The following is a 54,677-nucleotide window of genomic DNA, read 5'->3' on the forward strand; positions in this document are numbered from 1 at the left end:
TGCTGCCCGGTCCGGGCGGATGGAAGTTGAACATCTTCACACTTCCATCTCTTCTGACTTCTCCTTTAATGTCCTTCTTCGCCCTGGCTGCCAGGGCAATGTTGCCCTCAGGGCGGACACGGGTAAAATTCTCTCCATCTTAATAAGCTCTCATGACTATCCAAAACAAGTCCAAATCATCCGAAAATTTTCATGTGCCTACAAAATCAATTAAATAGACCAAGCCACACTAGAGAAGAGAATTTTAGCGAGAAGTAGCTCCGTGGAGCTCAAAAACCATACGAAAATAACTATAAAATGAGGGTAAAATATGGTATAGAACGTGTATATCACCCTTATATTCTTAAGTGCTGACAAGCTAAGTAAGATCCTGTTATTTTGAGCTTATGGGCATAGTAGAGCAGATTTCAGCAGAGCTGAGCAACAACTTTCAACACTATAGAGTAGAACAGAGCAGAGCAAGGCTCAACAAAGCAGAAAAGCTAAAAAAAAAAACATAATCTAAGGGCCTGTTCTCATTGACTGAACTCAGCTGAACTAAACTGAATTGACTGAATTGAGTTGAATTGAACTGAACTGAAATGAATATTTTATAAGAGAAGGAAATTAAGAGCTGAACTTAACTGAACTGAACCGAGTTGAACTGAACTGAATTGAACTGAATTTCAACGTAAGAGAACAGGTCCTAAGTGTAGTTGGATTGACTAACCTTTGAATTGAGATATTTATAGTTCAATAAAGCACTCCTTATTTTAAAAAAATAGTAATAATACATGTATTCAAACTACTTACTTTTAAGCATTTTTTGAAAAATAAAAATCAAAAAGAGTTAACTGAAAAGTTAAAATTGCACTATACATTAATCCCCGATTTGGGTGAATAATGCATGCATAAATAGATGTAGATGATAAGGAGGCTCCACATTGATTTAACATAGCTAACTCCAAGGGAATCCATCAAATGACTAATCCATCAACTTTAAAAAAATTTAGTTTTTTTTAAAAAATTGGTTTGGCTATATTAGTACAATATTGGCAAAATGATGGGAGTAGCTAATTCTAGTTGGCAGAGTACGGATGTGTAGATTCCTTAAATTTCATCACCATGCATGAGGCTGTTAGCTTTTTACTATTAATGCGCTTGGCCCATGCAAATATAACGCAACTCATGCAATTATTTCTGAGATTTGGTACGTACGTACTATATACGTGTATTATTTATTTTTTATATTGACAAATTGTATATACTAGTTTGGTTCACGTGAAAAAATAATTTTTATGGCAATATTTCGTAGTCTTTAAAAATAAATATGCGTGGTAATTTATACAACTTTGAGCTAATTGTATTGCGATTCACAAATAATTATGCTATACTTAAATGAAGCATAATAATACGGAGTAATAATTAAAAAAACCTTTTTTTTTTATTACACTGTATAACTTTGAATCAACGTAGGGCTTGTTTATATTTACTGAACCAAAGTGAACTGAAATTAAGTAAATGACATGTGAACATGCCCGTAGTACATGGTGTAGCTAGCTAGCTTAGCAAGCTTATATTTAAATCTTAAACTGATAGAAGAGATTAAATGGCTATGATCTACGAGTTTGCTTACAGAGGAATGAGGATATTTAGACCACCTTGTCGACACCACTGAAAGTCCGTGTTTATTTAAATCATAAATAGAAAAGTAACTCCATTAAATTTATAAAATGAGTATTAACTTGCATATATGTTTTAAATGTAGGAGTAACTGTATACATCTGAATGAATCTCTTTAAGCTCCATCATCATTGGAGTTTTGATCAATAATTTATCCATGTATAAGTATATTCTTGTAATTAGTACTACCTCCATCCCTTAATACAATGTCTCTTTTGAACATTTATTCCTCACATAATAAAGAGAAAGAGACATTGTATTAAGGGACGGAGGTAGTACTACTTAATTTATTATTATTATTATTATTATTATTATTATTATTATTATTATTATTCAATTAGCTTTAGTTGAAAGTACTAATATATCATCAACCTCATTTATGGTCATTCTTTGTTACTCTTTCAACATTCCACATTTAAGAATACACCTTAACCTAGTACATTGACAACATCATGATATTAAAAAAAATAAAATAAAAAAATCAGTCCTATATCTATAACAGTTAGCGGTGACGAGAGATCCAAGTTGTTGATTTCTTAAATTGAGTACGAACGACACAAGTACATGAGAAGATAGGATTCTCACTTCTGAAAGAAGTCTTTTAATTATTTGTTTATTTATTGTGTAAAAATAAATGTTTTATACGTAATAATCATTGTATGTAGTTGTGAAATAACCATATATATTTCCTTTTGCCCTACCATGCTACGACTACGCTTTTAGATCTCATGGTTCAACTCTAGAAGTTAATTTCAAACAATAATATATCATGTACACTTGGAAAAGCAATAATGCAAACTCTCCAATTTTCACGCGATACAATAAATTCATAATTAAAATACTCTATACGTACATGCTACTTACCACTGGTCTCATAGAGTACAAGACAATCGCTTATGACTTATGAGTTAGGATATACTGAGTATTATAAATTAAATCGGAACACAGTATATAGTTAAGTTGTGCATGAGCTAGCTTGAGCTAATACAACTATATACAAACTAGTCGTAAACGACATGAAATAAAAATAATCCAATTTATACAAGTTCACTTCAAGCCTGGCACGACATGAGAGAAAGGAAATAATCAAATAAGCTATGAATGGACGACTATTTTTAAATTTCGACATGAGCCAGACACGAGCATAACGGGCCAACCTTGTGTTAGCCACTTAATTTTAATTGGTAGATGAGAGTAAAATGAGATAAGCTCCAAAGGGAATCAAAGTGTAACAAGGTAGCTTAGAACGGGACGGAGTTTGTTTGTTCCCGTTTGGGGGTCATTGTCATGGGCCACCATGACAGTCTGTTCACGGCAGCAAACCCCCACAATTTTTTTATAAAACAAAAATATTTATATGCTATCAAAATGAAGGAAAAAAAAAACACCCAAAAAAATTATTTCATTTTTTACAAAAATAAAATTATGATTGTACAAAAATAAGCAAGGAATAATTGGAAAATAGTTGGTGGGCCGTTGTTAGCCGTTGGATCTATGTGGGAGAGTGGAAATAGAACAAAAGCCCCACCTACCGAAAAAGGGATTTGTATATATGTCAAAAATATTTGGGCCCAAAAACACCAATAATGTCATCACATGCATTTCTTAAAATTATTTTTTAATTAAAATTTTGGATCACGATCCAATTTTATTTACCTATATTTTTTTAATACAAATTTATGCAAAAATATATATTTTTGACACTTCTAACATTACAAAGGTAAAGTAGCATCATTTAAGTAATATAGTTCAGAGCAATGAGTCAAATGACAAATTGTGTATATAAATATAATACTATAAATAAAAGAAGTCCGTCAATGAACAACATTTACAATCAAATCAACTGTGAGTTCAATTTTACAACATTTTATTTAATTATTATTGCAAATCGATAAATTGTATGAGACAATTGAAACCTTGAAAGCTTAGAGATTAAATATACTCGTAATTGATTAAATTAGCATTTACAAGTGCTACATTTTGGTCAAATTTGACAAACTTATGGTTGCTTATTTCGGCAATCTTAATTTGTTGCAGGTGATTTGCATTGAAGATTTGAAGTTTATTCAATGTTAGGAATAGAAATTATACTTGCCAACATGCTTAATGCTTCTAAAAAAAGTTAGGATAAAAATTTTAATGTTGGGCCCAAAGAATTTGCCCAATCTCACTATAATGTTGGGCTTACTACTTTTCATCCATGATGTAGTAGCCCAATGTATGAAAACTAACAGGGCCCAAGAATTTGATTGACTAAGAAGGCCCAAAATTTAAAGAGTACCAACTGGGCTGGGCTCTAGGCTCTAACACATATCTGAAGTCCGATCCAATTTACTGGCTAACTAACCAGGAGGGATAGCGTAAAGCCTTAACCATTTATGCTATCCCTCACCCTCACTGTAATTCAATCTTGGCGCAGAACAATCTCAACAGAGATTATAATTGAGTTCTTGCTTCGACCAATATACTTCAATAAATAATGATTAAAATAATTTTTTAATATTTGGTAGCGTGACCATAAGTGAATTCTCGTAACCTTCTAAATTAATGGTGGTCCTATTTAGAGCTGTCAATTCGGGTAAACAGGTCGGGTAAGAGTGGGTCGGGTCAACTCGGGTCGAGTCAATTCAGATTAATTCCATAACCTATGCGGTTTGGGTTTGGTCATGCTTGAGCCGGGTCACGTCGGGTCATGCTTCTTATCGGGTTTAGGTTGGGTCAATAACAAATCGGGTTACATTCGGGTCGGGTGAACAATAGGTCAGGTTAAATTCGGCTTTCCACGGGTTAAAACTGGTTAGGGTAATTCTCGAGTTTGGGTTGGGTCATGCTTGAGTCGATTCACGTCGGATCATACTTCTTATCGGATTTGGGTCGGGTTTTAGTCGGGCTACATCCGGGTCAGGTGAACAATAGGCCGGATTTGGGGTTTTTACGGGTTAAAACGAGTTAGGGTAATTCTCGAGTTCGAGTCGGGTTCGCTTCAAGACTTCAAGTCAATAATTTGCAGGTTAGAATCAGATCGGGTCATTCTCGGGTTTGAGTCGGATTCGGTTCAAGTCAATAATTTGCGGATTATAATCAGGTCGGGTAATTTTCAAGTCGGGTCATTCTCGGGTTTGATTCGGGTTTAGTTCAAGTCAATAATGTGCGGGTTATAATCAGGTTGGGTCATTTTAAAGTCGGGTCATTCTCGGATTCAAGTCGTGTTATGTTCAAGTCAATAATTTGCATGTTACAATCAGGTGGGGTCATTTCCAAATCAGGTCATATTCGGATTCAACTAACTATAAAAAGATAATTATCATTTTTATCAAGCTAATTATTTCCTTTGACTATATATATATATATATATATATATATGGCAATGTACTAGGGAGCTATAGTCTATAATTTAGGATGATAATTATCTCCTTTGACCATACAACAAATATATACTATATTTAACTCTTAAATTTGAGGATGATGCTCCTTTCTTTTGCTGGTCTGGACTGACTTGGTCTCCCAAGACAAAATGCTTTGATCAACAATAATAAGGCGGTCTAAATTTCATTTAAGGTGATTTGAAATTGGGTCAGGAATAATTTGGGTTGAATTTAGGTCGGTTCAATAACAAGTCGTGTTAATTTCGAGTCGGGTTAGTAATAGATCAGGTTGAATTTTTGGGTTGGGTAAATAATAGGTCAGGTACGGTAAAATTTGGGTTGGGTCAATAACAAGTCGGGTTGAATTTGGGTTAGGTCAATAACAAGTCGGGTTGATTTCGGGTCAGGTTTGTAACAGGTTGGATTAAATTCGGGTCGGGTTAGGAACGAGTTGTAATCCCCCGTATTTCAAAAATATTTTATAAATGAAATTTTATTTTATTTATAATATTTATTTGTTATTTTCCGGAATTTAATTTCAAAAGTTTCAAATTATTAATCTGGGTCGAAAATTATTTGAACAAATTATTTTATGCACCTTTATTCTACAATTTATGTCCAATCAAACAAGCCTAACCCATTTGTTTACTTAATTGGCCCATCATTTTTATGAGGCCCAATCTTCCTTTTTACCCTACAATAATTCTCTCCTATAAATACCCCATGAATCTCCAAAAATTTCCCACACAAAAAGGTTAGTCTTATTTTCATCCTCATTTGTTTCATTATTTTGCTTAATGTTAATTTAATTGTTTTGGGTTTTGATTTTAGTATAAAAATTATATTTTTAGTATCAAATTATATTTTGATGGTATAACGATTATAAATTTCAGATTGTATTTATGTTATAAATTTTCATATTTTATGAATTATAAACCTAGGGTTTCAATTTATTGAAATTGAGATTTTAGGGTTTTTATGAACAATTGATTTAGGGCTTTTATAGTAATGATGTTTTGAAATTTTGGTGATTATAAATAATGATTAGTTTAAATTAATTCCAGATTATTTTAAACACTTAAATTAGAATTTTAATTTTGTGAATTGCTAAATACCGCCAACAAAATTTATCAAACCGCCAACATTTCAAGTAAAGGGACAACATTGCCCTTACTAAAATCTTCCCCATATTCTTTCTCTTAACTTCATTCCATGATTTCCATCCAACACTTCTAAAGCAACCACATCAACCACCACCAATCACACCACCGGTACCACCCACGCCACCATGCATGTCGACCACTACAAACCCACAACCACCGCGTCAACTACCACCATCTACACCAGATTGCCAAGAATAATAACAGTTAATCAATATAATTATCTACAACAATAGTAATAAAATTAATTATAATTATTTTGTAATAATAATAACAATTAATTAGAATAAGTTTTGAATACAAAAAGTTGTTGGCTAACGACGCTCAAAACCGGTTGGCCGCCACCGGTAACCGGCGGTCAAACAGATTGACCAGCACAGTCAACCGGTTTTGACCGTCGGTTACCGGTGGCGGTTAACTGGTTTTGAGCGCCGGTTACCAACCACCGAAATTTAAAAAAAAAAACCTTAAATTCAAAACAAAAGGATAATAGGCAAATTTACCTCCTTCCCCGGTTTCCAGCCATGTCCCCACCGTCAACCACCGTCACCCATGTACGCGCCACCATCTCTTGAACGTCGCTGACTGGTACATCGGTTGTCTCTGTGGTGGTGGTGGTGGTGGCGGCTATATATTTTTGGGGATCTTGAGGGGTTGTTGATGAGAGGGAAAAAAGAAAGAGGAGAAAGATGGGTTTGGATTTAGTATTTTAGTAAGGGCAATAATGACATTTTGCTAAAAAAGTTGGCGGTTTTGATAATTTTTGTTGGCGTTATTTAACACCTCCCTTAATTTTAAGATTTCCGTTCATTAATACTATTCCCGTTATAATCCCTGTCAGGTTCTAAACTCATCCGATTTTTATAAAAAAAAGTACAGTTTTCCATGTAGAAACAATGTTTTAATAAAGACTCACTACCTTGGTAGTGAGCACCACCCTCTCGTGGCCAAATTCAGCCTCTAAATATAATTTTCGGGCAGTTTTTTATTTTAACGATTTTTTCATACTTAAAATATTATCCTTGAGTTTGATTAATAAAATTAATAATGTTTAAAGTTTTTTTTTTGAAGAAAATTATGTTTAAAGTTAATTAAGCATAAATATATGTTTTTATTGAAGTTTTAAGTGTTGGAAATAGATTCTAAGTATTACTTTTGATGTTTAATAAAGAGAGTTTAATCACCTATTAAAAAGGGAGATTATTAGGGGTTTTTAAATAATTTTAAGATTTTTATTAAACTTTAAACTTGCTGTAATTTCACGTATAAGAGTGTATTTTAAGGTTTTTATGATGAAAATTTAGAGAACTATATATAAGCCTTTAATTTTAACTAAAGGGAAGGTTTTAAAGTGTTGTTTGATTTGGATTTTGAAGGTTTTAAATTAAGTTAATATTGCTGTAAATTTGATTGATTGGGTATTGATTGAGATGTTATTATTTGGTTTAGGAGAGGAGTTTATTGAAGGTGATTTCTAGATAGTAAAGTGGCATACCAATTCATTTCTCAAGGTACGTACAAGTTACGAAACCTTGCTTGTAGGTGCATGTTTAAGGACGGATCGAGAACTTAGAATCATGTTAGGAACTTGTGGATTGGTTTAAATTGTATGGTAGTAATTGTGATTAATGTTTGATGTGACCGATGGTTTTGATTCAAGTATGAGGATTGTGTATTAATTTAACTTGTAAGTATTATTTATGCATTAACTTTGCAAGATGCGCTTAGAGGCAAAGGTATGTGAATATGTGGAATGATTTATTTATTACTCATTCATGATTATTGAAATAGGATGAGTAACAGAAGAATTCAAGTCTTATAAGACGAGGTTAAGGTTTTGGGGTGTCTTATGCACTCAAGGTGTTTATACACCGAGGTAGTTAAAGGAATATATAATAAATGTTGCTTGTCACTAATAAATCAAGAATTGAAATTGGAAAGTTGTTTTACTTGATTGAATTGATATTGGATTGATTGTATTGTTTGCATATGAGTCATCACCAAGTCTAAACCTGTAAATCACGTAAAGTGCAAGATGGATGAGCAATAAACTCTGGATTGGTGCACTTCTGGAGTAATGACAATCAGGGGTTGGGGTACATGGGGTATTAGCCGTGTACTTTTCTCGAGGCCGTCTAATCTACGAGTCTCATATTTCAAATATTTTTTTTAAAAACTAGGAGTTAGGTGAGATCTCATACTAACTACGGTCACGGAGTCGCGCCCGTGGTCGTTGGATGTTTATTGATGTTTCCGAAAGGAGGCATGGGGTTTTTTCTTTATTGATGTTCCAAATGGGACATGGGTTGGACAACCTTGTCTATTGCTAAATCCAATGAAATAAATAAATAATTTAGTTAATATTAACTAGTGAAGTCTTAATAAATTTGATGGTTGAGTCATGTGCTGAGTCTATAATTTAATGATGCTTATGATTGATTATTAGTAGCTTGTTAGGGATTTCTTATTTTATTTCGCATCTTGTATGTACTCAGCTTTGCTGACTGCGTAATTTTGTGTGTGTCTTTCTTTGGTCATGCCCTTCGCCTTTCAATGACCCTGTGACGATCTAATTTTTACACTTGTAATATTGAGGAGCAGATTAAGCATAGGTTCTTACACACGCAACATTCGCATCAGGGTTGTGGGATTTTGAGTGGAGAGTTGGTTATTATTCGCAGTTTATTTCTTTTCATAAGCTTGAATTTTATAAAACTCGGGTTTTATTTATTTACTACCTTTATGGGGTTTTGAATAAAGGCCTTAATGGTTCCAAGATGTATGATTAAATTTGGTTTTGGTTATTGGTTTTGAAACTTATTTATAACCGAGTTAGTTTTTCCGCTGCTAATTTTTGATATAGCCTTAACGTTTGAACACGTGGCGGTAGCACACCAGTAATTCTCTTGGATTTTGTTCAGGGTATTTAAAGGCTTTAAGAGAGAATTATTGGGGTGTTACACGAGTCGGGTTGAATTCAGATCAGGTTCGTAACAAGTCGGGTTAAATTCGAGTTTTGACAAGGTAAAACGGGTTTGGGTTAAATTTCGGTTCAAGTCAGGTTCGGTGCAAGTAAATTAAATTGGTCGGTGTGAATCGGTGCAAGTTGTAAACCATTAAATTGGTCATTTAAAAACAAATTGAATGGTTCCACACACCCAATTGGACTCCCAGAGGGTATTAGGGACCACGGTAAACATTTCGACAATTTTTATTTCCGGGCGAAAAAAAGTCAAAAAATTCCAAAATTGAAGGCTAATATCCACGCTTTTTTAGAAATTTTGGAGGTTTCGGGGCCTAGTGTCGAAAAGTCTTGATATTCTATGGGATATATCTCGGGATCATATAATGTCGTTTAGAACCATATATGATCATTATTTGTTGTCATAAATGTTTGTGGTAAGCTTGAATTAATGAAATCAGTGCAAGTTGTAAACCGGTAAATTGGTCGTTTCAAGGAAAATTGGAAGGTTCCACCCACCCAATTGGACTCCTGGGAGGTATTAGGGATCATGGTAAACATTTCGACAATTTTTATTTCCGGGCGAAAAAAAAACAAAAAATTTCAAAATTGAAGGCTAATATCCACACTTTTGGAGGTTTAGGGGCCCGGTGTAAAAAAATATTAATATTTAGGGGACACATCTCGGGGTCATATAATGCCGTTAGGAACCATATATGATCATTATATGTTGTCATAAATGTTCTTAGTAGGCTTGAGTGAAGAAACCGTGCAAGTTGTAAATCGGTAATTAAATTGGCTGTTTAAAGGCAAGTTGGATGGTTCCACCAACCCAATTGGACTCCCGGAGGATATTAGGGACCATGGTAAACATTACGGTAATTTTTATTTCTGGGCGAAAAAAAAAAAAAATTCCAAAATTAAAGGCTAAAATACACGCTTTTTGAGAAATTTTAAATGTTTCGGGCCTGGTGTCGAAAAGCCTTTAGATTTTAGGGGATACATCTCGGGGTCATATAATTCCGTTTGGAACCATATATGATCATTATATGTTGTCATAAATGTTTGTGGTAGGCTTGAGTTAATGAAATCGGCGCAAGTTGTAAACCGGTAAATTGACCCTTTAAAGGCAAATTGGATGGTTCCACCCACCCAATTGGATTCCTGGAGGTTATTAGAGACCATGGTAAACATTTCGGCAATTTTTATTTCCAGGCAAAAAAAAGTAAAAAAATTCCAAAATTGAAGGCTAATATCCATGCTTTTTGAGAAATTTCGAAAGTTTCGGGGTTGGTGTCAAAATGAAATGAGATTTTTAGGGTATACATCTCGGGGTCATATAATGTTGTTTGGAACCATAAATGATCATTATATGTTGTCATAAATGTTCGTGGTAGGTAGGGGTGTTCAAAAATACCCGACCTGCTTAACCCGTCCCGAAAACCCGATGACCCGCAAAAAAACTGCCGGGTAATTGAAAAAATATTTGTCATTTTTTCGGGTCGGGTACCCGACCCGCTAAAAACTTGAAATTTCGGGTCGGGACATGGACCGTATTCTGACTCAGGCGAGGACCCGTTGTCCCGGAGTTATTTTTTAAAATATTTATTTTTCTGAAATAAGTTAGGGTTTTTACTTTTTAGCTTATTCCCATTCTCTTTCCCGCAGTCATATCTCTTTAAGCCTCTTTCTCAGTCTCACACTTGCTTGCTCAGTCTCTCTCCTCTCCACTCCATCCCACCGCCGCGCGCTAGCTGCACCGTGCCCTACTACATTGACTAAGCTGTCAGGCGCTCAACCCTCTCTTATTCGATGGTAGATCGGCTTTTAGTCACTACATCGTAGTGCTCTTTCTCTCCTCACATTTGCTAGCCTAGTTCTTCTTCATCCATATTCTGCAAGGAAATTTCTTCAAATTCTCTGGTGTGGATGACAATCTGGTGAAGAAGGTGGTTGTTGATGATGGGTTAATATTAAATTTGTATGTGTAAGTAAAGCTAAGTATGTCTTCAATTCCCAATTGAAAAGGCCACTATTTGTATTACAAATAGTAGTTAGTTTGATACCTTGATGATTTAATTGATACTTGATCTAAAATTTATTGCTTGTAAGTTCTGACCCATAAAAAAAAAATTAAAGGAAGTAAATTACAAATTTTGATGAATGTTATGATTTTCTCATTTTTCCAAAATTTGTTTTATATATAATTCTCATTTTAATTATTCTAGCATTGAAATTATTGATTCACCCTCTTTGTTCATCAAATCTGTTTTTCTCTTTGGTTGTGATACTCGAGATTTAAAATACCATATTGGAAAATTCGGGTACCCTATGTCCCGACTCGAATATCTCGGGTGTACCCGAGATATTCGGGTCGGGACATGGGACAATTAACAAGTACCCGAATCTCCGGGTACCCGAAAACCCGGGTACCCGGATTTGAACACCCCTAGTGGTAGGTCTAAGTTAATGAAATCGGTGCAAGTTATAAACCAGTAAATTGGCCATTTAAACTAGTAGAGGTGATCATTAGGCGGGTCGGGCCGAAGCTAAAAAATTATGCCCACTTCTCAGGCCGGGCCGAGTCGGACCAAACTTCGGGCCAAATTTTTTGTGACCAAACCCGCACAAAATGGTCGGGCCGTGCAGGCTTTTCGGGCCAATTTAGGGTCGGGCCTAAAAACCAACTAAATATGTGTAAAAGTGTATTCCCAAACCCGTTTAAAAAAATTAATTTATCGGGCCGGGCCGAGCCCGACCCAATTTCGGGCCAAAAAAACTGCCTAAAACCCGCCCAAAATCGGGCCGGGCCGGGCCAACCTTGATCACCTCTAGTTTAAAGGTAATTTGGTTGGTTCAACCCACCCAATTTGACTCCCGGGGGGTATTAGGGCCATTGTAAACATTTCGGCAATTTTTATTTCCGGGCGAAAAAAAGTCGAAAAATTTCAAAATTGAAATCTACGCTTTTTGAGATGTTTCGAGGCCCAGTGTCGAAAGGTTATGAGATTTAAGGGAATACATCTCCGGGTATATAATGTCGTTTGGAACCATATATGATCATTATATGTTGTCATAATAAATGTTCGTAGTAGGCTTGAGCTAATTTAATCGGTGCAAGTTGTAAACCGGTTAATTGGTCATTTAAAGGCAAATAGGATGGTTCCATCTACCCTATTGGAATCCCGGAGAGTATTAGAAACCATGGTAAACATTTTGGCAATTTTTATTTCAGGGCGAAGAAAATAAAAAAAATTCCAAAATTAAAGACTAACATCTATGTTTTTTGAGAAATTTTGGAGGTTTCGGGGCCCAGTGTCGAAAAGCCTTTAGATTTTAGGGGATACATTTTGGGGTCATACAATGCCGTTTGGAACCAGATATGATCATTATATGTTGTCATAAATGTTTATGGTAGGCTTGAGTTAATGAAATCGGCACAAGTTGTAAACCGGTAAATTGGCCTTTTAAAGGCAAATTGGATGGTTCCACCCATCCAATTGGATTCCTGGAGGTTATTAGAGACCATGGTAAACATTTCAGCAATTTTTATTTCTGGGCAAAAAAAAAAAGTAAAAAAATTTAAAAATTGAGGGCTATATTCACGGTTTTAAAGATTTTTTGGAGTTCTCGAGGCGCGGTGTCGAAAAGTCTTGAAATTTTAGGGAATACATCTCGGGGTCATCTAATGTTGTTTGGAACCATATATGATCATTATTTTTTGTCATAAATGTTCGTGGTAGGCTTGAATTAATAAAATCGGTGTAAGTTGTAAACTGATAAATTGTTCGTTTAAAGGCAAATTGGATGGTTGCACCCACCCAATTGGACTCCCGGAGGGTATTTGGGACCTTGGTAAACATTTCGGCAATTTTTATATCCGGGCGAAAAAAGTCAAAAAATTCCAAAATTGAAGGCTAATATCCACGTTTTTTGAGAAATTTTGAAAGTTTCGCGACCCAGTGTCGAAAAGCATTGAGATTTTAGGGGATACATCTCGGGGCCATATAATTCCGTTTAGATCCATATATGATCATTATATGTTGTCATAATTGTTCGTGGTAAGCTTGAGTTAATGAAATCGGTGCAAGTTGTAAATCGATAAATTGGTCGTTTAAAGGCAAATTGGATGGTTCCACCCATCCAATTGGACCTCCGGAGGGTATTAGGGACCATGGTAAACATTTCTGCAATTTTTATTTCTAGGTGATAAAAGGTCGAAAAATTCCAAAATTGAAGGCTAATATCCACGTTTTTTGAGAAATTTTGGAGGTTTCCGGAGTCGTCAATTCGGGTAAACGAGTTTGGTTTGGGTCGGTAAAAGTGGGTCAAGTCAACTCGGGTCGGGTTAATTCGGATTAATTCCATAACCTATTCGGGTCGGGTTTAGGTTGGGTCATGCTTGAGTCGAGTAACGTCGGGTCATACTTCTTATCGGGTTTATGTATGGTTAATAACAGGTCGGCGGGTTACATTCGGGTTGGGTGAACAATAGGTCGGGTTTAACTCGGGTTTTCACGGGTTAAAACGGGTTAGGATAATTCTCGGGTTCGAGTTGCGTACGGTTCAAGTCATTAATTTGCGGGTTAGAATCAGGTCGGGTCATTCTCGGGTTTGAGTCAGGTTCAAGTCAGTAATTTGCGGGTTAGAATCAGGTTGGGTCATTCTCGGGTTTGAATCGGGTTCGGTTCAAGTTAGTAATTTGCGGGTTATAATTAGGTCGGGTCATTTTCAAGTCGGATCATTCTCGGGTTTAAGTCAGGTTCATTTCAAGTCAATAATTTGCGGGTTATAATCAGGTCGGGTCATTTCCATGTCTGGTCATTTTCGGAGTCAAGTTGGGTTATGTTTAAGTCAATAATTTGCGGGTTACAATCAGGTGAGGTCATTTCCAAGTCAGGTCATATTCGAGTTCAACTAACTATAAATTAATAGCTAATGATTTCCTTTGACTATAATATATATGGAAATATACTAGGGAACTATAATTTATAATTTAGGAAGATAATTATATCCTTTGACCATACAATAAATATATACTATATTTAACTTTTAAATTTGAGGATGATGCTCCTTTCTTTTGCTAGCCTGGATCAACTTGGTCTCCCTAGACAAAATGCTTTGATCAACAATAATAAGGTGGTCTAAATTCCATTTAAGGTGATTTGAAATCGGGTCAGGAACAATTTGGGTTGAATTTAGGTCAGGTTAATAACAAGTCGTGTTGATTTCGAGTAGGGTTAGTAACAAATCGGGTTAAATTTTTGAGTCGGGTTAGTAATATGTCTGATAAAATTCGGGTCGGGTCAATAACAAGTGGGTTGATTTCGGGTCGGGTTTGTAACAGGTTGGGTTAAAATCGGGTCGGGTTAGGAACGGGTCGGGTTGAATTGAGGTCAGGTTAGTAACAAGTCGGGTTTTGATGGGTTAAAACGGGTCAATTGCGGTTCAAGTCGGGTTCGGTTCAGGTCAATAATTTACGGGTTATATTCGGGTCGGGTCATCTCCAGATCAGTTCATGTTCGGGTCTCACATACTCGGGTCTAGGGTTAGTTTCAGGTTGGGTTTGGGTCACCATTTTTTCGGGTTCAGATGAATCGGTTAATAATCGGGTTTGAGTCGGTATTTTAAGTCGGGTTAACTTTTGACAACTCTAGTCCTACTATTAATGTTTTTACTTACCAGATAAGTTGTCTACTAAAACCTCCAAATTTTAGTAATGCGATACATAAGAATACTGTCGTAACCTTCTCAAATCTACATCGATTCCATTAATGTATGAAAGCGAATAAAGGGTAAGTGAGTGCAACATTATTTGACAATTCAATACTTTGATATGATGCTTACATGGAATGTTTACTTTGTGCATTAGCCAATGACAACATTCCAACGCCGTAACTTATCAAACATTATAATTTGACCCTAACGTTGAAGATTTAACATTAGATTCTCCCCATTAAAAATATAAAAATAAATATTATTCTCAATGGGATGTTAAATTAATATTGTTCGTGTAAATATAAGGTTTCTTACGTCAATTATATGCATAAGATGAGTGCCATTAGAAAATATAGGGTTCCCTATTAACCCTAGATTCAAAATATCGGTTAGAAATTTGAATAGAACTAGGAAAAATAATTTAGAATCTTGAACCCCAAAATAAAAATAAATAGATTATTCTCGATTGGATGTCAAATATATTTTATTCGAGGAAAATATAAGGTTTTTTACTTAAAAATAGTCGCATAAGATGAATGCCAATGGAAATATACGTTTCCTTACTTCAGTACTAGGAAAAAATTAGAATTTTGAACACCTTTTTAAACTCAAAATAAATAATTAAAATAATATTAATCGTGATATTATTCTATGAGTTGTACCTAGTTAATTTCCATTTGTTTATTTGGGGTTTAATCATCTTTTCAAGTACTAGTAGAGGGGTATATGCGTCTTTTCATGTAATAGTTGAGGGTTATATGTGTAATTTCCTCACCAAATAATAAATGCAATAAGTTGTAAACAACTATTGGACAACTCACCAAAAGTACTGAATAAATGACCACGTCTTTTTAATATATTTACATAAATGCCACCAAGTTAACAAAATTTCGTTTATTTGACAGATAAACTTGTATTTGCCCTTATTCTATTGTCCCAAGTTATCAACACATCATGTAATTATATGACTTCAATTGTTAAGAGTTATATCATGATTACCCTAGCACATAGAAATCACATCTATCAAGTTAAAAGGTCAAGTAATTGATTTTTTTATTAAAAAAAATTGTCTAGTTACTTAGTAATTGTCCAATACACCAATCAGTAATGCTTAAGTTGTACTTGTAAGTTGTAAAGGAGAAACTCCTATCTTCCTAAACAGTTGGACCGTACTGCGTACAATATAATCCTCCTTCCACTCACATAAGTAACACAATCTTGAAGAAGAAAACTGTTCTGTACTTGTGTGTATAAAAAAATGGGACAATGATTATAAGATTCGTTGCACCAAAAAACCAAAAAAAAAACCAAACAATATTTTGAATTATTTTACAAAATTAAACCACTTTATACACGGTTATGATTTGTCAACAATTAAACATTTAAATATAATCTTTTTTACTAGGGGCCTGTTCTCTTCTGCTTATTTTCTGTTTAGCTCCAATCAGTTCAGTTCAGTTCATTTCCTAATTTTCATAAAATATTCAATTTAGTTCAGCTCCAATAAGTTCAATTCAGTAAATCAGAACATGCCCTAAGCTAACTCATTTTACAATACTTTATTGTACTGTAATATCTATTAATTTGGCCTTGAAACTAACAATTCACAACTATAAAGCGAAATTAAAAAGGGCTATATATTAGCATTAAATACACTCTTTAATAGAAATATACTCCAAACTTGAGGCATTGTTCAACATTAATCTGAAAGACCAAGCAATACTTAGCCAACTGAAAAGACTTAAGAGTACAATTATGGGACCAAATACAAGTGCACGAGTCCTTTATTCACTAACCCGCACTGAATTGACATGTGTGGAGTTTTAGCCCAATAGAACCTCTTGATTTTATGAGCCTTGTTTACACAAAACCACTAATATTATCTCTCTTTCATTAACATTTTTCCATCGATTGATTTATACCTTAGTTGGTTTGTCTTCATATTTCCTTCAAGACTCGATCTTTTCATCTAGTGAGCATGTACCACTTCTGCCTTTTAAATCTATCCTATGTACTCCGTATTAAACTCGAAAAAAAAGTTATACGAAGTAATTATTACAACAGGCTATAAGTTTTGGAAGCTATAAAATGTATACTGTATAGTATAATATTGCACCAAATACAAGATCCAAACATTTTAAGTACTTATAACATGTAGTACCAAAAATGCAGTACAATTTGTACAAGTCATTGTAATGTGGTTTCATGCGATCAAATATCTAATACGAAGTACCTTATATTTGGTTCATATAGCTTAATAAATAAAATCTACATCTGAAAAAAGTCAAGACCGCATGCTTCGACCGAAAGGAACTAAAGCTTGCAAAGACAATACATTAAGTTACACTGTGTTCCAACGCCATATTCTTAGAAGATATCAGGATTGAAACGACCAGGTATAGAATTATTTGCTTCAGCCTGCTTCAAGTGCATCGCCAAAGCATAGTTATTAACCTGATCAAGACAGCACATTGACTATCAGTATACAGAAGTACAACACAAGATTATCAAAAAGTTTAACTAAATTCCCTAATTATAGAATTGGTAACCAGAAAAGTTCTAAACCATTTATTAAAAAAAAAAAAAAAAGAATCAGAATAGTGCAATACACAACATTATTTGTATTTCCATGTGGATAAGCTCAACAGAAGATGATCAATCAATCTCCCAAGACTTGAACTATACAAAGAGACTGAAACAAGAATTTTATAGAGGGAGGATTTAAGTCAAATAAAGAAAAGTCATGGCCTGAAAGTTCAACTAATTGAAGTATTGAACCAACACAATATACACATCTTTATTAGGAACATCTCGAGCCCCTTGGACACAATTTGCACCAGTGGGTGGGTACATCAACATTTGTGTGTGTGTGTGTTTTTTTTTTTTGGGGGGGTGGGGGGGGGGGGGGGTGGGGGTTTGGGGGGGTGGAGAGTTTCTGTTAAAGGAATGAAATATTAAGGTCCCTTACAGTGTGTGTTGTGTAGAGGAGCAGATATGTAAATATAGGGAGGGAAGCAATAGTTCAGATTATTCAGAAGATCATCACTCTTCAGTAGTTCAGCCAGTAGCTAGTGTGATTTTTTATCTTCAAAAGCTGCTATGGTATTGGAAAATTCTACAACCAGAAACCACTGAACAGTCTCCAATGACAATCCAGTGTAGGTGAAGATGAGGTGTTTGCAACCAACAGATGAACATTTATTCTCGATCCCAATTCTTGAATCCAAAGAAAGACAAATTCTGAGTTCAGCCGATGTACACATATTGGCCAAATTGTGTACTGATTCCCACCTTCCTCTCCAGTTCTTGCAAACTTACCCCCTCCGTCATTTTCTTTCCCCTTTTTTATGTACCAGTTTACGTTAGACCCTTGTTTCTAGGAGAGTTGAGTGGGTATAAAAAAATTTGGGTAAAGTGAGATAAAGTTGGAGGATGTATATAAGAAAGGTGGAGTAAAAAGGTGCAAACATTGTATGGTAATGGAGTAGTACATAAAAAAAATCCTCAGATTAAAGGAAGTAAATAAATCGAGTGAGAATTCCTCACTCCTAAAATCTCATTTCACCTATCACACATAGTTTATTTTTTATACAGAGTAGCTCATACCACTGTTAAACAGAGAAGGATTCAGAGGACTATAGCATAGTAGTACACATAGCAAAGTATGACTGGGTGGATTATGTCCAAGGGCAACATAAGACTTTTAATTGCATTAGAATACTTCGGAAGTTTGGAAAAAAAAAAATATAAAGGAAAAAATACTTCTGTCCATGCATAAGGGGCCAACCAGACATAATTCTGTTTCAAACCATTACAACAGAATTGGCCTACTTTCTATGAAATTAAAGGGAAAATGAGGATATAAGAAAGGTGGAGATGTAGAAACCTACGTAATGAAATAAAAAAAAAAAAAATCAGTATTAACATAATTCTCTTAAATGACCCCATATTAAATGGTATTCGGCACTCATGGTAAAGAAAATTCTATAATAATTCCAAATGACCAAAGTTCTAAGGCTAACCTCTAGTGTTCTTATATGTTCTTGGCACTGGGACAGAAGCTGCTTAAGTTGCTGCACTTCTTGTGACTTGGCTTCAAACTCTTTCTGACGCTCATGTTGAATAGACACAGCACGTTTAAGAATTCCATTTTCCTGAAGTAAAGCTTGAACTTGTTCTTTCAGCATTGAATTCTCCTGCAGGTATCATAATATGTAAGTATTGCACAATTACAGCTAACACTATCTCTCCACCCTTCATTTTTTCTCCCCTTTTTTGAGAAGGGGAAGGGTATTGGCGTATTGCCCTTTGCGTTGTACAGAAAAATCAAACGCTGACATTGATAGGTTCTATAAGTTAAAAGAAGAGATGAAAGAATAAAACAAGGTGCAAATGACAGCAATCTAACAAATTTATCATTTAATTTCAATAAGTACGAGTCTATGACAACTAACAAGCCTGCCGACTTTTAAAGTTTATGGACATCAAAAAAAAACCTGCTGAAAATTTTGCACGGCATCTGCTTTCACACGAGTACATATAGTTTTCTCAAAAGCCTCAAGAGCTCTTGTGGCACGAGTTCTTGCATCCTCTACATCAGAAGCAGAGGCCATTTCTCTTACAAAAAGCTCCACCCACTCAGCACCATCCCTAGGCAAATTTTCGGATACTAACGAGTCTCTAGTGGATCCAGCTTCATCCCCATGTACTACAAAAACAAAATGAACAGAGGAACAATTCAGTTGTACTAAAAATCGCAAGTATAATATGGATCAAATTAGTGTAGCCCTGAATCTTAATATAGTGAATACCATTCACCCAAAAGAACTATTTTCTCCTTTTGTTAAGCAATTCCCATAGAAAAGTTGATAACCAGAAAAAAAAAGCAGTTGAACTACTAACTAGTATAAACAATATACCGCAGCAGAAAAACAAAATCAGTCAAAACTCAAAGATAGCTAGACAAGTCTAGGGTCTCTATGAAACTTAATAGTAAAAAGCTTTTTCTATAACATGAATCCAGAAAATATGTAATCTTTCCTGATCTTGATTTTTTTAGTACATCAAGGCTTTAGTCCAATTTAATTCCAAACAAGCAAACTAGGGACCAAAGGCCCAAATAAGTCCATAGTCTGGATAAACTAAACTCAGGAAAAAAGGGGTCATACAGGTATGTAATTCAACCACATGTAATTCCCATTTCACAATGAATTTCTTTGACCCTCTCCTCCCCCATTCAAGTGAAAAAAGGTGATAAATAAATTACTGCATCCCTGATCAAGGTAAAAGGTGCAGAACTTTCAGATACAACTACCCCTTCGTAGTCTCCTTTTAGTTTGAGCCTCAGAGGAAAGTCAGTGTATATCTGGACCTCCCCAAGGAAAATTTTCCGAATGCCTTGTCACAATAGATACTTAAACTTTGTTTGGCTAAAAGTAAATAGAGAATGAGGAAGGGAGAGGAATAAGCGCCCAAATTTGGGCAAAAGTGGGGTAAGGGAGGGGAGAGGATCCAAAATTCCTTCTCCAATGAGCAGCATCCCTCCAAAATTGGAGGAATAGGGCTCCACCTTCTCCCTCCCTTTCTCTTCCTTCCCCTTCCTCCTCTTTTCCTTCCCTTCCTTTCTCTTTTATCTTGCTATCCAAACAAAGTGTTAAGTGAGAAAAGAAAGGGTAACAATATCTCCATGAAAAAGCAACCCAAATTCATTTTGAACCTTGGCTTCTTGTACAACAACTACAACCGCTGCATATGATTTGCAGACTGATGAAGAACAAATTATTATCCCCCCCCCCCTCCAATATCAAATGTATGGCAGTATGATTCAATATCAAATGTCAATTACAAGAAACTGATGGTGAATGAATTGCCAAAGAGGAGGGTCATCAGAGTTAATGTAAGGAAAAGATAACTCAAAGGGATCCAAGTAAGGGATTCTAGGCTCCCTTTTACATTTGACACATATATATGCATGACTAGGTAATCCATATGAGGTAAATTCGAAGACATGTAACAGCCAAGGAGATAATAAGGAGATGAGAGACCAGCAGAAAAATACTGATTGTTGATTCAGTTGCTTTTATATATATATATATATATATATATATATATATATATATATATAATACAAAATAAATACGGAGTAAAAATAAGGGGGCATTTTTTATTTAAAAAAAAGGCAAAAAACAAAGAAAAATATTGCAGGACTAACAAAGCCAATGAGTTTTTGGACATTTGAACAATTTGTTGGCGAGCAATCTAAGCACTGTCATATGTTGGCAACTTTTACGAATTCTACAGCTAAGATTTCTTAAACTGGTCAAACATTATAAACACTACTCCAAAAACAATCTGCATACAACAGCAAATGACAGCTGAAGAACTCAAACACATCACAAATAATAAATAAAATAAAAAAGAAGTAAATTAATAAATTATGGAAGAACTTCCCAACAGGGCAACTGAAGGAAAACTCAAAATTTACACTAAAACTACAGGAGCAACATGTATATGAAATACATAAATCAAAAAGATATACAGCATCATTATAATAGTACCAAATAAAGAAAAATCCTATCAGTAATACCATGCCTACCTTGTGGCTTATTGTTTGGTTGTGAATGGGTGTCTGAAGTGGTGGTGGTACCCGGAAAATTTTCAGCAGATCCTAATCGGAGGTCATTCAAACTTTTGATTGCCAAGTCCAAATCATGTCCACTGTTCTCAAGTGCTTGCTCAATAAGCTGCAGCAACATTCACATAAGTGAAATTAAATAACTATATTATAATTTTTTAACAGAAGATAGCCAGGTAGAAATAATAATAACAGAAGATCTCAAATCTCCACAGAAAACAGAAAAAGGCGACACATAATAGCGACAAAAAGAAAAGCACTGAAAGTAGAAACAGCAAATACCAGACTTCAGAAGCACAATATTTTACATCAAATGGTAGGTCTAATACCAAAGAAAGAATTTAAAACTTAAACCGACAACATTATGCAGCTCATCATAATGTTTGCCATAACTCTAAATCCTCTTTTTAAATAAATCTAAAACAGAGATGACGAATCATCTAATGAAGCATCAAATTTGAAAATAAAATGCAGCCATTCAAAACTTAGGAGACATAGCCACAAATTTGATTATCAAACATGTTCCTCTTCTCTCAAAAATATACAGAATCATCCAAACAGCTCACTGTAAAATACAATTGGAATGCTTCACATAAAGGCTAAAAAGTTCGCTGAGATTTGGAAAGGTCAAATAATGTTAGAATTGATAAATTCAGATTTCATCTAAGAAACAAGATGCAGAACGATTATTTACAACAGCCTCATAGCCCCCCCCCCCCCCCCCCCCAACACACACACACACACAACCAGCAACTTTCCAGGCAACTCAACAGCACCGTCCAGGTCACATGATCAACTGAACATAGAGTGTAAAAACTACAAGATAAATTCTTTTAATTTCAATCATTTGCCCCTCCAATTTACAAATTAATGAAAATCTTCCTCTGAATAGGAAATTGGCCAACTTTTTGTGACAAGATAAGGAGTCAAAGGAACAGATCACTTGTCCCTATCCTGAACCATTTACAGGTTGCATCCTGTAACAAATCAGATCGACATCCTGTAACGAATCAGATCGACAAACAATACTCCCCTAGGTCACCAAGCCGGAGTCGAGTAAAGGATTGACAATAATTGAAGATTTTAGATCTCCAAAAATGGTGACAAGGAGCCACCATTAAAGCAAAAGAAAAAGCAAAATTATTAAGAAAAAGAAATAAATTACACTATTTTACAGCAGAAGATAAATATAATACCCCATGGGAACGCTTCGGAACGTTAACTGATGGCATTGAGCTGCTAATCATGATGATCTCCAGTAACCTAAACCCCCTTCCGTCAACTATCCTAGGATGGAGATGAAGACTCTATCAACTTTCAGGATATAATTAAACCATCCAATACAATGGAGATACGGCCACAAAAAAGATCGTCCATTATAAGAAATAAATGATTTGATCCTTAAAAAAGATTATTTCCTTATAAAAGAAACAATAGCTATTTTCTTTAGGGTTACTATCCTTAAAAATCATACTCTTCCACTCCATTTTACTTGCAACATTACAATTTTGACACTATTCATACCCTCTTTTATTATATCAAATTGTAATTTACAAAGGGAAAAAAATATAAGTGGACATGTGGGGTCTTGCTGGATTCGTCTCAATTTGTACTTTATTAAAATCTATTTATCTATAAATTTTACCAAAATGCAACCAAAAATATTAATACTACCTCAAATTACTCGCAACTTTGGGGTATTATTTGTGAGATATAAAATATTCCAAAGTTGCGAGTAATTTGGACCGGAGGTAGTAGTTTAAATTGTGCATTGGCAAGCGTGATACTCTTAGTGTTGCAAGTAAAATGGAGTGGAGGAAGCATAAACTAAAATCACATCCTATGCATTGTGGCTATACATACCACTCTTAATACACCGTAATTTCAATGTTAGTAACCAACACAAGATCCCGAATACCAGGAACTACATAATACATTCAACAATAAAAGCACACTTTCAAAGAGCTAATCCCTTCCAAAATACAAAATTGACTTTATCATTTTAAAATTTACCCCTCTACAAAATCATAGACCCATTATATATCAAACCAATTTCCAGCCACACCAGGAATATAAACAACTCATAAAGCTTAAACAGAACTGATAAGGTAGAAAGTTTACACGAAATTCCTAAAAACATCATCCTTGTGAGTTATGATCGACGTTTAACCATGTTTTATGAGTACTAGAGAAACAAATATCTACAAGGTGCACCAATAAAACTTTCAATCAGTCAACCATTCATTTAACTACGATCTCGTATTAACAATTACTCCGTATACCATCAAAGGCAAAATGACACCAAGTCGACCGATGAATTACAATAAAACACTAATAAAATTTAAGCTCGAGCTTCAACAATGACGACCAAAATCGAATTAATCAAGAATATAGCTAAAACATTACACAAGTCATATCGCTAATTAACTTAAAACCATCCAACAATTTCAATACAACATTAACCACTTCAGAAATATCTCTAAATCATAACATAAGTCATTTTATACTTCGTACAACATAACCTATACAATATAAACTGAACCAAATATTAATTTACTTGATTAAAATCAAAGATCAAATAACCTATCAATTCAATTCAATAAAATTAGATAAAATCAAAAGAAAGGGAAATTTAATAGCAAATTCAGAGGAGAGAGAAAAGAAAGTAAACCTTCATGTCCATGTGAGGGAAAATGGCGATGAGATGATCAATCAAGAATAAAGGCGAACCAGAAAATCGAACCGGAGAAGAAGAAGAAGAAAACCGAATTCGCTTCGAAGATGGCGATGGACTTTCCTCGAAAATTGACGATCTCTTCCCACACACTATTGCAGACATGTTGTGGCAAAAAACCCTAATACTATCGACAATCAAACCCAAAATAAAATTATCCCCAAATTATCGATTATTCGCCCAAATTCCTCCAAATTACTGGCGATTCAAGCTCAAGATTTCAAGTCAAATTGAGGGAAAAATCGAAAATTGAAGGAGAAATTTGGGGCGAAATTAGGTTTTTAGCTTCAACCATTTGTTGATGTTGTTGTTCGAAATATAAGATTGATAAAAATTAATTTTTCTGTTTCTTGTTTTGGGAGAAGCAATGAGATAACGCCGCGTTTGGTTGGTGCAAAGAAAGATGGTGTGATTAAAAAGTGAAAGTGAAGAAAAATAGTGGAAAAAGATTCTTCCCAATTTTTTTTTTTAAAAAAACGGTGATAGAAAATGGACAAAAATTATTTTATCTTTAGATTTTTGCAAGTAATGACGTGGTGAGTTGGTGTGGTGAACTAGTGATGATGGAGTAAGAATTTCCAATTTGAGCTTCTTTGTAGACATGGTTGTTTTTGGATATGGATCGGGCTGATATGAGGGTCGGTGATATGTATGGTATGATAAAAGACTTGTCAAGAACTCAAGATATGAAAGGCATGGTATGATCTGATAGTAAAGACAAGAAGGTTGGGTCGCGCATGAGTTCCAGACTTCTAGTTATGAAAAAAGGCACGAGTTTGACACTGCATTGCCATTTTTTGGCTCATTATGTGTAGGTTTTTGGGGAATTTTTTTTTCTTTAGGGCGTATGTTATGAGAAATAAAATATGTGAGTGATTTGAATCGATAAGAATACTATTATCACTTCATAAGTCTTGAGGTGAGAGAGCTTTGACTGAATCTATCACGTTTTGAAGTCTGTTAGTTGTATAGAAGCTTGACTGCTTGAGTTCAATGGTTTTGTGTTAAACAATACAAAATACTTCATAAGTGTTGTGTTCAGTGATTCTAGTTTGATTAAAATATTTTTATACATGATAAGAATCATATTGGTTAATGGTTTAGATCAGCATGACCACATCGTAGCATAAGTTTATCGAACTCTGTTCAAAATTCGATTTTGAGTTGAGTGCATTGACCAGTAGTTCTTTCCTAATACTTCCGCTTATAAGGACAAAACATATATGCATGGTAGAAATTTTCATTTGGAAAGTATTGAAAAAAAATAAATAACCATAAAAATTCATGGATAAAAGGATTTGTTGAATTGTGTTGCACATAAAAAGCAAGAAAATGAAATATTAAAGCAATTAAGTATCAAGTGCCATCAATTTTTAAATTTGTACCATTTTAGAAAATGTGTTTAATGTTCATATACAATTTTCTCTCTCTTAAAGGCTGCATTACCCTAGATAAGAATATACTAAAATGTTTGACCGATCTATAATCATTAATGAAAAAAATAACAAAACTTTACATAGATAAATATATAATAACTTTTCTCGACTAATGACAACCCCAGATATCTTATCCATGTTCGATATTGGCCATTGGAAAAATGAGTCAAAACATATATTATAAATTAAACTATGTATTTAATCGGGTGTTTACCTAATTTTCACTACAACTACTTACCTTTATTCGGTGTATTAATCCTAATTAAAAAATACGTTGTATCATTCTTTTTATTAGCCCCACTCATTTTTATCATACTACGTATATGATTTTTCTTAACATAACTCGCCTTTTAATAGGTTTATCCATTAGATAACGAGATTTGTTTCTTAATTAACAAGCCCATTTGAATGTCCAATAATATAGTAGGCCTAGATAGTGAATTTTTCTCCCCTTATTACATCTAAATGATCTAATCAAGAACATGAGTTTTTTTATGACATTTTTATTTTTCCCTAGGGTAGATAGCTTAATTTGCAAGTGATTCAACTCAAATTCTAACTACTCATCATCTAAGTAATCTATCAAGCCCTTTTTACTCACCTTTTTGCATAAATGGTGAGAGCCCATGTGAGAAGGGCCTACAAACTTAGTGGGGGCAAATGGTATCACGTACTCGATCTTTTCTAGCAAAGGACTATCTAGTCAAGTTGAAAGGCAAAAGGTCTTTGATTTTTTAGACCAAAAACATCTATAATGTCCTTGTTGATTTTATGCAAATTTTAATTATTTGTGTAGTCTAGTTACATTTTTCTTTGAAATTATGAATGATTTTCTCAAAACGCCCACTTTTAATCGGATCTAAGACTTGTATAAAAAAGACAAGGATTATATTATTTATATATAGTATAAAATATGGAGAATAGTTTGTCCAATATTTTATAAAAATAACATACAAAGTATATTAATGTAATGTTTCTACAAAAAAGATATTATAGGAGGTATTTTATATTAAATTTAAATGAGGCTTTGCACCTAATAAAGTAAAAATTTGGCGCAAATCCTTGTATAAAATGATGAACAAAAATTCCATCCTTTTTCACTCTTCTAATTTAATAACTCGCCCGTCAAAAAAAATAATAATTTAATAACTCGTACAACCTAACTAATTTACACAAGTGGTTTTTTTTTGTTTTTTTTTTTTATTTTTTATTTTTTTTTAATCCATTCAATAAGTATCATTAGACACCTTATGAGCAAAAAAAATCTTATTATAAGATCTCCCACCAATCCACCTATTATTGATATTAAATGTATAGATCATAAGAGCATGTTTGAATATGTGATTGTGAAAAAAAAGAAATGAAAGAAGATATGGGCTATTTATTTGCCTCCATTAAATGGGAGTATGGTTTGCATGACCGGTTTAATTTATTTTCTCAACTTTTATTTATGCGTATAGAAACTATGGAATATTAGATCGAGTATCTAATGTGGTTAGAAACAATACATTTAAATATATTTAACTAGCAAAATATTTATGAGAGTGAGGGATAGCTCACGTGGGTAAAACTTCCCTCCCGATTTTAGGGTACTATGAGATCTATTTTCACCCTAGCCCTTATGACTCCTAAAAAAAAAAACTAGCAATATTTTCTCCTATATAGATTTTACAAAGTCTATCTAATTAAGTACACAGTGAAAATTATAGACGATAATTTTTTATTATTTTTTTAAATAAAGGCAAGTGAATAGCTTTCTAACTTCAAAACGTGTTAGTTAAAATATAATTACAAGATTGGCAACCATCAAGAAGTGGCAAGTTATTTTATTTGGTTGCCCTAAAATGAGTCGTGTTGTAGATTACTTAGCTTGATATTGTATGATCAATGACTTCTTTAGTTCTTAGTGCTAAATCTACTAATCAACCCACACTCGATCTATATTTTAATACTCGTACAATTATAATACAAAGTTCTAGAGGTCTATAACTACTTAGGCAAACAAAATAGTGCTTATTACTATTAGCCCTCTATTAACTTTATCAAATGATCATAAGATTTATTTGGTATAAAAAAAAGTGGAGATCGATTAAAATAATCTTAATTTTATCCGTTCTTTAAATTTTAACATTTTTGATATACATAGTATGTGATGGATAATTTGATATACTGTATGAGTAGTATAATTTTTTAAAATCTAAAGCATACATTGAATGCATTTAATTAGTTCTAATATTGTGTATAAAAAAGTTAAATTATATTGTTGTGCATACATTGAATGCATTTAGTTCTAATATTGTGTATAAAAAGTTAAATTATATTGTTGTGCATGCAATGAAAATTATTTTTAATTTGAAGATGGTGGGGAATCAATGAGATAGGATTGCACTAAAATATGGCTAAATATGCTTCTGACCCTCTTTATCCCAAATTTGACCATAATCCTTTTCTCTATGCCTTTTATCCTTGGGTGATCTTGAAATCCATCATCTAGTAGGCTTTACCATTTAGTTAGGAGTGCCAAACTACTAGGTAGGGCTAAAATGAGTTTAGAAAGATTATATATACTGATATACCAAAAGCTAATTTTAAGCATAAAAGAAGCTAAACACAACACAATACTTTTAACGTTCGGTTGTTAGTTAAAAGATGAGGCATAGTGTCTTTGTCACATTCGCCTCATTGCAAGAGTTTACTAAAGTTGGCTAGCGCAAAGGTATGCAGGTCAGGCCACTTATCGTATACGTCTCACATGGTTGCACGAGAAGAGGTTTTTGCATCGTGTTGACAAGATTGATTGTTGGCCCCAAAGCACAATACAAGACATGACTCAAAATGTCAACAATATGAATTACTTTTTTTTTTTTGGTGAAAGAGAGGGGCAAGGCCCCTAAACATCAATTACTCATTTACTCTTTCTTAATTATTGAGCACCAATCCTACCTTTTTTTTTCATAACATAACATGTACTAACTTTTACCTAATTAGTTTTTTACCTATTTATTTCCTAAGGGAGCAATGTTCTTACACTTTTTTTTATTTCCATTTTCGTTTATAAAAACAAAAATTCAAGCAACGATATTTATACTAATAACTTATAATAGGAATATTTGCATATCGCTTATCATCTCTCTCTATTTCTTTTTATATAAATATAGCTATTATTACATAAACTTGATATTTTAAAACACTCAAACTATTACACGGGCTAAAAACTAGTTTATTTTCGAAAATCTCCCATAATTTATTTTAAACCCACTTAAAAAAAGAAAAAGAAAAAAAAAAGTTTTGGTAACAAAATGGAGTGATGATGGTGATGATTGATGATACCCTGCAATCTCCAACACCAACAAACAACAACAATTCCTTTCTCTCTCTCACTCTTTTTTATTTTAATTATTTTTAATCTCTCTTTCTCATACAATTACACTCTCTTTTTCCCTCTTTTTTCCATTTCTCTCTCCTCTTTCTTCCCCTGCAATTTTACTGATACATAACTACCCCATGAAAGTCACATCCAATCAGAATTTTTCGGACCAAAAATTCTCCAAAAACAAAAAAATTGAAATAGATTAATTTAAAGCATAAAAAATGGAGAAGAAGAAGAAGTGTGGTTGCTGGGCAGTTTTGCGCAGAAATGTTACTAGTTCTTGCAAACCTTCTCCTAATTCCAAAAATTCTGCTAATTCCATCCCTCGTTCTAGCCTTGTTTATGATGCAGGTTTTTTTTTCATAATTAATTTCTCTTAATTGTGTGTTTTTTTTAATAACTTTTTCTGGGGTGTTTGATGATCACTGGGTTTATTAAATTTCTGGGTATATTCCCGTTTCTGGGTTTTTGAAGTTGCTGTAATTCTGTGCAAAGTTGTTGTCTTTCTTATTATTTCTGTATTATTTTTTCATATTTCTAAACACGGGAAGAATTTACTACCCTTTTCTTTTGATTGAGTAATTTTGCTCAAATTTGATCATCAAACTGCTTAAATTAAAAAAGATCCAAAATTTATAACCCAAATAAGTCAGAATTTGGTCTAAAGTGGTAATTTTGATATGGGGTGTGTCAATTTTCACCGTTTTATAAAGTATAACTGTATTTATGTGCAATTTATGGAAATTCCTAAATTTACTATCTTTGGGTCATTTGCAGTTATTTTTTGAAATTGAATAATCTTGTACTGAAGTAGAATGATCAATTTTACTTCTTTTTTGGCTTTTTTTTTTTTTAATAAATGCAAATTATATGATATGATTATTATGATGAAATTTACTCTATTTGGGTCCTTTTCTGATATTTTAAGAAATTGGGTATCTTTGTATTGAAGTAGAATTGTCAATTTCATTAATTTTTGCCTTGATTTTTAATAAATGCTGTTTATATGACTACCTGATGAAAATGTAGTTTGTGAATTAATTTTTATTTTTTGTGATTGTGTATTGCAGCTGCTGAAACCAGGTATTTGAATGCTAGTAATAGGGAAATGTGTGTACCAAATGATGATGTTCAACTTCCTATTGAGCCTCCTGATCCACCACCTTCTGAGACCAAACCCCCTCCTCAACTCCTGCAGTTTACATTTCAGGAATTAAAATCCGCCACCGGGAACTTTAGGCCTGATAGCATACTCGGGGAGGGCGGTTTCGGGTTTGTATTTAAGGGGTGGATAGAAGAGAACAGCACATCACCTGCTAAACCGGGGACCGGAATTACTGTTGCTGTCAAAAGTTTGAAGCCTGATGGTTTACAAGGACATAGAGAATGGGTGGTTAGTGTTGATTTAATGAGGTTTATTAGGAACATTTTGAAAGTGATTTGCATAATGTAGTGTGCTTAATTCAGTATGTTTGATGTTGATTGTAGGCTGAAGTTGACTTTCTTGGGCAACTCCATCATCCCAATCTTGTTAAGCTTATTGGGTATTGTAGTGAGGATGATCAGAGACTTCTTGTGTACGAGTTTATGACTCGTGGTAGTCTCGAAAACCATCTCTTTCGAAGTATGTTTTCTCTCAATTATTGGGTGTTCTAACCCATGATTGTTAGGCATTTTTGTTAGGATGTCAAGTGTCATGTTCTTGTGTTTGTTGAGTAAATTGACCTTGTTAGCTGAATTGCTGCTGACTTTTAGGTTCTTCTAACATGATTTTGACCTTTCTTGTATTATAGTATGTTCATGGTATTTTAAATTATATGAACTGAAGTTGCTTAACTAATAGGTTGACTAATCTAATAATTTATGCATTTATCATTCTTTGAAGGAACTATGCCTTTGTCATGGCCCTGCCGAATGAAGATAGCCCTTGGTGCGGCTAAAGGATTGGCATTTCTTCATGGGAACGGGGAGCCTGTCATTTATAGAGATTTTAAGACCTCGAATATTTTGCTTGATACGGTATTGTATTGAACTTTTTTGAGTAACTAACTTGATTTTCTTTCTGTCAATCTGTTGTATTCTATACCACTAGTCCACTACAGCACTAACTTCAAAGTTTTGCATTTTATAGGAGTTCAATGCAAAGCTTTCGGATTTTGGTCTTGCTAAAGCAGGGCCTCAGGGGGATAACACCCATGTTTCTACACGAGTAGTAGGAACTTATGGTTATGCTGCACCAGAATATGTGATGACAGGTACATATTCCTTAACCCAAGATAATGTTAATAGATTTAGGAAGTTGTTGCATTTGTATCTAAACCTTCAAGTATTTTACGTTGCAATTTTGAATTGACATGTAATGGTGTATTGATCATTTTAACAATGACAAATACATGTAACATGGAAAACAACTTGCTAATCTTATGAAATGATTGGAATTATGAATGGTCTTGTGTAAAAGTTTACAAATGACTTGAATTGTTTCAAGGGTTCAAGCCGTTTGTTATGTGTACCTATAGGGTTTAATGCAGTTGAAATTATAGGTAAAAATACACGGTCATAGCAATTATAGGTCATAGATACACGGTCTCAGCAATTACCATCCCCTTATATAATCTTATATGCATTTCTTGTAATTTAATGGAACTATAGCCTAAAATGAGAAGGAGGAGAAAAGGAACAATAGAAATTTTTTAGGGACCAAAATTTATCCTAATTTGCTTTCATTTCTCTGTTTAGGGCACTTGACATCTAAGAGCGACGTTTACAGCTTTGGTGTAGTGCTACTTGAGATACTAACCGGGAGGAGATCAATGGACAAAAAACGCCCTAGTGGTGAGCAGAATCTTGTGACTTGGGCTCGACCATATTTAACTGACAAGCGGAAGCTATATCAAATAGTTGATCCTCGCTTGGAGCTGAACTACTCCCTTAAAGGTGTGCAAAAGGTCTCTCAGCTGTCTTATAGCTGCCTTAACCGAGACCCTAAATCCCGCCCTTCAATGGATGAAATTGTCAAGGTCCTCATCCCATTGCTAGACCTCAACGATATGGCCATCATATCATATCAATCACGACTATCTCAACCAGGAAGACGAAGGAAGAAATCTGATGGACATGTCCTTAATATGTCCTCCCATCCCCTTCAGATTAGAAATATTAGGGACTCTCCCTTGAATTCTGGTAAGCACCGCCCTTGCTAATTCACTGGAATTTGATCAAATATTTTTTCATCGAGTTGTTCAATCAGCTCGGATAATTGTGTTATTGGGAGATTCTCCAAAAGCTTGAGGTTGTTGTAATAGGAGGAATCACAATGGAGTTGATCACGTCTAATGATAGCTTCATAGATCCTCTCACCCCCCAAATTTTTTTTAGCTTGCATTGTAGTTATTGAAATACATAGATGTAATAGTAGCATCTCTTGAATTGCTCCAAGAATCGTCTTGATTTAGTGTGCTAGCTAGCCTTGTTTCGCTTGAGCTTGGGGATGACCATTTCCCCTGGGTTTACTTAATATATGATCAAAGATGTTGTGATTGTTCTTGGAGCTAATTTTTGCTGTGGTTCAGTTGCTTCCTTTTGAGAAGGTCTAAAGGACTATAAACTATCATATTATTCATGTGCTCGTCCCATCAAGATTGCCTCATTTTCATTTCTCGTGATAATTTCTTGGGTTAAATGGAGGTAATCTTAGACTATTAATGAAATAAAGGGAGTAAGAATTTCTTGGATTAAGTTGCACATGCTCGACAAGTAATAAGGGGAGGGATTTTCATGCATGCACAATTCCTTTGTTTCCAATTGAACGAAATGTCCCAAATATTGTTATAATAATTCCAACTTTAATTGTTATTCCCATTAAATTTAATGATAAGATAATGAATATTTTCAACGATAATGCAGTTTGTATATTCGTGTAGTTGAAACTTTGAACACCTCATTATAAAATGGATGAAACTATAAACTATAAAAAGTATGATTACAAACACCAACACGCAAAAATAATGATTTTAAAAGAAAATACTACCTCCATTTATATATATATATATATATATATATATATATATATATATATATATATATATATATATATATATATATATATATATATATATATATATATATATATATATATATATTCGTCTTTGGCCATCTTTTTTTTGACTTTAAGTAAAATAACATTTTTAATAAAACTCATAATGTACGTTCAGGTAAATCCAACAACAATAATACTTATTAACGCTTTATTTCAAGTATCTTAATTAGTAGTGTGTTCTACGAGCCGTATATCACATTCACGTATGTTCGTACACACTGATTTTGAATCACAAGACACAGTAACCCTAGGTACATGCTTGTATATATGTTATGCATAATTAATACTCCATCCATAATTAAGGTGTTTATGTCTATAAGATTAGTAAAGCATATAATAGTGATTAGTGAAAGAACAGGCGCATGGTCTTTTAATTTGAATGGAATATTGTTCATAAAAGAGTGTGAAACACACCAAATCAAAGCATGCATGCGCTTATTAAGCATGTTAATAGGCACAATGCACATATACTTTGATCAAAGATATAAAAAGCACAATAATATAAAGTTACAATTTTTTTTTAACATAATTACATGTAGTTGTATTATACATTTATACTATATGCTTTTTAGTTTTTAGTCTATAGGAATATAACAAAATCAGTAGCACTCAACTTTATCTTTATGTGGTGCATATATATATTATAATGTTTTTATAATTAATCCAAAGAGTATCCTTTTCGCTGTTTGGTCCAAATCGATGTCACACATTATTTAATATATGCCTCTAGAATCTAAATCTTAAGCTTGTAACATCATGTTTTACCGAATATAATTTTCCATCCAGTTTATTTTTAATTGACACATTTTAAATTTATGCATATTCACATAAGTTATGCATGCTTAATATTCAGTATAATAAATTTTATACTAATAATTAAAGATCCTAATACGATATTATGTATTGACAAACGTGTCTTAAAGAAATACGTCAACTAAAATGAGACGGAGGAATTATATTACTATAATTTACTTTTGAAAATTAGGACCTATTCAACCTGTTCACTCAACGAAAAAAACCAAGAAAAAAATAATTCAACATTGGAATAAAAAGGACAAGAAGAAAAAAGGGGGAATTTTTTTGTGCTAAAAAAAGATAAATTTTGCCAATCAGTTTGTCGTGGTAAAAGTGACAAACTTGAACATTATGCTGGTGAAGATGATTATGATGTTTGAACCTTTTTCTAAGTGAGTCTTTCACTTTTCTATCAAAAGTTTTTCTTTGATTACTTTCCTCCCCCTAATTTACTCTTCTTCAATTGTTAAACTACTTCGTCTATTCTCGTTTTATTATACATTGCATACTCATTCCGTTTGAAATAACTTAAACAAGTGTGTCATTTTAACTGATATATTTGTCAATGAACAATCAGTTTAATCATTGATATATTTTATTGTCTATTAGTTAAAAATGTATATTAAAAGTTAATATTATAAAATTTGCATTATGGTCAATCCAACAACATTTTATATAATAACAATTTATATGTTAATTAGTTTTGGCATGTACGAATGCACGGATTGATATCAGTTTGTTTGGAATAATGAAATGAGAAGGAAAATAAGGGGAGGCAATGATTTATGATTTTTTTTTAATAATGTATAATGAATATCCTTGAAATTCTTGTGTGTATATTAATAATTAATGTTAAACTAATAACAAACTTTTTTGAAACAAACTAATTTATTTTTATTAAAAAAAAAACATTTTGGAGGAAAAAAATTTCATAGAATAGTGCCTAGTGTCCTATTTGGTGATTTTTTTAGTATATAGTATTGATGATTATAATATATAGTCAATGTAGTTTTTGAATAAAACAAAATTCAAAGTGATGCACTTATTTAATTAAAAAGAAAAAAAAAAACAAAAACTCATGGAGTAACATGTAAAACTATATACATATCACACTTTAACCTATTTATATATTAATGTATAAAAACAAATGTTATTAAGTTTTAAGTTGTTGATTTAGTCTAAGTGTCTAACTGTTTAAATGTATACAAAGTACTTTTAAATCATCAATATTATATAATGTATTTTAATAATGATAATGGATGATATTAATAGTAATTTGTTTATTTCTCAATACATACAATATCTTTACTTTTTGTATAGTTTATATACTAACTTTGACTATATGTACTAAGACTACTACCTTCGATTTTTTTTAGTTGCAACTTTGGGATATTATTTGTGAAATATAAAATATTCAAAGTTGTAACACATAAAAAAAATAAAAATAAAAATAAAATCAAAGGTAATAATAATAATATGTAAAAAATAATAGTTAAACTTGCCCTATCATGGGACGGGTCAAGCTTAGAAATTTTTTGGCCCATCTAAAGCCAAAAGCTCGGGGCTAGGCACAAGATCAATCCAAAATATAGTCATCAAAACCCACTATTTCGGGGCATTATCTAGCCGTTTTTAATTTATAACTAAAATTCATATTTTAGGACATTAGTTTTCTTGACCCAATTTTTTTTTTTTTTTTTTTTTTTTTGGATGTTATCAATAAACGGTGTAGCTAGTCACATACAAGTATAAGTTTGTTCATCACTCAAACATTTTTTTTAAACCAAATTATCATTTAAAAATATATGGAGTATTTGGTTTGGATCTGAAGAAGATCTAGGCTAGGTGGGCCGAGCAAGCATAGTACATAAGCTATTTGGACCAGCTCACAATGAGGTACAAGCGTGCTAAATTAAGGAAAGTTGTGGGCTTAATTGTCTAATTAACTCATCTTTGACCAACAAACTTGCTAGCAAAACTCTTAGCTTCCACATAATTTTGAACTATTATTAATGGTGGTGCAATTACAACTTTTTTTTCTTATTTTTTTTTCAAAAAAAAATTACATAAGGGGGTTGTTGATGGCGTTCATGGAGGAAGAAGAAGCAAGTGTGGTGTGTTACTGTGCTTGTGTTTGGAGGATGAAGATGAGAGAAATACGGAGTATTTTTTTTTTTAATTGTTGATATTAACATAATTTGTTAATTTATATAGGATATTAACTTAGGGCCTGTACATAATTCAATTCAGTTCACTTCAGCTCAATTCAATTAGCTCCAATCCATTCAGTACAGTTTAGTTTAGTTTACCTCCTAATTTCCTTCTCTTATAAAATATTTATTTTAGCTCTATTCAGTTCAACTCCAATCAGTTCATTTCAGCAAATGTGAACATGCCCTTAGTCTAGCTCAAAACTATGTACTTGCACGCAATATTATAGCTAACTCTGTCGATGCAGGAGACAACAAAACTCCCAATTAGTAAATGAGGAATATTATGAGCACAATATTTGTCTGTGAGTGTCCGTTCAAAAAAAATAAAAAAATCTGTGAGTGTTTGAACCATTAAACTTAAACACTTAATGTGTGTATTAGTAAAACAAAATAATCAGTTGATACATTGTTAAAAGTACATGCTCTTACAAATCTAAGAACTCTGATTACTTGAGTTATGTAACATCTTCATAGACCGTATATATGTACATTCAAGTATATATCTTATACAATTTCTTTCTTTTTTTTTTTTTTTTTATAAACATATCTTATACAATTTCAGTTGTTATGCTAGCACACAACCACTAGATTATAGCATCAGTCTTGAAAATTCAAGTGAACTTGCTATATAACTTGCATGGTGTTCCAACAAGCATCATAACCACATTCCCACAATATACATACAGAGGTACGATCCTATAGAACAGATCCTGTTCAAGTAACGTCGTCACAATGTTCATACAAAAACACTAGCTTGAGCCAATAACTTTACATGAATTGTGTGCAAATATTGTAGCCATCGATTAATATGTTGCCATTGCATCATGGATCGCGCAGTTGCTCCATGGTGGATGTCGTGCCTAATGCTGGAACAAAAGGCCAATGCACAAAGAAATACAGTAAATAAATCAATTGTGCAAGCAACCAACAACCTAACATTGATGAGTGAGGGATAGCTCAAGTGGTTAGAGGTTCCATCCCGGTTTCAGGAGATCTTGAGATCGATTCTCACCCCACCCTGGCTCTCTAACCACACACACAAAACCAAAAAAAAAAAAAAAAACCTTACATTGGTAAGATAATAACAAAACAGTTGATTAGTTGCATTATTGTTATACTTGAATGCCTTACACATATTGAATCAAATCCGTTGTGCACATTATTAATTGAAACAGGAGTAATACCGTAGCCAAAATGACTAAATAACACAACGTCAACATTCAACACTACCTCAATCACTCAATGTCTTTATATTGGGTTTCGCCTAGGGTAGGGGTTCAATCGATAACCAATCTTACACTTGCAATAATAGATAGAGAGGTCGTTTTCAGTTGACTAGATACAAAATTCTACGATCATCAGTCATTTCACACTAAATAATTGATAAATTGAGTCAAGTAACTATACCTACAAACATATCAAGTACATAAAATATCAACTTTTAGTGTTTGTCATAAAAGAATTTAATTTGTCACAGTAATTTATGTTGATATGCATGCAGCATAGGCTCACATCAGAGCTATAAAAAGTACAAGTACACAATCATAGGAGTATAAGTGAGAAAAAGCTACTTGTATATTGCTAGAGAAGAACTACGTACTTTGGTGATTGTTAGTATATATAAAAGTTGGAAAACTACTCACCAACATAAGATTTGTACATCATCCTTGCTTTTATACTTTCTTCATAACTGAATCATAAATATATTATTGTTCTTGTATAATTCGCCTTGGCTAACACAACAACGAACGCATGAAAATGATGACTTTCTAGTAATATACTCTTTAGAAAGATTTTTCAAAGGGAAAGGAGAGAGTCTGGCTTGCTTAACAGTTGGGCAACTAATCGAGGATTCAAGAGCAGCATATCGATAGTTCATTTCACCTAAGTCAAATTAACATCTCATTGAGCAGCATATCGATAGTTCATTTCACCTAAGTCAAATTAACATCTCATTGAGGCTACTGTGGACATTTTTGGATTTTCCTTCCTAGTTCATTCCCTAACTAGTTGGGCTTGGGCATATAATAAACTTTTGCAAGTGGAAATTAAGGGGAAGTAGATGAATATTTTCGTTCTTGAAGCAGATGCCCATAAAATTAAAATCCAACATCCTGTCACTAGAAACTACACTTACTTCCTCCTATGTATAAGCTAACTCTTCGAAGATCTTATCACATCCATGTGCCTGTTACCTTAACTGGGGGCCTTGAAGCTAATAGGAAAGAATAGAAATGAGTGGAACACAATGTGATACATTAAATCGGAGTAAAGCTAATAGTACCCTTTTATGTCTTTAATCGATTTCTAATGGAGTAATGGTGGGTGTAAATTTCAGAACCCGGCCATTATTGGAGCTGTGTACAGGCCGGATGGCTAATCAATCGCTAGCTAGCCCTAATTTAGATGAAATTAACTAGCAACTACATCGAAGACATTTGTGCTACACATACTTATATTATTATCATGAGAATCATTCATACATGGAAATTAAACTATCCTTTATTTACCAAGAGTTCTATGTAACCTTAGCAAGTATCCAACTTTCAACGCGACAATGAGTCAATCCAAGATGCAAAAGCTATACACAAGATATATAATTTGATGAGCAGTTTAAAGAATGAAGAGGTAGTAAAAGTGTAAACAATTGACAATTACTTAAACAATTGTCTTATACACTTTTTACCAATTTTTTTTTGTAAATATCATCCTATGTAAACAGAAAACATTTCCAAAGATGACAGATGGAAACAAAACTATTGTTGTAACAATAATATCTCCAATAGAAAAACAGAACAGTCCAATAACAGCAGCACCAACAATAACAACAACAACGTCAACAACAACATCCCATTGTTGATCCTGCTGATCGAGCAGGGTCATCAGGGAGGTTCACATAGCTTTGCCCTTGCCTATGATAGGCGCGGAAAATGAAAGCTAAAGAGCAGCCATGAATTGAATTTAAAGGAAGAAATAAGTTACCTTGATTGGCTTGATACATACATATACTTATATGATTGACATGACCGTAGTGCTAGGCAAAACCTTCTAGGCTGATGCATAGCAAAGATGTTTAACTTTCAACCTGACAAAAATTACAGGTAAGATTTCTATCTTTGGAAAGTGAAATTATTACAACTAAATTATGCAGTAAAAGGAGAAAAAAATATGCAACTTTATAACAGATCATGCACAAAACATATGATTATATATAATTTTAACAAAAGGGTATCCATAAAAGCAGTCAGAGAACATTGATAGAGGAACAAATCTGAAAGGCAATTAAGAAGGAAAGAAAACTAAAGCTGAATGGTGGAGAAAGTGATATTGGCGCGGCTCAATCTGAGATCGTATCTTACACTTGTAGTTCCTGTAAGATCCGTCTTCGGATTGAACCTCACCAATATCGCTTCCTCTCTTTGCCTCCTAAACCAATCAATCAATTCAATTACATGATCCGCAAAGTTAAGTTCAAATAATCATTGTGTTCAATTCAAACATTCTTGTAATAATGAGTCCAAACTACAAGCTGACTAAAAAGGTTGATCAACAAAAAAGTTAAGCCTTTTGAAAGGGAAATAAAAAGAAGAAAAATGGTCCCATACACCACTTATAAAGAGGCAAAACTATCACTTATGGAAAAATAAACTTGATGGCATAATATGGAGCTTCATTCTGCAGTACATAAATTTGGTGGATAGGAAAAGAGTAGGTATAAAGATGAAATCAACATAAAGGAACAGAAACATGCGCGCCAAATTAACAGAATATTCAACTATCATCATTCAAAGTTGATGAAATTAATCACGCGCTTGGAATTTATAAAGGAAAGCTTATATGTTAGCTAGATATTCCCATCCATACCAGAAAAATACAGAAAACAAATTAGTTGATGCGTAGATTACCAAATATAACCAATATTCGGCATGACATGTAATGTGATTTAACTTTTATACAAGAGATAAAGAAAATTTATGCACATATAATGAATAAGCTATCTAAAATAATAATAGGATGATGAAAAACAATATATTAGTTCATGTTAAATTACATATATTAGTAATATAACACATAACAACTAAGTGTTTAGACATTGCACAAAAAGGATATGTTATGGTATGTATGTAGTAGCAGAGGAGAGGTGAGAGCTGAGAACTAAGATAGATGAGAGAAGGTATATAAGAATGAGGCCGGGTTTCGCCTCGGGATGAGAAGGGAAGAAGAATGAAGAAGGTGAGGGGAATGATGTCAAGAGGGAGCAAAGCTTACTTTAGGGTTTGTCATGCTTGATTTGCACTCAAATAGAAATCAAAAATTTTATTTTTGCTAATTTTTTTTGCGCATGCTTTCTGAAAATATTCTCTACATACCCAAAAAAAAAAAAAATCACAAATGACCCTTCCATCTTTCATTATTTTAAACTGCTTTTATTTCATGCTTTGTTCTTGAGCAATCAAACAGACAAAAAAGGGCTAATACAATAGTTATGTATGCTTATGTAGGGAACTACATCATTTTAATTTTTTAGTTCTTACTTAAGTGGTCAATATCTATAGATAAAGAACAGTTATGCATTGTTTATGTTATCAAATTATTAACATGCAGATCATATAATATTTAAAATATTCCATAAAAGGTGTGTATTATAATATAGATAATTCAGCAAAATAAGGGTTAATCCCTCTTGTTTCTTCTTCTTAATTAGCTTCTAATATCCATCAAAGACAATGAGATGAATTGTTTAAGTACATTTATTCGAACAATACATTTCTTGTTATATGCACATAATTTCATGCTTGTAGTTCGTTCAAGTCATCAAATCATGTCTAAGATGCAAATAAAACATGTATCAATATAACATATGTTAACACCATGAAATGCTTTGGAATGAACATAGAAATAGTAAGACACATTTAAATTTACACATATTAAGATACAAAACACATTTATTTCTATGACCCGAATTCTTGTTTAACAAAATATATTCTATAGTGACATCAAACCAAACATACTCTAGCTCAATACAAGGAATGTTGGGATATAATTAATAGTACACAACACCCATCTAATACTAAACCAATTCCAACCCTAATGAAAGCCGCCCGTCAATCGTAACATGTTCTATTGCTTTTACGTGTTGCACAACATAATATCGTATTCAATAATACAGACTTAAATAATAACATTTTCATTAGTTGTCATACTAGTGGTTCAAATTCTTTATATTGCTGTAGAGAGAGTACTCAATTATTATGATGAATTAAACAATATAGTTTACGTAGCATTCACAAGTGCTAGTTCTCTATCCTATCATTGGTGATTTGGCATGGTGGAGTAGACAAGTTATAATATAAGCTGATATGATGTGTAAGGTATTATATATTCTATGTGGAGCAGCAATTAGTTTTCCATGTCTCCTTGTTCCACAACTTTTATCATTTTTCCCTTTTTTCATCAAAGTTCCACACAAATCCAACTAAACACCCCTTTATTTCGAATTAATGGTTATACGCTTGCCACTGTCAAACTTTGAGCATTAACTACGTAGTTAAAAATTACGGAGTATAAATATTGATATTCGAAAACACATACATCATCCGAAGTATATAAAAACATCGAATGAAAATCTTATGATATGACTAAAGAAAAAGCCGTAAGTCAAAGTGGAGTTAGTGAATAAAGTTGAAATTCAATGTTTCATTTCACCATTATTTTGAAACAGATAGAGTACTACGTTGCCATTGCTACATTAAGATATAAACCCACTTATAATTAGCTATTAGTCTATTACACTATTGTTAATTCATGTAATAACATAGTTTAAGTATAAGCAAAACAGAAAAAACTGAAATTATTGAACACTGAACAAGGTTAAGGTACCTTTAAGAAGAAGGTGAAGTGGGGTCAGGTGAAAATGAAGGAGAGAGAAAGAAATGGGTAAATCTTGGGAACAGCGATCCAGAATGTCAGTGAAAGAAAAAGGGTTGAAAGTAAGAAGTTTCGGAATTAAGGGGATTCTATAAATTTAATTTTTTTTTTTTTTTTTCTCTCACGCATTTACACAAACAGTTTGCCGGCATTAGGAATAAAATGAGGTGAGATAAAAACCCTTCTTCCTACACTCACACACACCAAGTATAGCAATTGCGGAGACACCGGCGCTAAAGAGGGCCCTGCCTTGGTGCTGCTAAATGAGACACTCTTCTTGGGTATTGCTCTTTTGCCCCCAATTCACTGTTTTTCTCTCTCCTCTATGCCCTCTAATTTGTTTGGGATCTCCAAGAAATAAGGAACTTCTTGTTAAAGACTTAAAGGATGTGGAGAGTGGAGATTGACTTACTCATTAGTAGGACAAAGTTGGACATGGGCCGAGTTGACATGAGGAAGGGTCAAATACGATATGAAAACGGTCCGACCTGACATAAACCTAACCCAAGCTCTGCATGGCATAAGAGGCACATTGAGGGGGCCATGGACCGTGCATGGTCATATTCACGAGCTTGGCATGAGCACGACAAGCCAACTCGCTTAGTTTTGACTAATTTACATAACATATTGTTAAGGGAATTTGGTGGAATTCTGACAAGCACAATACAACATATGGGTCAGGTTGTACATGAATTTAAGTTATAAAGTATAAAAGATAAAGATTAATAAGAATCTTATATGACATTTTTTTGGCCTATTCTAGCAGTCTAGCTAGGCCAACCACCAACCCACTTGAGCATGACGCATGTGAGCTTACATGGCCCGGCCCTTGCCCAACGACTCTCAATGACAAGGCTTTTAATCAGGATCTCTTTAGCAGAATTAGTGAGTAGTTGAACTACATTTTAGTTAAGGTTTGATTTATTACCTTATTTGAACTTTGTTAGCATTAGTCTTAGTTGCTACTTGCTAGTGACTACTATGCTCGTATCATTAGGGTATGACAGAAATATGGTGTATGTTGCCTTTGCTACTTCAATTTAATTCATGCCCATCCTTTTTACCTCAAAAACGTTCTCATGCAAGTATAAATGTTTAATAGTGCCTAGCTAGTCAATGAGTACAGTGAGTCAGTGACTACTATACGTAGTTGAACTAACAATAATATTACTTTAGACACATATATGATACTCGCGTCGTTTAATTAATTCCCCCCCCCCCCCAATTAGTAAATTACATGTTTATGTAACGCGTATTTAAGTATCATGCAATCAAAATAACATTGTATGTCATTTAATAGGAAACAAAGAGGTTTTTGAAGAGTTGATTATCAAAAAAAAAAAAAAAAAAAAATTATGTAGGCAAAGCATGCTTTACTTTATACTTGATTTATACTCCATTAGTAAGTTCTAAAGCAGTCAATGCCACTTATAAATGTAACTAAATTATATGTTAGAAACTAATTATGTACCCTAATGGACTTTTTGACTCTATCTCTAGGTTTCCATAGTTATGAAGATGATCCTAACTAAAGATGTAGACTTATATTTTCCGCCACCTAAGGTGATCTCAAGATTAAGATGATCATGACTTGTTATACTACCTCTTTTTCAAATTATTTTCAACGATTAGACATGTTTTACTCACACTTAAAATCAAATTGTTGCAAATAATTTAAAATGGAAGCAGATTAACCCTTAGCCCATAGCTCCTATTGTTTAGCAAACATATAAGATGAATTGATCGAGGTATTTGGGACATTAATGTTGTATATAGGGCGACTTTTTCTTTAATTGAGGGTAACTTATATGCTGTGAGGTGACATCTAGTATTGATTTAAGGGATTAATAAAGGTTGACTTGCTGACTTATTAGCTCATTGTGTGTCTACTGTCTAGCTGACTTATAAGTTGCGTCGTATGGAAAATAGTTTAGCAAACCCTTGATCCTTTAAAAAAAGTTGCACCATATTGACTTTTAATTTATATATTTTGTCATCTTAATTTATCGATTTAAATACCTAAAAGTAAAATTTGATAATATTTTTTTTGGTTATCTTCAAAATAGACATCTTGAGTTTGTGCAATGATTAATTTAGTCCTGCAAGTCAGCAAATTAAAGTTAATATATTTATATTAATGGTGCAAAATTTTAAAATTATGTCTCATATAAATTTATAAGAACTATTTATATTAATAATTGCGTCTTGATTAATTTATAGGACCTATTTAAATCTCTGCATACTGTTTGAGACGAGCCTGTCCATTTTGGCGTTTTAATTGCTGAATTGCTAGCTTTTAATCCTTCAATCCTTGGATGAAGGTCTCATAACAAACCGAATTTATTCCAATTAAAATAATTTGCATTTTCCCATTCGATAGATTGGCCAAATTTATCAGTCCTTTTTTTAATTCATTCAACTTATAAATGTGTATAAATAAATGAGACTCTTATTTAGGATGAAATGAAGAAAGTAAATGATGGAAAGACCAATTAAATAACAAAGCAAACATACCTTTTCTTTCGTGAATCTTTTCTTAAAATCGTGATGTGTGCTAACACCTTTTCAAGGGAATATTTTGAAAAGCTTTTTAAGCCTTTTGTTTTCCAACTTTTCCTTCACTTTTCGTGTCTTATACTGCATGTACACTACGCATAATCAAGGATGATTATATATACTTTTAACTAATTTTCAAAAACAGCTCCATGTATCATTGCGTATTGTGAGCAACCAACTTGGATTTTTATCGTACATTTTGGGAACACGTTTTTTGGGTTTCTAGCTTTAAGATCAAGTCAGAAGCCAACAAGCTACGTTCGAGTCTATGCTAGACATACGTGATACGTGTGTACACAAAAGATTTAACTACGTTTTTTATAAAATTAAGGCTTACACGGAATAATCACTTTTGGTTCATTTATAGTCGACTCCACTTATGAAATTAAGACTTTGATTGATTGATTGAAATAAAGAATACAAATGCATAGATTTTACATTCAAATGAATGCATTGTGGCCATTATCTCACAGCTTGGTTTAATTGTTTTGCATGCATGCATGAGAAAATGCTTGCGTTATTTCACAAGAGATTGAAGCTATTTTGTATTCCTAGTTTCATTGTATAATTACGATGAGTATCTTGCAACGAAATCAAAACTATCTCTTTTGTCAATGTGCCACAAAATATAAGTACTATAAGCAGATAATTAGATAAATAGTCTTTGTTTAATTATACCATGCACAAGGTAAAACGAATTGTTTGTATATAGTCATATATAGAAAAGTGCTTATAATGCGACAATTTTGCTTAACAATAAACATTAATTAATGGGTGACTAGAGATACCTTAAGGTTAAAAAATGTATCATAAAATAATAAATGGTAACAAACTAGCATCACTTATCTAAGCCTTAATAGCCGTCTTTGTCGTTATGATGCAATTAAATTTATGTATAAATGTATAATGGTCTAGTGACAAAACTATGGTGATGACCTATTTTACTCAAATTTTTCATTCCACCTTAAGCATCCATAATAAACGTTAACATTTTAACATGTGTAGGTAAAAAAGGACAGTTGTTGCGCACGCATCGTAACATTTTACACCAAAATAGTTGAAATTTTCATTAATTTCAACCTTTGGACACACAAACTAAACAAAATCTGGGTAACATAGGTGACTTCTTAGAACTACTGCTGGAGTGCTGGTACCTCTACCTTAACACCGTTACTTTCCTTTGAGTTTGCAATAGGCATAGAAACAAGAACCGAGGAAGCCGGTGCCTTGACCTAGAATGTTGAACTGAGTCCAAAACAAGAGCAAAATAGTGAGGATTGAATCAGGGATTACGCGAAAGAGGACATAAACAAGACTTACCAAGTCAAATGGAAGGCCGCCAAATAAAAGCCAGCCAAGTCCAATTGTAAAAACATCCTATAACATCAGTTATCAATTTATCATTGTAGTCAGAAACAAAAAATCATAGCGACAAGTAATAATGCATTGATATTCTAAGTAATAATGATGACGTACCTTCAGGTTGCCACATATAGTCTGTGTGAGTGCCGAATTCAGGGCTGTATTCCAGAACACGGTGTAATTCAAAAAGAATGCCAAGGTACAGGAAAGAAACATGACGGCCTAGAAAAAAAATTACCATTAATCTGTTTTCATTCTGCCAGATTAAAGACATAGGTGAAATGTTGTACAATCATTTTTTTCGAGTTACATAAGAATAAGCACCTGAAAGCCGGGGGATGACAAGTGAGGAAAGCTAATCAACTTCTGCAGATCACCTTGGAAGAGTGTTGACAGCAGCAAAATCGGTCCACATATGATTCCTACAAGATTTTTCTAAAACTATTGAAATTACGCGTTCTCTTATACTAACAATCAGTCTAATGAATGTAAGATGTTATGTTAGGAGAACATAAAATTATTTTTCCTAAACTCCTAATACATACCGTTGCACCACATGAGGCCAAATGTATTTAGGCTACTAGACTTTCCTGAGGAAATTAAACCAACAGATTAAATTAAAGAACAGAGAAACAGAGAAGATTGTTGTATGAAAAGTGAAATAATGCTACCAAGTCGAGCTATTGAGGTCAGATAGACTGCGGTGCAAAGATTTGATAAGAGCACAACACCATAGCTGTAAAAGTCGAATGAGAGGTCTCGTGCACCAGCTACAAATGCACCAAGTATGATGATAGCCACACTGATAAATCCCTTGGAAAATTTTATGAAAGATGATATTAGCAACTTAATAAAAGTCTCATTTTCTCAGCTCGATCTAATATCAATCACAAGTCTGGTTTTCAAACCCCATACATAAATCGCGGTCAAGAAAATATGCAAGAAATTACACTATTTGTACAAAGCTTTGATTCTAGATACATTATGATGATCAAAAAATAAGTCTGAAAAGCGCTAATGAGGGTAAGATAAGTTCAAATAAGATAATTTGCATGTGATAATATAAGAAACCGATTTATTTACCTGCCAAGAACACGAAGAGAGTACTTTTGACGTGCCACTAGATACTCGACCACCATAGTAAAAGCCACAGTTGTACGCCTCAGAGTTGTGTACATCGGAACATTTACACCACGTACAGATTCCATCGAAACCAGCTTTAATTATTTCATTGAGTATATATGCCAAGAGAATTCTACAACATTAATTACTTCTTGAATCTTAATTACATACATAGTGACTGTATTAGACAGAAGATGTACCATGAATAACAAGTATGAGAACGCAAGAGGCAGGGTCTGAACTAGTGTCTTGAAGGGTACTATAATGATAGGATTGTCAAAAGTTTTGAGCGATTTATCATTTGTGAATGAAATGATCTTCCAATGTCTCATCACGTAGAGAAAAAAACACGAGCACATCAACTGTAAATCGAAATTTAGAGAACATATTAGTTACAAAACAGTCAAGCAAGTAGCATATTATAGCATAGGATTAACATCATTGAGCTAGTAGACAGCCAAAACATACATTAGGATAAAGGCCAATCTAATAGTGCAAATAATGCTACATATAAAAGCTAACATAACAATTTTGGAGCAAACTGAACAAATTCTACCTCTGTTACATATTATTTGCAACGATTTGACATAAAGTAGAGAGAGAAAATGGCTAATCGTTGTAAATAATATGAAGCGGAGGTAGTATTAACTATTAAGGGATAATGTAATACAAGTCTTACAAGATCAATGATTAGTGACGGCGAATTAGTTACCTGAAGAAGGGTGATAACGTTTACATATGGGAACTTGTAAGAAGACAGAGCTGCTTTGTTAAACATAATCAACAATACTGCAAAGCAATTGTCAAATATTTTAGCTAGTTAAAGTTACAAGTAGTTAGAGATATTGTAAAATGAATTATTCTATCAATAGAATACCTTATGAATGTTATGACTTACATGGTTAGTACAAATTGAAATATACGTTACTCGGATTCTTTATTTCACCTCAAATACTCGTGTGATATACTAATTGGTACTCCGACTTAGGCATATATGGGTGTTTGGCACTTCAATTAAGAAGTATGTACAATTGTACCAACTTTTTTTTTTCCGATGGGGCCTAGGATGGGCCTTCTTATGAGTTGATCTCAAGTGATTAAACACAGAGTATTGCCGTATTGGATTACCAAATACAACTATACAAGTATATGCAATTTTTGGACATATTTCATGGGCCATGGATAGCCCAGCTCACAACCCCCCATCATACATGGTGCGCAAATTTTAAGATTCACCTTGGTGCACATAAGTACTATTGTGCATAATGCTCAGTATGTTCTACGAGTATCTAATTTTACCATAACACATAGTAATGCATAATACGAAGTACTCCATCTAATCCATAAAATGGTTAGTTAAGTAAATAGTATTATCTAAGGAAAAAGTAAAAAACATCAAATAACTATCTTCACAAGAGACTTAGCACACCATAATGGCATAATGCATTATACTCGCTATTATTTCAAGGTCAAATTGTGAATTTGTGATTGTTACTTTCTTTTACCAAAAAAGTACTTCCTCCGTTTTCTTTTACTTGCAACACTTCCTAAAAAGGAAATGTCACAATACTTGCAACACACTATAAAAGGAAAGTTACTTTAAATAAAAACTATACTATATCCCTTATTTAAAGCACATGGTTCACTAAATTACACTCCTAACAACCACTCATCCTATTTTAAAGTTTATTATATCATGTGAACTCCACCTTTCTTAATTACCGCGCTAAAGGGTGTGTTGCATCTTAAAGAAAATAGAGGACGTACTTTACAACAATTTTTATTAAATTATTTATAGGATTTTTATAACACGAGAAATGTGGGTGCCTTAAACTGTACAGGCGTACGGCTTTTATAATACTTCTATGGTTGAACAAAAGGGTGCCTATAGTTATAAATAAATAAAATAATTATTGTATGATTATTGATTAACACAATAATTGTATAACTAAGTATTGAAACAATTAATTAACCGAGCCATTAACCCACTAGATCACAATCAAACGTCAATACTCAATAATCTTAACAATAAGGTCTTGACCTAATCGTAAAGATTGAAGGCCTGTGTATAATAGGTTTTATATTACTTCATAGGTTATAATCCTACCTCTTCTACTTGTAATTTGTAATGTCATTTTGAATCAATTACACCAAAAATATAAATAAATAAATAAAAAGAACAGAATATTCCCCAAGGAAAAAGAACATGAGAAATAATACAGTATACAAGTTTAATCAAAATTTAAACAACGTTAAATGAAAGAATTAAAAATAAATAAATGAAAGAATTACAACTGAAAAAAAAAAAAAAAAAAAAAAGAATGTTAGGAATTAAATAAATAAAAAGAGATAAAAATGAAGTAAAATTACCAGCACATAACATGTAAGAAATGGCAGCATAAATCCCTTTTCTTGACATAGCCTTAGAATTAGAATTACCATCTCCTTCAATCTTTTGATAAACTTCATCAATAGGCAGAATTATATTCTTTTTAGGTGATGATACCATTTTATTTGTAATTTTTCTCTATTTTTTTGGGTGATTTTGTAAAGAAGAAGAATAAAATCCCACAAAAATATGAGTTAAATTATTACGAGTAGTAGGAAACTATAGTAGTAGTAGTAGTGTAGTAGTACTGTTTGAACTGCAAAAGGTGACAACTTTTACAGGTGGTGGGAAGGGAACGAAGACTCAAAGAAGATGGAAAAAAAAAGGTGGTGGGTCTTCTCTTTGGCTTTTTGTATGAGTTTAATTGTTTTGAACTCGTGTTAAGTTGTCCCACATTGAAGAAGAGGATGAATTACGACGACTAATTACACATACGACTATATGAGTAGGTCATGTTACATAATAGTACATGTACATGACTTATGTACATGTAATTTTATTATTATTGTTTCTAAATTAAAGGATTGGAGTGTAATCAATAATTCAATACTATTGTGATGATATCTTGGAGAATTAAAGATGAGATAATTATCTTTCTTTAAGGAGTATGTATACAATGGATGATTTGTGGTTTTATTATAATTAACACATAATTAAAATGATCATATGCCTTATTAGGTTGATATTTTATTATTTTTAATTTTTTCCTAATAAGATTGATATTGTAATTAAGATCAAAGTTTTTTTTTAGTATCCTGCAAATTATGTTCAAATTATCTAGATAATTTACTATTTACTAGATTAAAAAGATGATGCTTTATTTAAAAAAATCAAAATAGAAAAACTAATTAGTGATGTCTTGCAATTTTAATATTTTATTTTTAGTATGTTATTGCTATTTTACAATTGGTTCTCCCAAAAGACATAATGGAGTATGCAAGCAAGTGATCGAACAAAATCTTATCACATTTGGTACAAAATCATACCTTACTATAGTACCACTATTATTTATTGATTATATGATGATGTATTGTATTGTTGTTTCAATATAGGCTAGGCTGTCCTTTGATACATTATTTGATATTGATGAAGATCTATTTTCATAACTTAGTGCTGCCAGATTGTGTTTCTTTTGGGTAGGCTAGAATGCGCAAGATTGTCCAATATATATAAAGTTTATGGAATCTTATACTTCCTCTGTTATTTTTTACTTGACCTGTTTCTTTTATTATGCTTGCCAATGCAAAAATTTAACGATTAATAACTTAAATTCTCCATAAGTAAAAATTATAAAAGTTATATATTATGATAGTACTTATAGAGACGAATCCAAAAAGATCATACATGAATACTTCCTCCGTTCTGTTAATATTGCAACAATGGACTTTTTGCACTATTCATCACTCTAGTTTGACCATATAATATGATTCATTCGTTAAGCAAAATATAGTCATGTGGGATTTTGTTGGATTCGTCTCATAAAATACTTTCACAATATCAACTTTTTATAATTTTTACTCTTACACAATTATAAATATTTAGCATATAAAATGTGCATAGGGATGCGTAATTTCCTCTTTGTTGCAATATTAATAGAACGGAGGAAGTATATTTTTCCTTACATATTATTCACAAAAGACGATCAAAGGAGGGGTGGTGAATAGTGTAAAAGTCAAAGCAGATCAAGTAATAAAGAACTGAGGAAGTAATCATGTAGCTCTGACATGTATTGCAAAGATAGAGTTGGGATAATAAATGTTTCCGTCAACAGATAGCTTGTTTGCCATTATTTTCTGTTTTCAAAAGAAAAAAATGTTTTCACTATTCAAAATTATCATGATTTTGATAAACTTGACTAAAAAAACCAAAATGATGACAAACGAATCCTTAATTTTCAATTATATTTGACACTTGTCTCCATAGTATAAATTTTGAACTTATAATATTTTTCTTGGAGCTTATTTAGAAATCAAAGAGACCAGGAGTTAATTGGGCCGCGGGGCTAGGCCTCCACCTACCCCCTTGTGGCCTTGTGCCTCCACCTCCATATAACAATTTTACAAGATAATTATCAGTTATCACAAAATAGTTATTGAAATTAAATGTCCTAAAAATATCTTTAACTTAGAGGGCTCTAATAACATGTTAAATTTCAATAAAACAATAGGAGAAAACAACTTAGGGTTTGTTCTGATTTACCGAAAACAATTGAACGGTTGGAACTAAATTGTTAATGAGAGAAAGAAATTAAAAGCTGAACTGATTTGAGCTGAATTGAAATTAAGCAGAAGAGAACAGACCCTTAATCTTTTTTACCATTAAATACTCACATATATACGTATACAACTTAACCTAATTAGCCTAAGGCCCTGTTCTTTTGAGCTTCTGGGCAGAGCAGAGCAGATTTCAGCAGAGCAAAGCAGATTTTAGCATTATTTTTATAAATATTAATACAACTATTATTATTAATTTATTATTATATTATTTTTTTTAATAGCATTTTTAATTTTATTATTATTATTATTATTATTATTATTATTATTATTATTATAAAAAACAAAACGTACAGAGTCAATCAATTTACAAGAAATTGGTAGGGAGCCGAGATACAATCTGGGCCCCCACCCCTCTAGCTATAGCGAATCCGATCCTGCTGAAGATGTGAGCAGCTGCACACGCACTAATATCCTGAGTCTTAGCGAACGCCTGAACCCGCTTCAGCAACGCAATAGCATCCTTCTCTAATTCCCCCAACGAAGAAAAGGAGAAAGGAAGAAAACCATAGCCAATAGCCCTGCAACGCGCCCCATACTTGTCCCGCTTCCGCTGAGCCGCCGCCGACACAACACGACCAGGAACGAAGTCAGACAACCCCGATTGTGTCAAAGGTGAAGACCCCGTCAAATCAACACATACATCAAGGCCTCTATCCCAGGAATAAAGCAGCACATCTGCAGGTCGTAGAGCCCCGTCGTTTCCTCCAATCAACCCAATGTTAACCTCCTTTCGAGCAGAGATTCCAGACCGAATACAAATATCAACAAGGGTGTCACGAACAACATTGTGCCGATGTTTAATACCCACCATCCCAGCACAAGACACTGCATGATCCCCATAAATATCCCCGTCAAAAACCCTAGAGCAAGCAGAACACGGTGTTGAAACGGAGAACAAAGGAACACCTAACCGGTAGCAAAGAACACTACGGTAAGTCTTACCATTCATAGTCTGACCCAAACCCGATATCGGGACCGTCCGCAACCAGGCCGAAGAGTGATCCCCCTGTTGGGACTTCCATAAGGCTACCTGACGCGGAGTTAAGGAGAAAGTGGAATCCGCAGATGCAGTGACCTTCGTGAAATATATATCTGCCAACTTTTTCATGAGTTTGGGGGCAGCGATCTCACTAGGGTTACTCAAAAGGTCGGTCTCCGCAGCGCTGTTAAAAAGACTAAGAGCACCATCGAAGGCCGGTCCCGGACCAACAATACCAGAATGGCGAAGAAGCGTAGCCTGAAGACCAGAAGACTGCAGACGCGATGCAAGGAAAGCATAAAGCCGAACATCACCCGCTGAATAGACACCCAAACCACCATAAGAAAAAGGTAAGGTGGCAAGTCGCCATTGCCAATCACCAAAGCCAGGCCCCGAAGCTGTTACAATGCGCTCCAAAGAAGCCCGAAGGGCCAAGTCAAAAGAAACTTGTGTTGTTTCAAAAAGACGAGGAGGACAAGTGCGCATAGCAAAGTAGAGTTTTGAAACCCCAGTACACGCACGAAGAAGCAACAACTCGCATTGGGGATCATCGAGCTTAGCAACAGCATCCAGTAGCACAACGGTCTTCGACACTCTCTGTGAAACAAGCTCACCACAGAAAGAGGAATCAGCACTGACAGGGCCACCCAGTAACTTAACACCATGCACAGGACGACCAATATCCGGAGGAAAGACACCGACGAGACGACTACGAGGGTCCTCCGAGGGCCAGAATACTTCTGTTTTCTCAACGTTGACATGGAGTCCGAGACGAGGTCCTTCCGCCAAAATCAACTCCAAAACCTTTCCTACCACTAAGGTGTCACCAATAATAGTGCCATCATCTAAATACCAAGCTTGCAAACATAAGTCAAAAGAATCCCTGATTTGGCACACTAAAGGATGAAGAACCAAAGCAAAAAGCAAAGGGCCTAGAGGATCACCCTGTTGCACTCCCTGACATGACCATAAGGTATGCTCCCCATAAAAAAGCCTGGCTGGAGTAGAGTAACAGAATTCAACCCAACGCGAGAGAGCTGGACAACGGAGACGAACCTCACGCAGCATAGCCGAACGGTCTACCAAATTAAAAGCATTCTTAAAATCCACCAACAACATAGAGAGACCAACATCACCACCACGCGCCTCAACCAAACGATTAACATCATGAAGAATAGCCTCACCACCCGCCAGCACCCCAACACCAAACTGAAGACCTCCTAGATAGCTTCCCAGACGCGGACCAATTAAAGCAGCCCCAACCTTTGAAACTAGACGCCTCCAAACTGTACCTACAGCAATAGGCCGAATACCACCTCCAGGCTTAACAAGTGGTGTGAGAGGAGCACTAGCAATATACTCTCCCAACTCAGCAGGACATTTCCCGGCGAGAAAAAGATTAACCACCTGCGTAATAGAGTCCACCAACTCATCTGAAATAGCAAGTGCAGCACCACTCAAACAATCCATAAGGTGTTGAGCACGCAGGCCGTCTCTACCGCATGACGTACCTCGTGGAAAACCCCTAATCTGATCCAAAACAACAGTAGGAGTAGCAATAAGGTGCTGATCAACTGGAATATCCGGTAAGATAGGAGCCGGAAAGGAAGGGTGCTTAGCTTGCAAATCTGCAAGAGTAGCATCATTGTAAGGGGCAAGACCAGAAGAGGAAAGAACCCTAACCGCAGCAGTGTAATGCCCGTCTGAAATCTTTCTCTTACACTGCTTAATATTACGCTCGGACAAATCATGGTCCTCATCAGCGTCCAACAAAGGTGGAGACACATCAGCCAACGTGTCTTGTACAAGTTGCACAGAACCACCAGGCTCACACCAAGAACGAATAGCACCGGTGATACTCTCTTTCTGCCGCAGTCGCCTGACACCCAAAGAACACTCTCGACTACTCCTCGGAGA

The 54,677-nt window shown here is 33.8% G+C and overlaps 3 protein-coding genes across 3 annotated transcripts; 1 reads left to right on the top strand and 2 right to left on the bottom strand.

Moving 5' to 3' along the window:
- Positions 1-16,935: 16,935 nt before the first annotated feature.
- LOC110725599 lies at positions 16,936-24,679 on the bottom strand. The gene is made up of 5 exons (XM_021905063.1): positions 24,173-24,679; positions 21,463-21,610; positions 19,364-19,575; positions 18,890-19,063; positions 16,936-17,321 (listed from the first exon to the last, which is right to left on the bottom strand). Exons 1-5 carry the CDS (start codon positions 24,338-24,340, stop codon positions 17,235-17,237), a joined length of 789 nt encoding a protein of 262 aa, XP_021760755.1. The 5' UTR covers positions 24,341-24,679; the 3' UTR covers positions 16,936-17,234.
- Positions 24,680-28,427: 3,748 nt separating this feature from the next.
- On the top strand, positions 28,428-32,583 carry LOC110725600 (probable serine/threonine-protein kinase PIX7). The gene is made up of 6 exons (XM_021905065.1): positions 28,428-29,392; positions 30,112-30,434; positions 30,530-30,665; positions 30,927-31,060; positions 31,173-31,296; positions 31,781-32,583. The coding sequence occupies exons 1-6, from the start codon at positions 29,263-29,265 to the stop codon at positions 32,242-32,244; spliced, it is 1,311 nt and encodes a 436-aa protein (XP_021760757.1). The 5' UTR covers positions 28,428-29,262; the 3' UTR covers positions 32,245-32,583.
- Positions 32,584-45,561: 12,978 nt separating this feature from the next.
- LOC110725601 (nucleotide-sugar uncharacterized transporter 3-like) lies at positions 45,562-49,882 on the bottom strand. The gene is made up of 10 exons (XM_021905066.1): positions 49,487-49,882; positions 47,829-47,905; positions 47,317-47,478; positions 47,078-47,211; positions 46,666-46,796; positions 46,540-46,584; positions 46,319-46,416; positions 46,109-46,216; positions 45,953-46,009; positions 45,562-45,877 (listed from the first exon to the last, which is right to left on the bottom strand). Exons 1-10 carry the CDS (start codon positions 49,623-49,625, stop codon positions 45,803-45,805), a joined length of 1,026 nt encoding a protein of 341 aa, XP_021760758.1. The 5' UTR covers positions 49,626-49,882; the 3' UTR covers positions 45,562-45,802.
- Positions 49,883-54,677: the final 4,795 nt, after the last annotated feature.

The sequence above is a fragment of the Chenopodium quinoa genome, unplaced genomic scaffold, assembly GCF_001683475.1.
Source record: "Chenopodium quinoa cultivar QQ74 unplaced genomic scaffold, ASM168347v1, whole genome shotgun sequence".
Taxonomy (NCBI): Eukaryota; Viridiplantae; Streptophyta; class Magnoliopsida; order Caryophyllales; family Amaranthaceae; genus Chenopodium; species Chenopodium quinoa.

Bases quoted from the DNA above. Each gene is read 5' to 3' on its own strand.
- LOC110725599 (XM_021905063.1), bottom strand. From the start codon at position 24,340: ATGTCTGCAATAGTGTGTGGGAAGAGATCGTCAATTTTCGAGGAAAGT. The intron at 21,611-24,172 runs GTTTACTTTCTT...ATGTTGCTGCAG, and splicing joins TCCCTCACATGGACATGAAG to CTTATTGAGCAAGCACTTGA. The intron at 17,322-18,889 runs GTTAGCCTTAGA...TGTCTTGATCAG, and splicing joins AACATATAAGAACACTAGAG to GTTAATAACTATGCTTTGGC.
- LOC110725600 (XM_021905065.1), top strand. From the start codon at position 29,263: ATGGAGAAGAAGAAGAAGTGTGGTTGCTGGGCAGTTTTGCGCAGAAAT. The intron at 31,061-31,172 runs GTATTGTATTGA...TGCATTTTATAG, and splicing joins CGAATATTTTGCTTGATACG to GAGTTCAATGCAAAGCTTTC. The intron at 31,297-31,780 runs GTACATATTCCT...TTCTCTGTTTAG, and splicing joins ACCAGAATATGTGATGACAG to GGCACTTGACATCTAAGAGC.
- LOC110725601 (XM_021905066.1), bottom strand. From the start codon at position 49,625: ATGGTATCATCACCTAAAAAGAATATAATTCTGCCTATTGATGAAGTT. The intron at 46,417-46,539 runs GTATGTATTAGG...AAAATCTTGTAG, and splicing joins TGGCCTCATGTGGTGCAACG to GAATCATATGTGGACCGATT. The intron at 46,217-46,318 runs GTGCTTATTCTT...TTTTTTTTCTAG, and splicing joins TGTCATCCCCCGGCTTTCAG to GCCGTCATGTTTCTTTCCTG.